General features: G+C 50.1%; 2 protein-coding genes and 2 long non-coding RNA genes across 23 annotated transcripts; 3 read left to right on the top strand and 1 right to left on the bottom strand.

Moving 5' to 3' along the window:
- Positions 1-949: 949 nt before the first annotated feature.
- PML (PML nuclear body scaffold) lies at positions 950-42,136 on the bottom strand. Of its 16 annotated transcripts, none has more exons than XM_047796651.1 (9): positions 41,886-42,135; positions 39,702-40,168; positions 21,589-22,169; positions 19,984-20,054; positions 14,139-14,258; positions 13,514-13,769; positions 12,404-12,456; positions 3,799-3,949; positions 950-2,723 (listed from the first exon to the last, which is right to left on the bottom strand). In XM_047796651.1, exons 1-9 carry the CDS (start codon positions 42,018-42,020, stop codon positions 1,933-1,935), a joined length of 2,625 nt encoding a protein of 874 aa, XP_047652607.1. In that variant the 5' UTR covers positions 42,021-42,135; the 3' UTR covers positions 950-1,932. The 16 variants fall into 16 exon arrangements, with proteins under 16 accessions (XP_047652607.1, XP_047652608.1, XP_047652615.1 ...); XM_047796661.1 differs by lacking the exon at positions 950-2,723 and adding an exon at positions 4,854-4,922 and having other exon boundaries at positions 3,822-3,949; positions 41,886-42,131; XM_047796652.1 differs by lacking the exon at positions 14,139-14,258 and having other exon boundaries at positions 41,886-42,136.
- Positions 10,075-15,716, top strand: LOC125136051 (uncharacterized). Of its 2 annotated transcripts, none has more exons than XR_007137099.1 (3): positions 10,075-10,176; positions 14,990-15,251; positions 15,687-15,716. It is a non-coding gene; the product is annotated as an uncharacterized LOC125136051 (long non-coding RNA). The 2 variants fall into 2 exon arrangements; XR_007137100.1 differs by having other exon boundaries at positions 15,578-15,695.
- LOC125136052 (uncharacterized) lies at positions 15,746-16,738 on the top strand. Its single transcript, XR_007137101.1, has 2 exons — positions 15,746-15,777; positions 16,472-16,738. It is a non-coding gene; the product is annotated as an uncharacterized LOC125136052 (long non-coding RNA).
- Positions 42,137-44,183: 2,047 nt separating the features above from the next.
- Positions 44,184-53,248, top strand: STOML1 (stomatin like 1). 4 transcript variants are annotated; one of them, XM_047795757.1, is made up of 7 exons: positions 44,184-44,420; positions 45,942-46,048; positions 47,376-47,525; positions 47,805-48,008; positions 50,946-51,141; positions 51,585-51,797; positions 52,319-53,248. In XM_047795757.1, the coding sequence occupies exons 1-7, from the start codon at positions 44,288-44,290 to the stop codon at positions 52,510-52,512; spliced, it is 1,197 nt and encodes a 398-aa protein (XP_047651713.1). In that variant the 5' UTR covers positions 44,184-44,287; the 3' UTR covers positions 52,513-53,248. The 4 variants fall into 4 exon arrangements, with proteins under 4 accessions (XP_047651713.1, XP_047651714.1, XP_047651716.1 ...); XM_047795758.1 differs by having other exon boundaries at positions 51,588-51,797; XM_047795760.1 differs by lacking the exon at positions 44,184-44,420 and adding an exon at positions 45,800-45,841.
- The last annotated feature ends 5,378 nt before the right edge of the window (positions 53,249-58,626 follow it).

The raw sequence follows: 58,626 nt of genomic DNA on the forward strand, positions 1-58,626 counted from the left end.
AGCTTAGGGCTGGGTCCAAGGGTTCAAGAATGAAAACTGGAGTTCCCGTCGTGGCTCAGCGGAAATGAATCTGACTGCATCCATGAGGACGCAGGTTCGATCCCCGACCATGCTCAGTGGGTTAAGGATCCAGCACTGCCGTGAGCTGTGGTGTAGGTCGCAGATGCAGCTCGGATCCCGTGTTACTGTGGCTGTGATGTAGGCCAGTGGTCCCCAGCCTGGGAACCTCCTTATGCCGCAGGTGAGGCCCTGAAAAAAAAAAAAAGAATGAAAACTCCCTGACCCCTTCTTCAGAGGCCTGCTGTTCTCTCCTAAAACCACAGAATGGCAGAGCTGGATGAGAGTTCTGGGACCATGGGGGCTGACCAACCCATTTTATAGGTGACCATGTGGGAGTTCAGAAAGGGGCCCTTTCCTGGGTGACATTCAGCAGGGCCAAGGCTAGGGCTTTCTTCGTTGCTCCACACTGCCTTGCCTCGGAGGAGCAGTCTATCAGAGCAGTGGTTCTGAAACTTGGCAGCCACCAGAGTCACCTGGAGAACCTGCTAAAACAGCTTGCTGGGGTCCACCCCAGAGATTCTGATGCGATGCAGAGGGGGGCTTGGCTCTGTGCAGAGAGTAGTATTGGGCTGCAGGCCACTCCTTGGTGGAGCTGGGCAGGCAGTGCAGGGAGTGCACAGGGCTGTGTTGAGAGGGGCTGGTGTCTGAGGACCAAAGGCAAAGTCTCGACTAAAGGGAGGCGTTGATGTGGCCAGGAGGAGGGAAGAAGGCTTGGAAGGGTCCCAGTCTGGAAGCAGGGACAGGCATGGAGCAGCACCCCCTGTCTCTGCTGAGAGGAGGCCCTTTGGGAGTGAAAATGCTCCAAAGGGGAGGTGAACAGAACTGCCCCCAGGCAGGCAGAACCTAGCCCATGAAGGGTGGTCTGTTTTTTTTTGTTTGTTTGTTTGTCTTTTTGCTATTTCTAGGGCCGCTCCTGCAGCATATGGAGGTTCCCAGGCTAGGGGTCTAATTGGAGCTGAAGCTGCTGGCCTACACCAGTGCCACAGCAACTCGGGATCTGAGTTGCGTCTGCAACCTACACCACGGCTCATGATAACGCCGGATCCTTAACCCACTGAGCGAGGCCAGGGATGGAACCTGCAACCTCATGGTTCCTAGTCAGATTTGTTGACCACTGAGCCACAACGGGAACTCCAAGGGTGGTCTGGTTTGAAAAGCACTTCCGTGGGGCTGATCCTGGGTGCCACTGGTGTTGCAGGTCGTGTCTGTGGGTGCTGTCAGCAGGTCCCCTGGGGCTATGGCCAGAACACTTGTGGGAATGGGGGTTCAGTGGCTGGGGCAGGATGGGGACCACTTAGCCAGAGGCCACACCTTCTTCACCTGGGAAGGCTGGGAAGGCTGTTGTAGGGGCAGAGCCAGGGGTCCGGTGAGCTCACTCACCGATGCTTCCAGGGCCCAAGCTGATCTGGTGGCCTCTTGATGAGTGGCTGCTTGGGCTTGGAACCTTCTCTGTAGGGCTGTTATTTTTTTTCTTGTCTTTTTAGGGCCACACTCATGCATATAGCATTTCCCTGGTTAAGAGTCAAATTGGAGCTTCAGCTACCGGCCTACACCACAGCCATAGCAATGCCAGATCCCGACCACATCTGCAGCCTACACCACAGCTTATGGCAACATGGGATCCTTAACCCACTGAGCGAGGCCAGGGATAGAACTCACCTTCTCATGAATACTAGTCGGGTTCATTACCAGTGAGCCACAACTGGAAAAAAACTGTGGGGTTTTTAACAGGAGGGAAATCTGGTCCCAGAGAAGGAGAACTGATTCTAGACCAAATGACCGGGGGTACCTGGAATGCTGTGAGGGGAAGGCCTGCCTCAGTGGCCCCATCCCTCTCCGTCCACAGAGAGCCAAGCCAGTCGTCCAGCCCTCTCAGCTCTCCTGGGAAGCCCTTTCCACCAAGCTGTGGTCAGTGAGGAGGCTGGAGCTGCCTTCTGCCTTCGTGGAGGCCAGCCCCTCCCGCAGGCCTTTGTCAAAGTAGGTGCCCAGAGCCTGCAGGTTGAAAGCAGACTGGGTGGGGGGCGATGAGGGACTCTGAGGGCTCAGGAAGCAGTTGTACTTCTTCAGGCCCTCTTGTGGGTCATGATGATGTGCAGTCACCAGCTCCAGGAAGCTGACCTTGTGGAGGGCCAGCAAGCGGGCCTTGGCCCGGGGCAGGACGGCTGCCCGCACCAGAGGCTGCAGAGATGAGAAGCACTGCAGGCAGCTGAAGGAGTGGATGTGCGGGCCCAGCTGGGGGCCCGGGGTCACCTCGAGGAGGCGGCACAGGTCACGCATGGTCACCACGGATGCCAGGGCACTGCGGTTCTCGTTCATGTTTCTCGCCAGGTAGGTCTCGGCCAGATTCTTGAGTTTGAAGCTGCTGGCCCCAGGCACGCACTCCCGGATGAGGGGCAGGATGGCCAGGAAGCCAGAGATGGCCTTCCGGAACTCCTGCAGCCTGTTCATGTCCTCCAGGGCCCGGAAGAGGCTGGGGAGGCCAGGCCCCCACAGCTTATAGCAGGCGAGGATGGGTTGGCGCATGTTGCCCAGGAAGTGCAGGAAGTGCTGCAGCCCCACCTCCAGGGAGACAGCCTTGGAACGGATGGTGAAGGCCTCGGGCTGGATGAGCATGCGGAACTGGCTTTCTTGGTTCACGGCCGCCAGCTGGCTAATTTTCTGGGCTGAGCAGGAGAAAAGGGCAGCGTGAGGCCCCAAGGGCACTGGGGGCACCACCTGAGAAACAGGGGGTCCTCCAGGGCTGCCAATTTCACCATCCAGAGACCCCACCTTGGGGCTCGCTAGTAGGAATCAAACATCAGCCATAAATGCAGCTCTGACCTAGGCTCTGATGGAGACGGAGGTCAGAAGGGGAGGTGGGCTGCCCTCACTCACCCCTGGCTCCCCAGCTGGGAGTCCAGCATCCCCCAGCCCTGCCACCTGCCCGACTTCGCCAAATCTTTTCATTCCGGGTCCCTTCTGTCTGTCTTCTGCCATCCTCCACCCACTTACATGGGAGACCCCTCAGTGTTTCTGCCTAGTCCTCTGCTCCCTTTCCCCTGGCTCCCACGCCCATCAGTCACTGAGCCGAGGCTCCCAGCCATCGGAGCCCCCGGCTCAGACAGCACACCTGCCCGGTCCCCTCTGCTGAATATGGCCCACAACATCCCAGTGAGGTCTGCAAACTGCTTCTTTGTCCTGTGGAAACACCTGCTGCTTCTGTCCGCCTGGGCGGACCCCACGTTGAGTCTAGACCACAGGACAGGGCCTGGCCTTCTGCAGGGCCAGGGCAAGTGCTGTGGGGGAGACGGAGAAGGGGTCATAGCTGTACCCATGACTCTGCTGGCCTCCCTGTGCAGCCCCCTGTGGAACGAAGGGGCCCTGGACTCAGAAACATGCAGCCACAGCCTACGGCCGTGCTCAGATTGCTGGTCTTACTGCAGCAACTCTAGTATTGCGCTTCTGTTCAGAGGTGTGTTCCCAAGGCTCCGTAAGAGAAGTGCCGGTGGGGGCAGGGAGCTCACAGAGGCTCTCACCTCCTGCCTTCAGGCACTGATCAGAGCAGACGTCCTTATTCAGGGGACCAAGTTCAAACACCTGGGAGGCTCAGGGGTGGCCCAGTGCTCTGCCCGCTCTCTGGCTGCAGCCATCAGCCAGCGCTCAGGGCTCTCCTGGGCTCGCAGATGGCCCTGCCTGCACTTAGCTTGGGGACTCAGGGACTAAGGTAGAAAGGGGTGGGGGGGCCACTGGAGAACCCACTTTCACTGTCAATCTTGAGGTCAAAGAAAACCAGGGGCCTGTCTTCTGCTCCGGAGTTGATGAGGCTCTCGTCCAGGACCCCGAGGGAGCTGGGGCCCTCCAGCTGGAGGTCACTGGCCTCGCTGCTGCTGTTGTCCTGCTCTTGGGAGGACTGCAACACAAAAAAACCAACAGGTCAGGGGGTCTGGGGCGGGGGGAGGGAGCACAGTGGCAATGCGAGCCTGTGCCCGTGAGCCGGTGTGGGTGCCTGTGCATGCATGAGTGTGTGCGTGGCTATGGGGGGCACCTGTCGGGGAGGGCCTGTTCCTGGGAAAGGGAGTGTGTGAATGGATGTGCATGTGTGCCTGTGAGGGTCGTGTCTGTTTGTGAACCCAGGTAGGTGGTGTTAGTGCGTGAGTAGGGTGAGATCATGTGGCTGAGTGGGTGAAAGCACGTGTAGGAATGAATGCAAGTGTCAGGTGTGTGTTCTGGGTGTGCACGAAGGGGTGTGGATGTGTGGCCCTGTGTTGACACAAGTGTGTGTGGATGTGTGATATGATACAGGAGTGTGCACGTGGGTGAGCAGGGCTGGGTGGGGAGGCTCAGGGAAGGGGCTGCTGCCCTGGTGGGCAGGTGTGTCTGCTCCTCGCTCCATCTCTCTGAGCCGACTCAGGAGACATACTATGAGCCTGAGATGGGAAAGGAGCCGCATCTCAACCTCTAGGTGTTTCTCTGGAAGGGGCCAGGGGCCTGGCTTTACCTGTCCCCCAACAAAGGGGACAGAGGACTGCTTGGCCTCTGGGACACCACCTCTAGGGGGACACACATAGCCTGACCATGAGAACAGTTGAGAGAAGGCTCAGAATCTAGGGGGCCCCCATCATTTGGCGTCCAGGAACCAGCTGCTTAGGGAAGCCTGAGGCCGGGGCACCTCCTGACTGGGCACCTGGCAAGTATGCTGTTTGAAAGGCCTTGGGGTCCGGGAAGGGCTCCGGCTCTGAGAGTCTGGGGGGAGGGCTCTAGAGGGAGGTGGAGCCTTTCATAATGCAGAGAGTGAATTGTCATCATTTGCTCACCTGCCAAAGCCAGTCGTTCCATCTTTGGTGGCCTGCTCAGAACCTCCTGTGAATGCCATCCTCCAGACACTAGGAGGAAGTGACAAGGCCAGGGCCACAGGGACACTGCTGAGACAGAATCCAGAGCAGGCCTCCGATCTTTCCCCCTTAGGGACTGCCCATGGTGGCTGATGGCCTCCCTGAACTTTGGTGTCTGGCTAATGTCCCTGGCCTGGGGCGGAATCAGCAGGCTCTCTTAGGCCCTCTCCAGGTAAAACTTCTGTTTTATCCAGAAATTTCAGCCAAGAGCAAAGTCTTTCCTAAGGACAATTAAAAAGTGCTGATTTCCCTGGGAGTGGCTGATTACTTTATTTGCATTTCATAGCCCTGCCCCAGGCTCGCCAACTTCCTCCTAGTCACTGATATAAACAGACATTCACCACGAGTCCCTTCAGACATAGTTTTGCTTAGAGCAGCCTGTGAGTTCTGGGACTATATACCCCCCCGAGGCCCTCATTTGACAAAACACGTCGTCAAATGCCTTGCACGTATCTGGACCCTCGATTGGCTGATTTAGCATGTCTTGGTCTGAGTGTCTGGCTGTCAGGGCTCCCTGACCTGCCTGTTAAGGAGCCTTCTCCAGGCATCTTCCTTAAAGTTGGCAGCTGTAGCTGGGAGACTCCAGTGCCATCTCCAACCTTCCAGTGCCTGTCCCGTTCACAAGGCAGGGTTGCTCTCACGCTTGGGCTGGTGGAAAGAGCTGGACTCCCCTCGCTATGTCCTCCCCTGGGCCTCAGCTGCAGAGCCGTCCCCTGGCCGAGTCCTCTCTGCCACCCACCGACACGGCACACTGGACTCTCCCTTCTTCTTTCTGCTCCAAACATTACTGCAGAAGCCCTTGCAGTGGCCCTCAGTGCTTCCGCCTGTCTTCCTTCGGGCAGTGTCTGTTTAGGTCACAGGGCCATGGTCTTCTCTTTGGATATTCTCTTCCAAGAGTCGAGCTCCCTGGAGGGCAGCACAACTGCATTTTGGGGCCAACTCCCCCATTTTTATACCAGGGTCATTTATGATGGCCATGAGAACCTCGTTTTTTTTGTTTGTTTGTTTTGTTTTGTTTTTCTTGGAGGCTGCCATGGTCCCAGGGTCATTTTGTCTTTCATAGTCACGGAAATAGCCTTTTTTGTCCTGAACTTACTGAAGGCCCCGATGGCTCCCTTATTAGGAGGGCACCCCTTTCTGCTGAGCTTGTCAAGGGGTTAGGGGGAAGGCTGGATCTTCTCGCCCTGACTCCTCTTCCTCCTGGATTCCTCTTGCTCTTGGGGACGTCCAGCAGGTGTGGCTACTCCATGGCGCTGGTCTCACTGGAATGCCTTCCACCAGACTCTAGTCAACTGTAAACAGAATCCCCTCTCTCTGCCTTGAATCCCAGCAACGCAGCTGGAAAGTACTGACACATATTCTAAAGACCCAGAGTTAACGGAATGAGCACCTAGAGGTTCTGGTGCAGGATGCCTTTCTGCTCCTGCTCACTAAGGGCTGCCTCCACTGTTCTGCCTCATTCCATAACCAGGATGATGGGGAGGGGCACAGAGAGGGATAATGGTAGGAACCAGAACCTAAGATAAGAGTCCAGGAAAGCCTGAGATTTGCTGGGAAGGGAAGGGAATGGCAGCAGAAGGCACAGGAGTGGAAGAGCCCATGTGAGAGGACTGGAAAGTGAAAAGTGGGGAAAGGCTTTGAAGGGCCAGGGAGTGGGAGATGATGAATGCTAGAGTGAAAGGGCCTCTGGAGGGTGTGAGTTAGGTGTTGGATCGCCTAGTCATCTTCGAAAGATTCGAGTAAGCCATGGATACTTGGTTAATGGGCTGTGTTTCTTTGACTGCAAAGTACTGACACATCTTCTAAAGACCCAGAGTTAATGGAATGAGCACCTAGAGGTTCTGGTGCAGGATGTCTTTCTGCTCCTGCCTCTACTGTTCTGCTTCATTCCATAATCAGGATGATGGGAAGGGGCATGAGCTCGGACTGAGCCATACGCGACCCAGGATTATTTTAGAATACACAGACAACTAGGACACACATGCAGTTGGGTTCACAAGCTATATTTCACTTCATCACTGTCAGCCTAGCAGATCAACTGCATCCCAACTCAACACAGCAGGTGTAAGGGCCGAACCAAGGGTGCTCATGGGAAGCAGCTGGGTGGACATCTCCACCTTCCAGAAGTCTAAGGGGTTCATCTGGAAAGATCCAGCGGCTCCTCTCCCCGCCTGGATCCTATTCCCACGTGTTCACGTCACATCTGTTCACGGCTGATACACACAAAAATGAGCAGCATTTCTGACACGCATGTGCAACTGAATCCCCTAACTTAGTGGTTCTCTACTTTGGTTGTGCATTAGCAGCTTAACAGAATCTTGATGTCTGGGTGCCTCCCAGACCAAGTCAGTTAGAATCTCTAGGTGGGACCCAGGAATTTGTCCTTGGTAAATCTCCCCGAGTGGTACCAGTGTGCAGCCAGGGTTGAGAATGCCTGTCCTAATTACCAACCATGTTTTAGCATCAACAAATCAGACGGGAGCCGAGCTCTTTAATATTCCCCATCCTCACCTGCGGTATCTACCTAGTATCCAACATGAGGCTAATCAAGAATCCTCAGCGCCGAGTGTAAGCAACAGCTGGGATCCATTTGGCAAGACACATGCCCTGCTGTATTTGGCAGACACAGAACCCCAGCTTTTGCAAAGTCTGAAGGTCCCAGAGAGAGCGGGCATGTTGTCTGTGACCTAGGCCATCCCATTAGCCAGCTTGTGGCTCCTATGACCCCTCTGCAGGCTGTTGCTGCCCACTAGGCGCCAGCAGGTGTGGTTCCCAGCTTCTCAGCAGAGCACAGGCTTCTTTTTCTGATACACACACTCACCAGCATCATGGCCCCTCCCCAGGTCAGCTGCTCCCCACAGGCCTCCCTTCCACTTCGGTCACCACTACCACTTCTTCCAGGGGTTGCCCCCTTGGCTGGGCCCCCTGCTGCTTCCACTAGGTCCTGCTGCTACCAGGCACTGAAGTGAGTCATCTGTCACAAGAGTGGGTAAGAACATCCATCTTTTTTCTGCTTTGTATCCCAACACAGGGCCCAGGGCAGAGGCATGGCTGACCCACCTCCTCACCCCAGGTCTCCAGCCTTGGACCTGGGTCTCACCCCTCCACCCTAAGGCCACAGCCCCAGTGCCTCTTCCAGCAGTGGGGAGGCCTCCTACAGAGCACCCCTCCTGCTCAAGCTGCCTCTCCCTGAGCCCTGACCAGCATGCCAGATCTGTGCCAGAGCCCCCACGGCTGGATTCCAGCCACTCACACAGCCACAGCCCAAAGGTCAGGGGGCTACATGCCCAGGTACACTTGGCAAATGCGGTATCTTGGCAAGTGTGGTATCTTAGCAAGCTGGGATTCTACAACCCTCACACACTGGCAGGCTAGACTGAAGGCCAATGAGAGGGGAGGGCATAGGAGCCTGGAGCACTCTGCCAACGTCACACCGTCCCCTCCCTCTAAGGGACTGTGGGAGAACCAGGGTTCTGGAAGGGGGCACAGAAGGTGGGTGAGAGATGCACCTAATTAGCGGTATCTAATTTGTTTTCTTAAAAAATTTTTTTTTCAGTAAGCATCCCACTCCTGTAATTGTTAATTTTAAAACCTGTGTCTGAAAACCATGTCCACTAAAGCAGGGAGTGTCTGGCTCTCTCTGGTCGCAAAGGTGAGCAGCTGCTTCTCATCATTTAATTCTTTGTGATCTGAAATGTGCTGCTCCTTCCTGAATTGGTCACCCTGAGACATCACCTAGTGGCCTTGCTGACCGCGGAGGACTAGACCCCCCCACCCTCCCCACCCCACCTGCCACACATACACCCAAATGTTGTCGGTTTCAGTGCCTCCCCCTAACACTCAGGAAGTTTGGGGAGAGCAGTGGCCTTCCCATCCTTCTCTCGCTCTTTCCTTCCTGGTCTTCTGTCTCCACCCAGTGTCAGTTTTGCTTTAATTTTATCAAGATTATGGGATGAAAGAAGTGCCCAGATTTCAGAGGAATTTAGAACATGGAAAGAAAGACAAGACTCAACAGGTGACTGGCTGGGAGAAATAACAAAAAAGGGGGAGGTGGGCCTGGGCCGCTCTGGGGCCTCAGCCTCTGTGACCCCGCAGATGGTGATTTGCTGAGAGGAGAGGAAGGGAGTCTGAGGATTCTGTGGGGTATCTGAGTGCAGATATTGGCAGGCCAGCGGCTCTACTGGCCTGGCGGGCAGGAGCCCGTAGTGGCTGTGGATGCAGCCGAGGCCAGGGTCAGCGTGCACAGACTAAAAAGAGAGCCTAGAACCTAAGCTGGAAAAACAACACTGAAAAGGACAGAGAGACCTGAAAGGGGAGTGAGGAGGAGCAGCCAAAGCTGCAGGGGAACCTCCTGAGCCCAAGGAAAGCAGAGTCTTTCGGGGGGATTTAGGACTAAAGGTGACTGGTGGACCTGGAGCATGGAGGTCACCCTGGTGCTGGTGGCAGGGCTCAGGCATGGTGGGGAGGGAGCGCCTGGGGTGGGTGGGGGGTGAAGGCTGAAGGGGAATGCAGGGAGGGGGATGGGGGTGGGGGCAAGATGGGCAAGGCTTTCTTCAGGTAGCTCTGGGAGTGTTTGAAGATGCAGATGAGGATGGGAGATGGATCGAGGCTCCCAGGGAGGTGGGAGGGCTGGGGCCCCGAAGAAGGGGAGTGAGTCCCAGAGTTGGGTGGCCCTCTCCACCATCCTACCAGGAGGGACGGAGGAAGGACGTGATGGGGTCAATCTGCCATCAGTGATGCAAGATGTGGGCTGCTCCCATGCCACCTGTCCCATCTGTTCTCCTAGGGCAGAAGGTTCAGTCACCTGCTGAAAGCTAGGGTGGGGATGAGGGAGCAGGGCTAGGGGAGTGGCGGCTCACAAGTAGCTGTGGGGGTGTGGGGCCAGGTGAGCGCTGAGGCTGGAGTGCCAGGGAGCCCTGGAGACAGTCCCTGCAGCTTTCACTTGCCTGGACTTCTCACCAACAGAAGTTGGCCTCCAGGTGGCAGAGCTGAGCAGGAACGCCACTCTGAATCCTTCCAGGGCTGTCTTTGGAGGGCAGCCTACCGGAGGCCAAGGTGGGCAGGGCTCCGGAGATCCTGGTGAAAGATTGGCTGAAACACTGGACTTTGCTGGCTGGTGGGCGGGAAGTTAAGGGCAGAGGGAGCCGGAAGGGAGAGCAGAGGCCTGAGAGACAACTGAGAGCTCAAGGACCAGGAGGCTGTGGTCAGAGTGTGAGTGGGCTGGTTTAGAGATTCCCAGTTCTCGGTAAGGGTGAGGTCCAGAGAGAGAAGGGGGATGTGGCTGCAGGGGAATGGGGTGGGGATCCCTGAAAGGTCGAGGTGAGGCCAGAGTGGGGGATGCTGAAGTCACCCAGGAAGAAGGGTGCACCTGGGTGGGGAGAGGAAACGTAGGAGGCAGGAGATGCCTGGGGGAGGCAAGAAGATGACCGAGATGAGCTGGGGGAAGTGGGGTTCACCTAGAGAGCTGGAACCACAAAGGCAGAGGGGATCTTGCCAGAAGGTGGGACGGAAACAGTCCAGGAGGCAGAGGGCCTGAACCCCACCTCCCACCTCTGATGCTCACAGAGTGTGGGGGAAAGAGGGACACAGTAGCCCCCCAGGTGAGCCAGGTTTCAGTGCGGGCAGGAGACAAAGGAAAAGCTAAGCCCAGCAGGGAATCTGATGGTCATGGAAGAAGGGTTTGCAAGGGTGATGGTTCAACAGGTATTTATTGAGTAGCCACACCTGCCAGGGCCTGGGAGCAGCAGAGTCCTTGCACTTGTGGGCTCACATCCCGGCAGAGGCCCCGAGGGAAGGCTTGGGGTGGGGGAATGGGGCAGTGGGAGGTGCAAAGGGGGAGAGAAGCTTTCTTGTTTGGGGAAAAGAGGCTGGAGGATGTAGAGAGCAATGGCCCCATCAGTCATGGCCCCCTGGCTGGGAAGGACTTGGTCTCTTTGCCCTGAGGTCCACGTAGCTCTTCATTCCCTGACAAGATGCAGTGCGCGCCTACTGTGTGCAGGGCCGGGCGGCGGGGTGGGTGCTGGCCACAAGGTTACAAGAGGAAGGTGCTCAGGGTTAGGGCTGTGGAGTAGGAGGGCACGTGGGGCTCTTAGAGGCTTGTCTGCGGGGTGCTCATGCTGGTGGGAGGTCTCTCTGGAGGATGGGGTGGTGGAAATGCATCTGGAGGGCCTTCCAGTGGGACCTGGACTTGGAGATTCTCCATGGGGGCCCTGCCAGAATCCCCAGGGGAGATTCTTGCCCCAAGAGTCAGGGGTGCTCCTCTGCCTCCCCCCAGGTCCCCCCTGGCAGAGGCATCAAGCTGGGGAGGCACAGAGGAGAGAGGAAGGGCAAAGAAGCTGTGGAGCCACTGGGCCACATGCGGGGAGCCCCGGAGGGAGCGGCCGCGGGATCGAGCTGCCCCTCGCACCCGGAAGGGTTGGCCGTTAACCCTTTGGAGGTGGGTGGGACACTCCTGGGGATTGGCAGGATGGCTGGGAGGCGTGGTGGTGGCAGGGGTGGTGGCTTGGACCATGGCAGGAGGACAAGTCCACGTGATGCCACGACACACTTTGAGGGGCAGACGCAGGATGTGGCGAAGGCGTGGGATTCTCAGTGCTCCGCGTGACAGGAGGCGGACACCCGGGGGGCCGGCAGCTTGTTCCTGGAGACTGGCGGGCTGGCTGGGACACTCAGCGTTGGGGTTGGCGGCTTGCTCCGGATGGTCGGGAGGCCAAGCTTGGAGGCGGCATGTACCACGGGGCGGACGGAAGGCCTGGCAGGGGCGGGACGCATGGCGAGCTCTTGGCGAGGGGTGGGTTGGCGAGGAGGAAGGTGCGTTGATCTCCATGGGCTCCGCACACTTTCCAACACAGAACCTCAGACTGAGGGTTGGGAGGGACCTCGGGGACCCCCCAGTCCAACCTTCCACTCTACTCCAATCCCTTGTTCCCCTGGACAGGTGATAGCCCAGTCTCCACTAACAACCTCGAGGGTCACAACCCATAGGGCCACGTGTTCCACTGTGGGATAGCTTTAAAGAAGTTCTTCTCACATGGAGTCACGGCTTGCTTGTTTGGGCCCTGCACGGTGCGCGCCCTCACAGCCCTGCACTGGCTGCCACTGGCCGTGGCCAGACAGGGACTTAGTTCTTGTCCACCCTCCTCACTGAGGACTTAAGAGGCCAGAAAATGCATAAGGAAGCTCCGGACAAGGGCACTGGCTAGCCCTGAAAAAAGACAGGGCTCTGGAAGGAAGCCCTCTCTCAGCTCTTTGGAAGAGTGCATGTGATTACTGAAGGCTCCTGCCCTGGCTCGGGGATCCAGACCCACAGCTGGCTCTTGGAGACTAGCCTCTGGACAGCTCAGGACTCACTGCCTCGCTGGCAAATTCCCCAGGCGCAAGGCGAGTCTGAGAGTCACCTGCTGTGGCTGTGCCCCCTGGGACCTGGAATGAGGGGAGGCAGGAGTCCTGGGCCAACCTTCTGAGCCACTCACCGAGTTTTCAGCATCTGAGTCTTCTGAGCTGCTGATCACCACGACGCGCTCCTCTGAAACGGGGCGGGGGAGACAACGTTAGGTCCTGCCAGGGACGCTCGTGGATGGGGCCCCGGGTGTTGTCCCGTGGGAATCCTTGCTGGCCAGCGGGCTGGGTTGGTGACGCGTGCCCTGCAAGGGGGGGATGTGAACATTCACCACGGGTGCCAGTGTGGATCTGCTTGTGCAGAGGGCTTATTCAAAGCCGCTTACCAGCATGCCTGCTGTGTCCTGTCTGTGAACACTTAATTCAGCTGTTGGCCCTGGATTCAGAATTTATGACCTGCAGAGGGGCTGTGACAAGCACCCCCTCGTTTGGAACCTTTTGCCAACCTGGAGCAGGACACTGATTTGTTCCAATTCTCAGCCCCCTGAGCTGAGATGTTTGAAATAAAAGAGACTTTATCTAGGTGACTCAAAACCCTCTGACTACCAATAGCACCTGTGAGCAAGGATTATCAGTCGGGGCAGAGTGTGTGACCAGGGACAGGGCTCAGTGTGGGACCCAGAGTGAAAACAAAGCAGGATGCTGGGTCAAACAGATCCAGCAAGAACTGTCTTGAACATTCCAGAATTCCATTTGTTGACCTCAACTCATGTGAAAAGACTCCCCATCTAGCAGTGGTTATAGTCTCTTGGACAAACAAGAGACTTTGGCAGGTGGCCTCTGCAGAAAAATTGGGAAACTGAAGGGTGTGGCCTTTACCCAAGTCCTCTCTGCGTAGGTGCTAGGCGCCCGCCAACACACGTTTCTGGGAGAGACCCCATTCTGTGCAGAGGCGCGATGCTGGGTTCTGTACAAGGGGGCTGGGGGAAGGAGCCGGGGCCTTGAGCCCCTCATGCCCCCGCAGCACTGGCATCCCAGCAAAGCACAGGGTACACTGTCCACTCTCACCCCACAAACCCTGGGCTTTCCCGTCACCTTTTGGTGGCAGCTGAGGGCAGGACACGCAGGGAATGTTGTTAGCTTTGGGCTCCCTGGGTGGGGTCAGGGTGCAGAAGAGGGAATCCCACCCGGACCCCGAAGGACAGCGTGCAGGCCTCAGCCTCTGCTGCCACCCACCTCCCTACCTGCCTCCCCGGGGTTGTTGCCGGTCACGTGGTTGCTGTCAGGCCAGAAGAGGTCATTTCCTATGGTGGGGCTCTTGGGGCTGAGGGGCCCGTCCAGGTGGGGTGGCGAGACTGCCTTAGAGGTGCTGGGCCTGGGCTGCTCGGGGGAGTTCCGAGCCCTCTCCTCCTCCACTTCTGACTCCATCTTGATGACCTTCCTTGGGGCCTCAGTTTGGCAGGACTTCCTCTTCTGTGGTGTGGCTGTGCTGGAGCTCTCCTGTGCAGAGGGGAGCCACAGGCAGGGTCAGGAGCCACTGGGGCAGTGGGCAGAGACCCAGACCTGGGTGGCAGGGACCTGTGCCCTTTGCTCCTGCTGGTCCCCCTACTTTCTGCCATGGAGATCGTGCCTCTCTCTATACCGTATGCCCTCCCAGGTCACCATGAGCACTGGCTCCACTGGTGACCACTGACCACGGCTGGCCTCTGACTACCTCCTGGGAGTGGCTCATGCTTGGAGGGGAGCCTCCTGACAGGGCAACCCAGAGTGAGGAGAGCCTGGATCCTCACTCCACTCCACCTCCTACAGCCTGCTGGGATCTGGGCCCTCGGGGATCGGGGGCGGCGGGGGAGGCTGGGAGAACCTTACCTCTCTGCACGAGGGGTCTTTGATGGAGTAGGCATACACTGGCACAGGGTGTGCCCCCGGCACCGGCTGGACTACAGCCAATTCCGGAGTCTGCCCTTGGGCCCTCTGCACCTCCTCTGGCTGCAAAGTCGGGAGACAGGGTGGTTAGAAATGACCAGGCAGCAGGACCAGGGCTGGGTGCAGGCTGCCCGGTCCAGAGCCCAGAGCCCACTGGGGACCCCACAGCCTCTGTGACTTCACCCCCTTGTGACCCTGAGGAGCTGGCAGCCAGGGGCCACTTCAGTGCCTGTGCATCCTTGCCAGGGCTGGAGGAGGACCTCAGGGATCACACTGCCCAGCAATCCCTCAAGCTTGCGTGACAACCAGGCCCAGGCTGGACAGCTCCGGGGACAGAGTGCTCACTACTAATGGGAGCACCTCCTCTACAGCTGCAGTTATAACAGGGAGGAAAAATCCTTCCACAAAGCCTCCTGGGACACCGGCCTCCCTGTGACCTTCACTCTGCCCTGGGCCTTACTCCACCTGGGTTAAAATAGCAACTACACAATTACACACCTCGGACGAACCACTTCAAACTTCTCGGGCCCCAGTCCCCCTCTGTACAATGGGAATAATAATATCCACCTCCCAGAGCAATGTGGATGCAATGTGACTACAAGGAAAATGTGTAGAAGAGCACCTGGCACTTAGTAAGCAGCTGAGGAGGAAGAGGAGGCCACTATTTTTATTACACTTCTGGGCTGGGCACAGTGCCAAGGGCTTCATGAACCTCTCCCCGAAATGAAACAAGGGGCAGTTCCTCAAAAAGCGAAACAAAGACTTCCCATATGATCCAACCACTCTCTTTCCAGGTATCTACCCGAAGGAGCTGAACACAGATGCTCAAGCAGAAACCTGCACAGGGATGTTTATGGCAGCACTAGTCACAGCAGCCAAACGGTGGAAACAACCCACGTATCTATCAGCCGATGAATGGATAAACAAAACGTAGGACAGCCATCCAGAAGAATGTTATTCAGCCATAACAAGGAATGACGTTCTAACACACACAACATGATGAACCTGGAAAACACATTTTACTAAATGCAAGGCAGCCATCCACGAGAGAACTGCGTGAGTCCATTTCTAGGAAACATGAGGCGCTGCATGGAGACGGGCAGGCGGGTGGGGGCCGGAGGGTGGGGGATGGGGACATGAGGAGCGACAGACTCATGCGTGTGGGGTTTCCTTTTTGGGGTCATGAAAATATTCCGGAGCTAGAGAAGGGGGATGGTTATACCAGACTGAGCGTATGAAGTGTCACTGAACTGTACACACTTTAATTAAAATGGTGACTTTTATGCGAATTTCACCACAACCAAAAGAAACCGTAGTTTTTTTAACGAAGCGATTGGTACCATTTATAATTACTATTATTATGCTATAATTATAATTTACAGAGAAGGAAACTGAGGAAGAATGAAGGTATACTTCTCAAGGTCACATACCTATTAAGAGCCTGGACCAGTGGGGTTTTTGTTGTTGTTGGTCTTGGTGTTTTCTTTTTAGGGTCACACCTGCGGCACAGGGCTGAATTGGAGCTGGATCCTTAGCCCACTAAGCAAGGCTGGGATAGAACCCGAGTCCTCATGGATTCAAGGTGGGTTCCTTACTGCTGAGCCACAATGAGAACTCCTTGAATCCAGTGTTTTGGAAATGGACGTTCCCTCCCTGCACCCTCACGTACTCCCTTTTCTTTGGTCACTGTCTTGTCCATCCCTTGGCACCACTGCTTTCCATCTGGGAAGCTGCAGAGTAAGCTGGCCCTTCTGCTGAAGCCCAGTGGGAGACTCGGGAAGCAACCCCCTGAAAGGAGAGGCCCAGCCTCAGGGGGTCCTGCCTCCAATCCCAACCCCCTGGCGCCTCACATCCCCGGTGTGCTCAGTGGATGATCACACATCAGGAGCCTGCAGTGCATCCACATCCCCCCAGAAAAGGAACGGGATTCTGACACAGCCGGAGGGGGCCCTTCGTCGAACAGAGCTGCATCGGAAAAGCCAGGCAGCGGGTGGTGAGAGGATGAGGCCAGAAGTGTGCTTTCCTCATGGGGACAAGCTCTGTCCCTCTGAGCCACCGGCAGGCTCACCCTCACGGGAGGGGGGGAGGGGCAGCAGGGATTACCTGGCCAAGCCGTGGCTGGGGAAGGCAGGCAAAGCCCAGCACCACAGGCCAGGTGCCAGGACCGGAACCCCGAGGTGGGTTTTTCTCGGTACTGAGCCCTTTCCTGTGAAATGTGGGCTCCAGATGGACTGATTTCCTTCTCTCCTCCCCCTTGCTGGCTCTCTTTTTCTCAGCATCTTTACCAAAAGCGGGGAGAGCTGTCTCTGGATCAGAGCGTGGACCCACCTGTGGGAAGTGGGAAGAGGGGATCATCTCCCAGGTCACTTTCTCCCAGGCCCATCGAAAAAGGGCACCATCTCCACGGCACTCTCTGCACCAGGGTTTTGCCAACTACAGCTGCGACCCATGAATGGATCATGAAAGCAACGTGATGACTGGCACTTTTTTGGATTACAGACAAAAGCACCGAATAGAAAATATTAGCATATGTCCTATCTTTATTATAAGTGTTCATTTATTTTGTCAAACATCTGTTTTAGGAGTTCCCTGGTGGCCTAGCAGTTTAAGCATCCGGTGTGGTCACTGCTATGGCATGGGTTGTATCCCAGGCCCAGGAACGTCCACATGTGGCTCGCCTGGCCAAGAAAAAAACAAAAAATCTTCTGTTTTAGCTACAGGTATTGCATGTGTACATGCTGTAGGTCAGATGTAAAATATATTTTTTTACAGTGGGTGGGGGTCAAAAAAGTTTAAACTACCTCGCACTCAATAAGATGGCTATTAATGGAGTTCCTATTGGGGCTCAGCAGGTTAAGAACCCAACATAGTGTCCATGAGGATGTGGGCTTGATCCCTGGACTCAGTCAGTGGGTTAAGGATCAGGCGTTTCGGTGAGCTGTGGTGTAGGTTGCAGATGCAGCTTGGATCTCGGCATTGCTGTGGCTCTGGCGCAGGCCGGTGGCTACAGCTCCTATTCAATCCCTAGCTTGGGAACCTCCATATGCCGCAGGAGCGGCCCTCGAAAGACAAAAAAAAAAAGAGAGAGAGAGAGAGAGAGAGATGTGGCTTGGATCCAGCGTGGCTGTGGCGTAGGCCAGCAGCTACAGCGCCGATTCAGCTCCTAGCCTGGGAAGTTCTACATGCCACAGGTGTGGCTCTAAAAAGAAAAAGGGAAAACAAACAAACAAGTGTGAATGAGGATATGATGAATCTGGAAGCACTGTGCACTGTCAGTGGGAAGGTAGATGATGATGGATGGAGACACTGTGGAAACTTATACGGTGGTTCCTCCAAAATTAAAAACATAATTACCAAAGGAGCCAACATTGTCCACCTCTAGGCAAAATTTATGTTATACATATTTGATCATCATTTGAAATTAAGGGGGAAAAAAAACTGCAAAGGTCCTGGTGTAACCTGAACCTCTTTCTGTGTGGGCTCTGAACTCCTAGAAAGGCAGGGCTGGGCTCCTCTCCACCTCTGTCCCATCCTCCCTGACACCCCCCCCTTCCCATGTTAATGAAGCAGGGGACACACAGGAGGGCTGGGGACAGGAAAAAAAAAATCATGATGACTGATTTATAGTTGTTTTACAGCTTTGAAGTAATTTATTCTTTTTCCATTGAAGTATCTCGATGTCATTACAGAGCGAGCCTATGAGAAATAGAGGAGGGAAAATGCCCAAGCTGCTCTCCCACCCAAGCGCGCCTAGTTAAGCCTGTTGGTGTGTTTAGCATCCTCTCCACCTAGGCATGTGGTAGCGATGAAGGTAAACTAGCAGTTTCAAGAGGGATGCGTGTTGGTGCTGGAAGCCCAGCTTCTGCCTCCTAAGCAGGAATGCGGGTCCAGGAGTTGCTTTTCTCCAGGCATAGTTCCCTCGAGAAGACACACCTGTCCTCTGCACTAACAGTATGTGACCCCCACCCACCCACCCACCAGACTATTACCTACGTGAAAGCAAGAAACTGCACAAACAGCATTCTTCTAATGCCCCAAGTTCAAACTGCTTAGTGGCTGGCAGTGAGAGATCGCAAGACAAAGACCCAGCAAAATGCCCAGCAAAATGACCTTACTCACAGGAGACAGCATGGGCTCTCTTGCTGATCATTAGCCAGCGACTGGCACCTGGAAGATAGCCGTGATCTGTGGACCCAGGGCCCTTTCCATGTGGTATCATTCACATGATTTCTTTGGGAATATTATTCATTCTACTGTGTTTATAATACCAAAACCATCTAAATATCATCAACAAGGAACTGGCTAAATAAAGCAGACTACAACCATTTAGTGGACCATTATGCAGATGCAAAAAGGCATCAGGAAGCTCCCTGCCTACTGATAAGGTTTGAATTCCCAAATATGTATATATGGTACTGTGCTACCTTTGTGGGGGATAAAAAGGAAAGCAAATATCCAGAGTCATACATGTTTGTCATTAAAGAAATTTTGGTAGCATACGTAACAAATTAATAAGTCTAGGCAAATGGGAATAAAAACTAGATAAATAGGGGACACAAAGTGGGAGACATGATCACTTTTTTAAATTCTATGTGATTATATTGCCTATTCAAAAATAATGTCCATTTTAAACTTTTGTATATGTGTTAAATGGGAATGCTCAAGGCAGTTAGGAACTGGCTTCAAGTCCTGTCCCTAGCTTGCTGTGTGGCCTTGGGTTGTCATACACACTCTCTGTGCCTTAGCTTCATCTTCTATGCAAGAGGAGGTGAGACTCCATGCTCTCTCCACACTAACTCTCAGATCCTAAGTTCTGCCTCCTCCAGAAAGCCTCTCCTGATTGCCCCATCCTACAGCAATCTGTCTCTCCTATAAGCCATGCCATGACCAAGCCAGAAAGGATGACTGCCACCGCCACAAGACCTGCTTTCCATGGAGGACCAGTCAGTCTGGGGCCCCAATCCTTGACAAGCATGCACACCTGAACAACCAGCATGGGGAGCAAACCCAAGGCCAGGTCTAGGAAGGAACTGAAGCAGCTCATCCTGGCAGAGAGGAGCCATGCAGGCAAGCACCCAGCATGGCAAGTTAAAGGGATGCCATGGCATTTCCACCTAGCAAAGCACCAGTCTAAGTCAGAGCAGTCCAGAGATGGGAGTAGCTGTCTCAAGAATGAGTGAGCTTCCTGTCCCCTGGAGGTCTGTGCATGAAAACTGGCCAGTCACAGGTCAGGGGTGCTGCAGAGGGAATGCCAACATTAGAGGAAGTGTGGGCTCCTGCAAACCCTGAAAACTGTGGTTCTTGAAACTATGCTGGCCCTAAAATCACACTGATGGAACCCAGGCTGTTGCGATCATTGTCTGACTCCCGGTTCCGTTCTCCGTTCCTCTCCAAGAATCATGTATGGGGGGAGGAGGAAGGGAAGGTCCACATAGCTGGGGCGGGGCACATGGAGGGGAGGGGAGGGTCACCTGCTTCATCTATCAGGGCTGCCTACCTGAGGCTGCTCCTGCTGTCCATCCCTGGGTCTAACCCCTCCTGAACTCATTGAGAGCTACTTTGGCATTTGAGAGCCCAGAGCCAGCCAGCTAGCCAGCCCTTCTTATGCCCTCCCACTGAAGGCTCCATTTCAGGCTCTTGCTATTCCCCTCTCAGGGGCTCTCCTTCCACTATCGCCTACAAGCACAGGGACAGTGAGACTCAGTTTCTTTCCTGACACAGGGGAACTCCCAACCCACCTGACTTGCTGTTTGTACCACCCCGCCCTCAGACCTCAAGCCCATCTCACCAGATCAACATCAGAAGTGTCTCTGGGCATGCTGGTGGCCTCCGGGCTGGCTGTCCTGGATACAGCTGCATCTGGAGAACACAGAGAAGGTCACAGGCAGGACAGGGACATCCCTGGTAAGAGGCATTCTGGCTTGGGACAGTGACAAAGGAAACATCCCTGTTACTTTTCCTGGAGACCCATTCTCCAGGGCCTCTGGCAATACTGGGGCAGTTCCATGGAGGGGCTTTAGCTGCAAAGAAAGCTCCCTGACTGTGAAAGATATGAACTCAGCCAGAGGGAAGAGAGGGGTAGCATTAGAGAGCTCTTGCCTTTGGCTCCAAACCCCAAGCACAGCTCTCTCCAACTCAGGGCTTCCACCACGGCAAAGCGGAGACAGTCCTAAACAGCATTACGGCTCACTGACCTCTCTGCATAGTGAGAGAGCCATGATACTCTTCTGACCTGCAGACTCTTTTTAGTAAATCGAAATCTCTCATGCTTCAGAATAAAATAACCCCTTTCTCTGCCACTGCCTGGTTACAAGAGCCAAGGCACGGTAAACTCTATGGGGATCATGTCCTACACATGGGCTAAGAGTCACCACCTAGGTGGAAAAGGGGCAAGTCCATACCCACCCTAGTATCACACTCTTATGAGCCCACGTCCATCAGCTCAGCTCCAAGGGCAGAAGTGAGCAAGCCTTCCATCAGTAGCACCTGCTCAAGAATCTTCAGATTCTGTAGCCTCCCTCCCCTTTCCTGGTAAGGGCATCCTCGCACCAGCTGTCCAGAGCTCAGATTCCAGCCTAGAGATTTTTGTCAAAGTGCCACTAAAGCCCCCCCTCCGCCCTCACCGGAGGCCCCTTTGAGCACCACTTCGTGTCTCTTGAAAGCCCCCTCCCTGCCCCACTAATGTCTCCAGCCCTTATCAAGCTGCTACAACTGGATTTGGACTGCAGAGCCAAGCCCTGTCTCATGCACCAGCTATGTGACATGCCCCAACCTTGTCTCCCAGTTGGACTGGACAACTCCAGGTCAGAAACTGGTCTGCTGTCTCCCCATTCCCCAAGTACCCAAAACCAGGCAGGGCCCACAAAGGTTGGCAGCTGGTCCAGGGCAGGACATCCTAGGAGCAAAAGATCTCCTCCACTGAGCCCTTGCATGGTTTTGGGTAAGTACCCCCCCCCCAGGGTTTTTTTCAAATCCTCCACCCTAACCTCATGTTCCAGTTGACTTCTCTGTTGTCAGACACAGATGGCTTAAGAGAACCTCCTGGAGTAGTTGGTCCCTCTGGGGCTAAAATAATACTACAATTTTGTAGTGTCTTAACTTTCCCAAGGGTCACGAGATAGCAGCTCATCTGTAGAGTCTTGTGAATCAGTCAAACATGACCCCCTGCTGGGTGGGTGGCTGCAGCCTCCTATCAGTACCTCCTCTCCCCCAGTTTTATCGTCTCCCCAGAACCTATGACGATGATCAATCCCAAGAGACTTAACAAAACCCCCCCAGTTTCCTTTTCTGTCACACAGAACTGATCTTTTTCCACTACTCCTCCTTTCCCAGGAGGCAGCTGCAAGGCACAAGCCCTTAAAAGGTAAACAGGCTAGGCATGAGGGTGGCTTACCTGTGCCCTGGGTGATGCAAGAGACGAGGTCCTGCAGGCGCACCTTGAATTCGTCGAAGCTGTCGGTGCGCACGGCGGCTTTCAGCTTCTGGGGCTCCTCCTGGCTCAGGCTGTGGAGCGCCTGGCGCAGGAAGCTGTGCATGTCCAGCACCTCCTGGTCCGAGGCATAGCGCTTCATCCTCTGCACAAGGGCGCTGCCCACGCGGATGCGCTGCAGCACAGCGTCCAGGCGGCTCAGCTGGCTTGCTATCTCTTCGTAGTCGCGCTGATACCGCGCTTTCACCCCTTCCAGCAGCTCCTGCTCCTGAGCCAGCACGTGCGCTACTACCTGGCGCACACGCGCGTGGATCAGCTCCTCGGTGTCGGTGCGCACGCGGCCCAGCTGGCTGACAGCCGAGCGCATCTGCGCTTGCGCCGCACCAAAAGCGTGATCTTGCTGCTGCAGCGCCTGCGTCATGGTGTCCAGCTCCTCCTGCCGCTGCTGGATCTCCATGCCAATGTCACACTTAAGCTCGCTGTGGCTGGTATCCAGGAGTGCGCAGGAACAGCACAGCGGCTTGGAACAGCCTCGGCAGTAGATGCTGTGGACACAGAACGCTGGTCTGATTTAGGGCTCTCCGGCCTTTTTTTTTCCCCTTTAAATTTCCATTATTAAATTCCTCTTCAAAAATTACAAAACCTTGAATCACGGTATGTTTCCACGTTCATGCTTTTCCCAATGGAGTGTTTGTGGTTATGGTGATAGTATCCAAACTACCAATAAAATATTAGGCCATAAAAAGGTTACCAGAGTAACAAGAGCTAGCCTCCATTGGTGAAACAATGCAAAGATATACAAAAAGAAAGTTAACCATCTCTTCCCAATTCTTCTGAGTTTCCTTTCTCCATCTCTGAGGCAACCAGGTGAGCACCCTGGATGCATCCTGCACATTTCTCTATTCAAACCACTTTATGCAAATTCCAGACTATGCTGCTACTAGCAGGATTTTAAGGGTTTCATCCCCATTTAATCTTTGCTAGAGTTTCCAAGGGAGAATTATTGTTATCCTCATTTCACAGATGAAGAAGCCAAGGCATTCAGAGGTTAAATAACTGATTGGCTCAAATATCTACAACAATTTTGGGCAGGTTGATGTTCTTAAAAAAAGTAAGATTGTGCTAAACCATTACTTTGTAACTTCCTCCTCTAACTTTTCTTCAGGGCACTCCTCTAGGTCTACAAGTATGGTTCTATTGTATTCTCTTTAATAGTTCCATTAGGGGGAGTTCCCATCCCGGCTCAGCAGAAAGGTATCTGACTAGTATCCATGAGGACGCAGGTTCGATCCCTGGCCTCGCTCAATGAGTTAAGGATCCAGTGTTGCTGTGAGCTGTGGTGTAGGTCACAGACGTGGCTTGGAGGATCTGGCATTGCTGTGGCTGTGGTGTAGGCTGGAGGTTACAGCTCTGATTCGACCCCTAGCCTGGGAATCTCCATAGGCCACAGGTGTGGCCCTAAAAAAAGGCCAAAGAAAAAAAATTGTTCCATTACATTCCAGATAGAGTACACTGATTCGGTCATCCTGTTAATGCATAGTCCAGTGATTTCCTGTTTATGCATTTTCTCCCAATATGGACCAATGCTTTATGTAGCCTAATACATGGATCCTTTTGTTTCTATGAAATAGATTACAAAATAATAGGATTGCTAGATCAAAGAGTGTGAATATTTTTATGTATTTAATATATCTTAGCCAGCAGTCACTTCTATAGCATTTATTATGTGGCAGACACTACCATAAGTAGTTGACAAATAGCAACTCTTTTAATCCTCCGAACAAGCCCATGGAGTAGGAATTACTATTATTTCCATGTTAAGGATGGGGAAACTGAACAAGAGATACAACAACTTGTCCAAGGTCACACAATTAGTAAGTGGTAGAGTGCAGATGCATATTGTAGTAAGCAGATAATGGCTCCTCCAAGTACTAATTCCTGGAACCTGAGGATGGTACCTTACATGGCAAAAAGGGCTTTATAGGTATGACTATGTTAAGGGTCATGAAGCGGGAAGATTATCCTGGGTTATCTGGGTGGACCCAGTATAATCACAAGAGTCCTTAGAGTGGAAAGAGTGGGAGGTGGGGCAGGAGAGTGACAAAATGGAGATGTGATAATAGAAATGCAAGTCAGAATGATGCTATCCAGCTGGCTTTGAGGATGGGAGGGGATCATGAAACACAGAATGTGGGCAGCCTCTAGAAGCTGGATAAGGCAAGAAAATGGATTCTTCTCAAAAGCCTCCAGAAGGAACACAGCCCTAATGACATTCTGATTTTATCTCAGTGAGACTCATTTCAGACTTCTGACCGCCAAAGGTACCTAACAATTAATCTGTCATGGTTCAAGTCTCTAAATATGTAGCAATTTGTTACACCAGCAATAGGATACTCACATAAAAACCCAAGCAGTCTGGCTCAGAGTCCATGTTCTGAAACATGGCAGTGCTGCCCCTTCAAATATTACTGGGAAAAATATTAGTTACTTCCCTAGAAATACTACTGTAATCTACTCTCACCAGCAATGACAGTAGGAAGTCACCACTCTGACTGGTGAGAGCAAATTACAGCAGGATTTCTCAGGGGCCAAGAGAAAGGATTTTAGCTGGGGCCACTTTGGCCTCAATAATTGATATCCGCTTGTCCCAGAACCGCCAGCAGAGAGTCTAGTGGCCCATCTAATTCCAAAATCCTGGCACCAGATCCTGGTCCTCAGCTTTGCTGGCTCTCTCAACCTTTCCAAGAAACCCAAGATAGTAAGTTCCCAGGGCTTGATCCTTCTGGTCAAACCCAGGAGACTTACTCCATACCAGCAAAAGTTTGCTAGAGAGCCCAGAGTGTGGAAAAGGGGAATGGGGGTTTCCACTGGGTCTTGAGCCTTCAGCTTCCCCAGCTTCAGGGAATCTGATCTAAGTAACACAGGCCCATCAGCCAGAGCCAGGGCCAGTGACTAAGGTTAAGTGGCAGGTGGAGCAAAAAAATATGCTGGGCAGATGTGGATCCAACCTCAGCTCTGCACCAGTCCTTGGCTGGCCACTTAACCTCTCTGCACCTCAGTTTTCTTGTCTTTAAAACAGGGATAAGCCCCACCTCATATGGGCAGGCTATAGAGGATCAACTAAGTCCTATATAAATGTTTTTAACAAAGACCATGATATAATTGACCGAAATATTAGTGGTTCACCAATGACACTATTCATGAGAAACGCTAGGCAATTACAAAAAGAAAGAAGAGCTTCTACAGAGGGCAATCTGGCAATATTCATCAAAATTAAAAATGTGTTTATCCTTTGACACAGAAATCCCCCTTCTAGATAGCTATTCTGCAGCTCGATCTCCACACATACAAAATAACATCTGTACAATGCCACACAGTCCATGATAGCAAAGATTAGAAACAACCAAGAGGAGTTCCCGTCGTGGCGCAGTGGTTAACGAATCCGACTAGGAACCATGAGGTTATGGGTTCGATCCCTGGCCTTGCTCAGTGGGTTAACGATCCGGCGTTGCCGTGAGCTGTGGTGTAGGTTGCAGATGCGGCTCGGATCCCGCGTTGCTGTGGCTCTGGCGTAGGCGGGCGGCTACAGCTCCGATTGGACCCCTAGCCTGGGAACCTCCATATGCCGCAGGAGCGGCCCAAGAAATAGCAAAAAGACAAAAAAAAAAAAAAAAGAAAGAAACAACCAAGAGCCCATCACTAGGCAGTGAGTTACAGAAATCATGATGCACCCATACAACGGGGGAGTATGCAGCTGAAAATATTTGAAGACGTTCATTATATGGAAAAAATCTCCCTGGCAAGATGAGGATAATAATAGGAGTATTAGGAGGGTTAAATGAGTTAATATACAGAAAAGATTTGAACAATGACAAGCAAATGAGTGTTCAATATTTAATATAATGTATGTTTTAAGTTAAAAAAATCAAAATGCAGAAGTAGGAGTTCCTGTCGTGGCACAGCAGAAACGAATTCAACTAGGAACCATGAGGTTGCTGGTTTGATCCCTGGCCTCGCCCACTGGCCTCGCCCAGTGGGTTAAGGATCCGGCTTTGTGGTGAGCTGTGGTGTAGGTCACAAATGTGGCTCAGATCCCATGTTGCTGTGGCATGGGCTGGCAGCTACAGCTCTGATTCGACCCCTAGCCTGGGAACCTCCGTATGCCCTGGGGGGTGTGGCCCTAAAAAGAAAAAAAAAAAATCAAAGTGCAGAAGTATATGTATAGGATGCTACATTTTGTGTATGAATGGAGAAAAATAAGTCCATATTCATATTTGGTTGCATTTGAATAAAGAAACCTTAGTACACAAATTAATAAAAGTATCTAGGAGATGAGGCAGGGCAGAGGTGGAACCAGACATTTTAGGTTGCCTTGATGTTTAAACCTTGTGAATGTATGTATTAACTATGATGGTTATTGTTTGTTTGTTTGTTTTGCTTTTTAGGGCTGCTCCCTCGGCATATGGAGGGTCCCAGGCTAAGGGTTGAATCAGAGCTGTAGCTGCCGACCTACGCCACAGCCACAGCAGTGCGGGATCTGAGCTGAGTCTGTGACCTACACCACAGTTCACAGCAATAGCGGATTGTTAACCCACTAATCGAGGCCATGGATCGAACCTGCAGCCTCATGGATACTAGTCAGGTTGGTAACCTGCTAAACTACAATGGGAACCCCCTTACCTATGTTTTAAATTCCATTAGATGTGGGTCATGGGATGCATAAAGAATCATTAGATGCAAAAGAATTCAATTAGATGTGGATCATTTTAGGGTGCAGAAATAAGGTGCAGTGGGTTAGGGATCCGGCATTGCCAAAGTTGTGGCATAGGTCACAGATGCAGCTTGGATTTGATCCCTGGCCTGGCTGGGAACTTCCATATGCCATGGGTGTGGCAAAAAAAAAAAAAAAAAAAAAAGAAGAAGAGGAAAAACAAATAAAGGGAGAAGAACTAAAACAAACTGTCATTTTCCTGGCTTTGGGCTCCTGTGAGAGGGGCTGAGTCTGAGTTGAGCTTCCTTTCCTTAGAAACAGTGCTCCAAGCCTTGGAGGGGACTCCTAGGGTGGCCTGGCTGGGGAGAGAGCAAGACTTGCCTCGTGGCCCACAATTCTCCTTTTGCTTAAGCCCCTTCTGCCCAAAGTGGGGTCTCCCCAGGGAAACCTGCCACTGCTCCCCCTCTGAACAGAAGGAGACCACTGGCAACAGGTCTCTGTTCAAGGGCCCAAATCCCTCAATTTCCTGATAAGACTGAGGTGCAGACCCTGAATCAGAAAGACCCAGCATGGTGCTGCCTCCCAAGACCAGGAAGGACTTCCTTGGCCTAGGGTTCCTTCACCTTCATCCAAAAGACACCCTGAGCACCTACTGTGTGTTTGGCACTTTGTAGGGAGACAGGTGAGGTGGGCACCTGCCTCTAAGGAGCTCCATGACAGGGACCCAAACTCAACACAGGCTGAGAGAGGTGCAGCTCTGGAAAGGAAAGGACACTTATTTGATCCTGGAATACTCTAAATGAATGAGCTAAAATACCACATAAACAATAAGAAGTTTCTCAGCAAAATGGCTGGATTACACCAGAATTAAGAGATGAAAACGGTGTTGAGGGGGGGGAGTGGGATGGACTGGAAATCTGGGGCTAATAGATGCCAGCTATTGCCTTTGGAATGGATAAGCAATGAGATGCTGCTGCGTAGCACTGGAACTATATCTAGTCACTCATGATGGAGGATGATGTGAGAAAACGAATGTATATATGTATGTGTGGCTGGGTCACTTTGCTGAACGATAGAAAATTGACAGAACACAGCAAACCAGATTTAATGGAAAAAATAAAAATCATTTTTAAAAAGGAAAAAAATAAAGAAAAAAATAAATTTCCAAGTTTAAAAAGAGAGAGAAAAACAGCTTGATTCTATCCCAGCAAAGCACATGAAAAGAAATATAGAAAATTTTCCATGTTCCCATTCAGAACAACTTTAAAAATGCTATAAAAAATTCCCTAGACATAATTTTGTAAGACTTATATGGAGAAAAAGACAAAAACCCACTGAGAGAGTGAGAGAGTCTAAAAAACACAAAAGTGTAGGAGTTCCTGTGGTGGCGCAGTGAAAACGAATCAGACTAGGAACCATGAGGTTGCGGGTTCAGTCCCTGGCCTCGCTCAGTGGGTTAAGCATCCGGCGTTGCCGTGAGCTGTGGTGTAGGTCACAGATGTGGCTCCAATCCAGTGTTGCTGTGGCTGTGGTGTAGGCCGGCAGCTGAAGTTCTGATTTGACCCCTAGCCTGGGAACTTTCAAATGCCACAAGTGCAGCCCTAAAAAGCACAACAAAACAAAACAAAGAAAAAAACGAAAGTGTAATAAGGTCCCAACTGAAGAGACTAAATATTATAACATTAATTTTCCTCAAGTTAATATAAAGGTTTCAAGCATTTTAGTCAAATTATGAGACCTTGAAACGTAACCAGCTGATTCCAAATTTCACATGAAGGAGTAAACAAATCAAAGAGCTAAGAAATTTTTTGAAAATTTCCTTCAAAAGGGGATTTCCTCTGCCAGATAACAACATTATAGAACCACCATTACTAAAAGCATGGTATTAGTCAGCACAACAGAAGAGATAGTTCTAAAGAATCTATAAGAATGTCATATTTCATATAATAAAGAAAGCATCCCAAACTAATGGACATTAAAAAGGTTTTCAACAGCTGGATCAGGAAAAATGGCCACAGGGGGAGAAAATAAATCAGATAATAAATAGAACTTTGCTTCACACACTACACCAAGATACAATTTTTTTTTTTTCTGGTCTTTTTGCCTTTTCTAGGGCTGCTCCTGAGGCATACGGAGGTTCCCGGGCCAGGAGTTGAATCGGAGCTGTAGCCACCAGCCGAGGCCACAGCCACAGCAATGCCAGATCTGAGCCACGGCTGCGACCTATACCGCAGCACACGGCAACGCTGGATCCTTAACCCACTGAGCAAGGCCAGGGATCGAACCCGCAACGTCATGGTTCCTAGTCGGATTGGTTAACCACTGAGCCACGACAGGAACTCCAAGATACATTTTTGATGAGTCCGAGTTAAATGTGAAAAATAACACCCCAGAGATATAATAGTTGATTATTTACTCTCATGACAGTAAAGACCTTATGACCACTGAAGAAATGGAAGAAATCATATACAATTAACAGATGCAGTTGCCTAAAAACTCAAAACTATTTTTGGCAGGACAGTCACGACCTTCTATTTTAGGAAAAATCACATTTTGTAACACTTGTGTTGTATATTATAGAGACAGCAGGAAGGAAAGGAAAAAGTCTATATGGACAGTAGTTACCTCTTTTCCTCCCCTCCCTCTTTTTCCAAAGATTTTCCAAACCTTTCCATAATCAACTCTTAACAAAGGAGTTTGGACTTTAAATAAGAGGCAATTCGGGAACCTTCAAAGAACATCTCATCTAAGAATTACAACGCCGCTTCGTCTTCCTTGGTGAACTGTTTCGCTTATCTTTTTAGAAAGTTCAGTGAATTGACTACACTATTAATATTTTAAAGGATGCCCCAACATGTTTCCTGGATTATCAGTCTCTCCATCTCAAAGCTACTTGTGTCTAAAGCACCATGCCAGAGGCCACCTGACCACGGAAAGGGTATGGGTTCTAGAGGCGGATCGACCTGGGCCTGAATCTGAGCTCTTCCATGATTCCTGGCTATGAGGCCTTGAATAAATTACTTTCTTTCCGAGTCTTAATTTCCCCATCTATAAAATGAGGATAAGGATGCTCTTTCACAGTCTGTTGCAAGGATAAAATGGCAAACCAGCACAGTACCAGGTCCACACCAGACATTCTGGAGACATTAAAAGAAGAGGGGGCATTAGCTACACATGTCCACACAGCAGGGACAGCCCTGCTGCTGGTGGGCAATGTTCTCAACAATAAGGAAACATCCCCATTGGGTGTGGTCTCTGGGCTGATCCCTTCCCAATAGGGACATGCCACCCCAGTCTAGCCACACCTCCCACTAGAACCAGAGCAGCATGCCACTTCTGCTGTTCTAGGAAACAGGGCAACTCAGTATGCAGGAAGCAAAAATCTGAGGAAAACAGGACCCATGGAGGAGAGCTGGCTCCAGAGCAGGACTCTAGGGCAGGGCCTGGCTTGCCTGAATGGTGATGGAAAAACTCGCCATATCACCATCCCCATCTCAACAAGGGTGACTGGGAGCTTTCACTTTGGTACAGTAGTGAAAGGAGCAGCCTTCTTAGGAAACTCAAATAACTAGCTGGAGGGTAATTAAAGGGATCCATCAGTCATTTACATTGTAGTATGAATGCACTTAATCAGACTGGTTTCCTGCTATCTCCAGGGTGACACAGTTGAGGAAATAAGATTTCTTTTTGTTGTTGTTATTATTATTATTTTTTTTTTAGGGCTATACCCATGGCATATGGAGGTTCCCAGGCTAGGGGTCAAATAGAGCTGCAGCTGCAGGCTTACACCATAGCCACACAAAATGCTGCATCTGAGTTGCGACTGTGGCCCACACCACAGCTCACGGCAATGTCGGATCCTTAACCCACTGAACAAGGTCAGGGATCAAGCCAGAGTCCTCATGAATACTGGTCAGGTTCATTAACCACTGAGCCATAACAGGAACTCCATTGAGGAAATAAGATTTCTGAAGTGAGGAGAGGAGGTGTATAATTATTGAGGCTGGGAAGCTTGAAGGGAGTGAAAGGGTAGTGTTGGCTACCCTTCCTCCAACAATTCTTTAATTGAGAAGGTGGTGGTGGAGATGGGAAAACCTGAGGTCTTAGAGATGAAGATACCAGAAGTTAAGTGAAGCAGCAAGGAAAGGGGAGAGGAGGAAGCCTGGTCTATTTCACACTCTTGTCTCACGCCAGCTCCATAGCCAAGAATGAGGAAGGGAAAGTTTGTGGTTTTCCTTCCTCACTCTTTTCTGATGGTGTTCTGTTGGGCCATGTCACTAATTCAGTTGGTAGCAGGGGCACTGCTGCACGGGTGCCCTGCCTCCCCTGCTCTCTTTATGGCAGTGAATGACACTACCATTCAAAGGTCACTCAAGCCAAAGACCAAGGAAGATTCCAGATTCCTCCCCCTCCCCTACCACTTCCACAATAACTCATCATTAAGTCTTACTGAATTCTACCTTTGTTTACTTAAAAAAAAAAAATTGCAGAGTACCAACAATGCGCAGGTGTGGGGCCAGATGTAGAGATGATTAAGGGAGAATTTTGGTTCCTTAATCTGTCACATTGGTTCCCAATGCTACTGCCTTTGTTCTTGTCCCCAGCTACAGCTTATCTCCTTTAGCACTGTCCCCTAATAGGCCTCCTTGCCTCTGTTCTATCAATTAACCCTTCCCAGTGCCACTACATGGTACTGCCAAAATGTGATTACAGGCATACGCTGAGGTGATTACAATGCTGCCCCTTAGAAGTACAGTCTACATAGTATCAAGTGCAAGAAGGATTTTAAGTATCACATTAAGTTATAGGTTAATGAAGGAGATTCAAGTTTTGGAACAAAGTTAGATAACTTGAGCAAATTCATTGAGTTTTATAATAATGCATTACAATTATATAGTAGTGAATATTGGTGAACATGAACACAGCTGGGATTTACATGCCAATAAATATTGCAAGACAAGACAAAGTTTATCATATAGAGAAATGATTATCAAGCTATTGTATTTAAGTCCAACCTGATTTCAATAAATAAAATGGCAAAAGAGATGGAAATAGCAGCGTCGATTAACTAAAGACATAAATAAGAAAAATGATATCTGATGATTAAGATAACAATAACTTAATACTATATTAGTTAAATAATATATGGTATAAACAGGCAGCGCTCATATTCAGTTGTACCAACTCTTAACAGTTTTGGCAGAACAGATCCAAATTGTAAAGTCTGCCAAAGAAGGAATTTGTTACAAAATTCAATGACTATAAAGTTAATCATTAAATGTTAACAGAGTCTGGAGACATAGAAAACAAGCAGTACCTCCTTATGTGACACAAATAATTTTGATATTCTCAAGTACTTTTATAACAATGGGTAGAAGATGATTTTATTTAGCTGTAAGTGTATACTATGGTTCTGATCTTTGTTATTCATTCAATACTAATTAAATACAAAGGTTTCCCCCAAATTGTAGTAATACAATAAAGATTACTAATCTGAAAAAAATTAAGATCATAAATTAAAAACTGAAACACTAATGGTAATAGAGCAAGAGAAAAATGAAGTGGAAAAAGAAGAACAGGGAGGAGGGATAATGCAAGAAAATTTTATTGAAATAAATAGAACTTTCACTTTTTTATTTATTTATTTTTTTGTCTTTTTTTTTTTTTGCCTTTTCCAGGGCCACTCCCTGGCATATGGAGGTTCCCAGGCTAGGGGTCTAATCGGAGCTGTAGCCGCTGGCCTACGCCACAGCCACAGCAACGCAGGATCCAAGCCGCATCTGCAACCTACACCACAGCTCACGGCAATGCCGGATCTTTAACCCACTTTAAGGTTAAAGGGATCGAACCCTTAACCTCATGGTTCCTAGTCGGATTCATTAACCACTGAGCCACGATGGGAACTCCTAAAGAGAACTTTTAGACTAAAGGAGCATGCCAAGTTCCATGATTAATTTGATATGAAATGCTCAACACTAAGACTGCCTGGTGAAATTAATAAACTTCAGGAATGAAAAAGATTTTTAGGCATCAAGACAGAAAAAGCAAATAAATTTGGCCTCAGACCTCTCCTGGTGAACATTTGGAAGACAATGCAGCAAGGCCTACAAAGCTCTAAAGGAAAGCATGTGACCAGGTATTATTATACCCAGCCAAGATGTCATGCACATATAAGAGCAACTGACAGCTGTTCTCAACACCAACAGACTCCAGGAATTAAGAACACAGAAGTCCTTCTTGAGGAAAACTGCTGACTGACAACATCTATCCAACTAAGAGCTGAATCAAAAGAACCTGTGAAAAGTGGCATTAAGGTAAAAGGACCCGAGAAATGGCATTAGAGCCATTTTGGTGTGGAACCAAGACTAGAAACATATGAGTGGGCCATCCTGATCTTCCACAACAAGGACTTCATTCCCACTGTCTAAAACAGAGGCACTTCACTAAAAAACAAACTATAATGACTCCAGCCTATTAATGTCCTACTAATTTTTTTTGCTCAATCTTAGGGCTTTCAGGAAATATTTTAGGATAAAGAAATATTTCTTTAAAGTTTAGCAAGTCAAATTTTAGTTCAGTATCTTTTTCTTTTGTCAGAGTCAAGGAAAATTAAATTTAACATTGCTTAAACAGCATGCATCCTTTGCATAATCTAATTTTAAGGGAAAATACCACTCTAAGTTGTAAACAAGCAACTTGTGGAATCCTTTTTTTTTTTTTTTTTGGCCACTCAGCCCAGTTGTTTGTTAATGATTGCCTGCATGTGGAGGCCAGCAGCTCCAGGAAAGGTGCACAGTCTGAAGTCAGGAAACACTGCATCCTGTCCCGGGCCTGGTTCCCATTTGGGGATGCTCTTAATGCTCTCCTAATCCTACAATTCTCTCTTCTGCAATAATTTTATAGGAGGATGTGGGAATTAAGATAACAGCACAGGAAAAACATCTCAAAAGATAGGAAAGTGCTTCATTGTGTTAACAGGTCCAATCCAATCAGAAGAGCCCATTCTCTGACCATACTGGTAAAGGGAAAGTTTCCTATCGAAAGGTGATGCCCAGGTACCAGAGGTGGGGAGTTTCACTCAAGGCTGGCTTCAAACCTGTTCCCTGCACCCTGGCTTCTGCAGCTACTGCATGATGTCCACCTCTGCCCTGAACCCTCCCCTGGGCTGCCCAGGGCATCTTTACCCATCGGGGGCCAATCATTTCAACTTCTGGTCTCAGGGGCTCTTTCCAGCTTATGGTCTCATTATATCATGATAGGTCTTTTGTTTTCTCCACTTAACCAATGCCTATACATTTTGACGGCCCTGGATTAATTCCCCTACCCCATCCAGTCGACCTTTGGGATCTGACAAGCTGCTGTCCTAAACCCATGTGACCCTTGGCTGGACGGTCCTCCCCAGCACGCCTGATGAAAAGGCTGGCAGCCACCGTGACCTCCAGGTCAGGCAGGCCGTGGTGGTGTGAGACTCTGGCCTTCTCCCCGCACTGCCATCTCTGCATTCTTGCAGCCCTCACCTCTACCTGCACCATGGCCTTGGCCTCCTAATGGGACTCCCTTTCCCCAGGTCCAGAGTCTTTGCTTCAGTTTCCACTGGGTCACATAACCAACAGTATGGCAGTAAATCTCAGATTCTTTATGGAATCAGGTAACATAAATGAGCATGCAGTCAAAGAAAGAAATTGTAGTCTCCCTGATCCCAAACCTGCCCACTTCAAAGTTCCAGAGTACAGAGAGAGGATGTGAACATTAGCCCACCCTCTGCCTTAACACCAGCAGTGGATTTCCAACAGAGTCCCCCATAGATCCACTCACACTGTGTTCTCTAGGACATTCACAGGTACAACAAGAGTAAACAGCAGGAGAAAGGAGCAAACAGAATATTCTTTGTCCCTGAGATTGTATGACAGAGTCCCAACTCTTCCAATTCCCCCAGGTTTGACCCCAGCTCACCTCCCAGGCCCTGCCCTCCTGCAGAGCCTTTCCTTTCAGTTCTTAAAATGCAGCAGACTTGCCCCAAACCCCAGCTTTGCACATGCTCCCTCCCCCTTCTGCTTCCTTACATAGCAGGCTAAGTGGGACATCCTCTTGGAAACTACCTTCCCCAGCCAATGCATGCTGGGAAGGAAGCCTTTTCTGAGATCACTGGCCTTGTGCCTGCCTTCCTTCTTCCTTCTTCCCTTCAATTATTGACTGAGCACACACTGGATGTCTGCCCTGTGACCTGTGACAGATGGGGATACTGGCAAGGGAGAACATGAGGGAGAGGACAGTGTGACAAGGGCAACTATTGGCAGAGCGACACTGGTGAGCAAACTTCCTCAAAGCATTTTGCAGCCTTCATTGTTAATTGCAGAACTGGTTCCTTCACCAGACTGTGACCTCTGGGAGAGGCAGGGCTGTATCTGTTTGTACTATGCCCTAGCGCTGAGCAGAGGGCCTGCTACACAGTAGGAACACGGGCAGAGTAGGAAGGGACTTCAAAGGCACGGGACCAAATGCCAAGGGCCCCAGGGAGGACACTCCCAGGCTGAGGCCTACATTTAAAGCCACTTCTGAGGCTGCTCGTCAGTGTGAGGCCCAAATCAGTTCAACATGAAACTGTTTATTACCGACTTGTCACTGGAAAGAAGTTGTGGGTTATTTACAGCCCTGAGGTTTTGAGTCAGAGGAAACAAGTTGAGTTTTTCTAGTAATCACTGGTAAACTGTGAAACAATGTGAATTGTGACTGTGTGTATGTGTGTGAGCATGATTTTTAAGCAACACAGTCAGGTTTTTGAAGCCATCCATCATGATCAAGAGAAAAGAATCCTGTCCTCTTACTGGCTGGACCACCTTGTCCACTGTGCCTAGGAAGAAATCCACCCCAATACACCCCTTGCTTACATGTGCGCAGAAAACAAAGAACCACAGGACTTAGGAAAAGAATCAAAAAGACAAAAAAAAAAGAATCAATAGTCAAAATGGGGACAAAACTGGTTCTTGGCTCACACTGAAAAAAAAAAAAGGAAACATAAACCTTTAAAAATTCAAAGTTTGTTTTTCAGGGAGATTTAAGAACATCCATCAAGAAAACGAAAACAGGCTGCCAAGAAAAAGCACCCTGAGAACACTGACCTTGTTTGGCAATTAAAAAAACATGATTGCTAGGGAAAACAAAAAAACTCAACATAGATAGTAAACAGTGGAAAGAAGTCTCTTAAAAAAATGAGTTGGTGAATGAGAAAATCAATTCAAGCACCTCTAAGAATCTGGAAGAAAAAACGCAAAGTAACAGAAACAATGAAAAAAAGATAAAAGATGTAAAAGATGGATTTGAAGTTCCAATCTCCATACAACAGTTATAAAAAGAAAAAATAAGCAAATGAATGGAAATCAGCACATAAAAAAGAAGACAATTTCTTTGATCTACAGAAAGACTTGAATTTCCAGTTCAACAATGTCAGAGAGGATTATCGAAAAAAGAAAAGAATACCTATAGTTTGATCAATCATTTTCAAGAATAAATTATGTAAAAATCCTTAGCAAACAAAAACAGATCACTCACAGAGGAAATATAATTAGACAATAGCCGAATTTTTTTTTTTGTCTTTTTATGGCTGCACCCGCGGCATATGGAGGTTCCCAGGCTAGCGGTCCAATCAGAGCTGTAGCTGCCGGCCTACACCAGAGCCACAGCAACTGGGGATCCAAGCTGCGTCTTCGACCTACACCACAGCTCATGGCAATGCCAGATCCTTAACCCACTGAGTGAGACCAGGAATTGAACCCGCAACCTCCTGGTTCCTAGTCGGATTCATTTCTGCTGCGCCACGACAGGAACTCTGACAATAACTGAATTTCTTTCTTTCTTTTTTTTTTGTCTTTTTACCTTTTCTAGGGCTGCTCCTGCGGCATATGGAGTTCCCAGGCGAGGGGTCTAATTGGAGCTACAGCCACCGGCCTACACCAGAGCCACCACAAAGAGGGATCCGAGCCGCGCATCTGCAACCTACACCACAGCTAATGGCAACGAGGGATCCTTAACCCACTGAGCAAGGCCAGGGATCGAACCCGCAACCTCATGATTCCTAGTCGGATTCGTTAACCACTGCACCACAACAGGAACTCCAATAACTGAATTTCTTATCTATAACATTGGAGACCGAATTTATGAGGCAATGTTTATGCATTTCAACATGGAAGATTTGTGACCCCTGTTAACCACTGCGCCACAATGGGAACTCCAATAACTGAATTTCTTATCTATAACATTGGAGACCAAATTTATGAGGCAATGTTTATACATTTCAACATGGAAGATTTGTGACTGTGACCTCAGAATTTTGTATCTAGCTAAACTTTCCTTCATGTATAACAGCAAAAGGACACACAAGTTAAGGTACTCAAGGTCCCAGAAAGTAAACACTTTCTGAAAAACAACCAAAAAAAAAAAAACTTGAAGTTTTCCAGCCAAATGGAAATTAATCACAGTAAATAACTGAAGAAAGAGTACGATATACTACAGAAAAAATACTGTGAGCTATGAAGCCAATTATAATCTATTATGGACAACAAGTGGGTTATAATGTGATGATGACATTTAATAACTTTCAAAAAAGAATGCTTAGAATAGAAAAAGCATATAAAAATTTGGTATTAATCTAAAGTTACAATTTCATGTTATTCCAACTAAGTCTAAATGTGGGAAGGGAAAGAGGGAAGACAAAGTATGCTAAAGGTTTTATCTTATCTGGAAGAATAATTGTCATCTACTCTTGATGGTAAGAGAGAAAGACACACATTGTAACATGTTCGTTAAAAATTTAAACAATTTTTTTTTTTTTTAATAAGAGTTACTGTTGTGGTGCAGTGAGTTAAGAACCCGAAATAGTGTTCTCGTGGATGCAAGTTAGACCCCTGGCCTTGCTCAGTGGATTCAGGATCTGGGTTTGCTCCAAGCTGCAGCATAGGTCACAGATGCAGCTTTGATGTGGCTGTGGTGTAGCACCAGCGGCTGCAGTTCTGATTCAACCCCTATCCCAGGAACTTCTGTACGCTGCAGGTGTGGCCAAAAAACAAAAAAAATAATAAAAAAATGTAGGGAGTTCCTGTCGTGGCACAGTGGTTAATGAAATCTGACTAGCATCCATGAGGAAGCAGGTTTGATCCCTGGCCTCGCTCAGTGGGTTAAGGATCCCTCGTTGCCATGATCTGTGGTGTAGGTCACAGACTCGGCTCGGATCCTGTGTTGCTGTGGCTGTGGTATAGGCCCGCAGCTACAGCTCTGATTAGACACCTAGCCTGGGAACCTCCATATGCCTTGCATTCGGCCCTAAAAAAAAGCAAAAACACAAACAAAAAATTTAAACAAAAACAGAGTATGTGTGTATTATATATATATATATATATATATATATATATATATATATATATATACATATAAAGAATGTATATGTATTTTGTAAATCCAAGGAATATGCTAGTCCAAGGAACATGGTATATCCCAAATAAAACCTCACAATAGTCTCAGGTAGGACTCTTACAAACTAATTGACCATTCTGTAGAAATTAACATCACATATTGAAACCAGTCATCACAAGCCACTTAAAACTAGAAAACATTCTCCCCCAAACTCTTCCATAAAAGAGAAAATATTTAAAAAGAGAAAAGACCAAAATTATTGCTATTTAAGAAATGACTGACTATAACTACACTACTTATCAAATTTACAGGATGCAGCCAATGTCCTGCTCAGAGGAGAACAACAACTATACTTCAATTTTTTTAATTTTATTTTTTAAAATTCAATTTTTAAAAATGGGAAAAAACAAAAAGAGTACATTATTCAATAAAATTATTGAGAAAACTAGCTTTCCCCTTGGAGAGAAAGGCAAAGTGAGGGTTCCTACCTTATACCATGCACAAAAATAAATTCCATGGGAATTAAAGATTTAATAATAAAAGCAAATTATAAAACAGAATATAGATAAATATTGTCTACATTGGCATGGGAAAAACCAGACACCATCAAGGAAGAGACTGATAGACTGGACCATGTGAAACTAAAAACTTAAACACGACGACGACTCATATGGAATGAAATGACAAAAGTCAACACAGGAAAAGTATCTGCACTGTAACAAGCTTTTACAATTAAAGACTAATTCCTCAAAGCAAACAAAGGACCTCAGTAGGCAAGTCACAAACAAGAACCTCAACGGCCAATAAACATATGAAAAGCCACTGAACCTCATCTTTTTTTTTTGGACCACGGCTTAAGGCTGCTTGACATGGGATCTGTGTTCCCAGACCAGGGACTGAACCTAGGCCCAGGAGTGAAAGTGTAGAATACTAACTTAACCAGGAGAACCTCAATCTTAATAAACAAAGAACTCCCAATTCAAACAGTATCAGCTGTTGAGGAATCTAGTCGTACAGGTGGTAAATCTCCAAGCAGAAAGCCAGCCACAGTTTAGCAGGAAGGGAATTCTGTCTGAGCGTGTCTTCAAAAGCCAAATACCTTCACTTTGCAAGCAGATCCCCAAGAATCTTATATAAGCAATCTATTGTGGGGGGGATGTTAAAAGTTAACATAGGTATGCAACCTGTTTGGCTAAAAGGGGGAAAAATAAAGACCTTATAAGATGATATACTCTTATCTGCATGCATATTCACAAACTCTGGAAAAACATTCAAAACTAGTAACAATGGTTACTGTGGAGAAGTGGTGGGTATTAGGCAGATGGGGCACAGCGTGGAATGGGGACTCCCCTCTCTCTATATTTTGTTTTTTATTTTTTTGAACCACATAAATGTATTATTTATCAAAAAATTAAAATCCTGTGCTGTTCAGTAAAAATAATTATAATTGGACTTGACTTTTTTTTTCATACAAACACTCTCAGATAGCATGGTGTTCCGGTTTTGACTTCTCAGATAGAAACTAACTACTCACACCTCAGCCTAGAATCTAGCTGTACTGAGACTCCATGGCAGTGCTTGTGGAAAATTCCATTATATGACTTTCTAAAGGGCAGTTTGGTAATATGTATCGAAATGTAAAACTTTCATACCCCTTCACCTAGCAAAGGCATTTCTGAAAACTTATCCTAAAGAAATTCCTGAATATGCATGCAAAGATGATTCTGCAGCATTATTTCTTACAAGGGAAATTGGAAACTATTACTATCCATCCATTTGCATGAAATAGCGAAAGAGTATCATCACCACTGACGCTGCTAGTCTTCGAGCCACACTTTGAGTTGTAAGACCTTAGAAGCTCCCCATCCCACGTTCCTGGTGGGACTCTATTATCTCTGCTCCCCGCATCCTCTACCCCGCTCCTAGATGCTCCACCCACACCCTGGGCCAGTCCGCTCACCTAGTCAGCGCAGGGCTGCGGTGGTTGGGGTTGGAGCAGAAGATGTTGTTGGACTTGCGTGTGCAGTCCAGGAACTCGCCAACTGACTGGCTGCGGAGCTCGGCCAGTGGCCTGGCCTCGTGCTTGAGGAACCACTGATGCGCCTCGACACACTTGGCGCAGAGGAGCTGCTCGCACTCAAAGCACCAGTAGTTGGCTGGCTCTTTGCAGCGAGTGCAAAGCGCCTGTGAATCCACGATCTGCCGGTACACGGACAGGCGCCGCTGCAGGCTCTCGAAGAAGACGTTATCCAGGGCCTGCGTGTCAGCGCCTTGGGGCCAGGGTGCCTGGCAGATGGGGCACTGCAAGCCCGGCTCCGGCAGGCATCCTGAACACAGCGTGTGCAGACAAGGTAGCAGCTTGGGGCATTTGGCTTCCTTCCGGCAGCCCTGGCAGCGCAAGAACTGGAACTCTTCTTCCATGGCTTGCTGGGGGACCAGAGAGGGAGGTGAGACCCAAAGTTCCAGGAGTCCCCACCCAACACGTGCTCGCCCCTATGGCTGGAGGCTGGGAGTGGAACTTACTATTCCATACCAGGCTGTCACTGGATGAGGCAAAACCCATCAGCACCCCAATCCTCCGTTTACTCAAACCTTCCCACACTTACTCCACAATTTACTGAGCACCTGCTTCTCCTAAGACACGGTACTAGGCCCATCCTATACACGGATATATAGCACACATCCCTGCCTTCAAGGAACTTAAGTTTAGAAAAGAGATTAAGTGTATGTCATATAACCTCATATAAAATACCAAAATACACTTTGGTAGTTCTTCAAAAAGTTAAACGTAGAACTACCATATGATCCAGCAATTCCACTCCTAGATATATACCCCCAAAAACTGAAAACAAGTACCCAGATACCCATTGTTCTACACACAGCATTATTCACAATAGCCAAAAAGTGCAAACAACCCAAGTACCCATCAACAGATGAACAGATAAACAAAATGTGGTATACAATGGAATATTATTCAGACTTCAAGAGGAAATTCTGATACATGCTACAACATGGATGAACCTTGACGACATTATGCTAAGTAAAATCCAACACAAATGGAAAAAATGTTGTAGGATTACACTTATATGAAATACCCAGACTAGGCAAAATCAGAGACAAAAAGTTGATTAGAGGCTCTCAGCCACTGGGGGAAGAGGGGAATAAGGAACTATTACTTAGACGGTACAGACTTTAGATGAAAAAACTCAGGAAAGATATGGGTGATGGTTACACAACATTACCAACGGACTTGAAGCCACTGGCTTTTATACTTAGAAGAGGATAAAACACACATAACACATAGATGTTATCATATTTTACTACCAAAAAAATGCTAAACACAATACGTGGCACATGAAAAGTGTTCATAAATGTTAACGGTATTGTTAATATTATTCCTGGGTGTGATAAAGCAGATAATAAAAGTTACTGCAATGTGGTCTTACGTGTACTTTCAAGAGGAAGAGTAAAAAGGGCCTGTTAGAACACAGAGCAAGTGATGTAAGTAGTTCCTTTGATGTGGGGGGCTGGGGAGTCTGTGCAGGAGGAGACTAATAAACTCCTATTAAACCCTTTGGGGATGGGGGTTGGGAGGGCAGAGGACTCCGAGAAAAGGATCCAAGAAGCTTCCTAAAGGGGGAACCACAGGAACTGTGAGGCCTTAGCCAAGACACCTACCTCTCTAACACTTTCTGATCTAAGAACTAGGGTTCTGGTTTTTCAACGCCTGGGACGTACTCGGGGCTCCCAAGCCAGTGCAACAGGGCTATTTCCTTTCGTCCTAACAGGTGGGGTCTTTCATCTGAGGCAGGGATAAGAGGTAAGTCGCCAGCGTGGGCGGAAGAGTCCGGTCCCCAGTGCCACTGACCCTCAGCATCTCACCCCGCTGCTAGTAGAGAATCACAGTCCAGAGAGGCCCACCTAACTCATCCTGGTCCCCTTTTCTACTTTCGCGATCCCTACCCCAACCGAGAAGGTCAGAACCCTTGGGCCTGATCTTCCCTCTTTGTGTCACTCTTTAAGGTACCTGACCAAGTTTCCTTGTCCTTTCCCATCTGTTCTCCCCCACCCCACCCCCACCCCCGTCCTCCGACCAAAGCAAATCAACAAAGCCTAAACCCCATCTCCCCAAACGCAGTAGTACCTCTATGGGGCTGGGGCTGGGGCTGGGCTGGTGTCCTTCGGAGGGGGGCTCCGGGGGCGGCATGGTGGGGGCCTGGGGCAGTGCGGGGTTCTGCGGGGGCCCCGGAGATAGGGCGGGTGCCGGTTCCTGCTGCATGGAATCCAACGCAGTTTCGCTTCTCGGTTTTGATCTGGGAGGGCGGGAGAAGCTGAACCAGAGGCGTGCGCGAGAGCACTGAGTTCCCGGAGCAGTTCAAAGGGGAGGTGCCCGCTCTGGGCCCGCCTCCTGAGAGGAAGTGAGACTCGAGCTGTGCGGGGAGGCTCTAGGGCAGAGAGGCCAACTGTGGGTTTTAAAGGCTCGTCCAGAGCGGGGAGCAGGGAGAGGGAGGAGAGGAGTAGACTCAGAGGTGGACTTTGGCAGAACTGACCCCGAGGGAGGCAGCCCCCGCCCTCGGCTTTGAAACGTTCATTCAGCTCACACTGGCTCAGCTTTTGTGCCAGCCCTCCGCAGGGAGCCGGGCCGCAAGGATCTCATTCCCTGCTTTGGAAGAACCTCAAATCTAATGGAAGAGCAGGCCCCTCCGTGGAGATTTTTCACACAGTATTGAGACTAGCTGGAAAGGAAGTCTCTCACTGGGACTTGAAGGAATGGTGGGAATTTACCAGGGATTCAGAGATTGCAGGACGTTTTACACAGAGAGAACAGCACGTGCAAAGGCGTGGAGGTTTGAAACGGGAGTGCCTGTTTAGAGACTAGTTTTGGTTATTTTCATATTTTAGAGGGGACCCATGTAATGTCAGCCTAGGAATGGGCTGGGACAAGATGGTAGCTAGGGAGACCCGACCTGTACTGTGGGCAATAGAGAGTCAGTGAAGGGTTTGGAAGCCAGGAGCGACAGGATCCTTTGCGTATGCTGGGACAGTCACTCTGACGACCAGGGCCCAGTGGTGTGGTCTAGGACAGTGGCTGTGGGATGCCTGGGAGGACCTGAGTCAGAGACACTGGGAGTACACTGTGTGGAGATGAGGGGAATGGGACGATGCCCTGTGTGACCATTGGAAGGGCTGGTGAATCTGAGGCAGTAGAGAGTGGGGAAAGCTGGCAAGCAGGAATGGGAAACGTGAGGGGAGAGCAGGTTTGCTCTTGGCCAAAGGAGAAGCCCAGGCCCCCAGCTGGTGTGGGGAGAAAGCACAACTCCAGGTGGCATCACTGGGCCAATGCCGCTGTCTTCAAACTTCAAAGCATCCCAGCCATTGTGCGGACTCCCATTCCTGTTCTGTACCCATTCTGTGCTCAGCTCCAGCTTGGGACAGACTATAGAGGGATGATGACAGGGCCTTGCTCTTGTAAAGCTTATAGTAGGGGAGGATAACTAACTTCCCAGGGACAGTGAGAAGCCTCAGCAACCTACCCTATCCTGCAGCTTGATCAGTAAGGAGTCATCTGCAGAAGGGACCTGGAAGTGGTCTATGGCTGAGGGGCCTGAAGAGGCAGGAGTGGCATGTGTGAGACAAGGAAAGCTTTTTAATTTCTTTGCCCACTTTGGGAGGCAGCCTGCCCAAAATCTTGTTGGAAATTACTGCTTCTCAGAGTAAATTCACCATTTGCATTTGAGTTTTCTCAATTGGTGGAGAGGCAAGTTACCTCTGGGTACCTGGATCAGGGGGCTGCTCTTTCTGCACCTGCAGAACCAAGAATCTCACCTCTCTGGTGCTCGGAGGGCTGCTCTGGCATAACACTGTGCGATCCCCTTGTTTCTTACTCTGCCATGCTCCCTGAGGTCTGCAAATGAAATTTCTTGCATTTTGTACCCAAGTTCAGGCCCTCCTGACCCACAGTGACCTGGCTACCCCTTCTTTCCACAGGTAAGCACTGAGATCCACTCTGTGCCAGGCCCTGCTTGCTGGGCTGGGGGGAAACAAAGGAATAATTTGTTGATCATTCCATAGAGGAAACCCTAATTCTGAATAAGGGCAACCTCCTCCAAAATCCTGTCCCTAGTTTGTGAATTTGTGCTGAGAGAAGGCTGGTAACATTTCCTTGATTCTAGAGAAGATCCAGCTCCTGACAACCTTCTTACAAAACTCAACTTTCCTTTCTGCTCCTTTTCTAAGGCCCAGTGGGAGAAGGGAGCAGGGTGTAGGAACCTCTAAAGGACTCTTGTGAGATCCCGGGAACCCAGACTACTATTCCTTCCCGCTCCGCGGCCGCAGTTCGGTCCTCCTAGCGCAGGGGGCGCTGTGCGATGGCGGGATCCGGGCCTGGACTGCCTCCTCTTCCTGACCTGGGCCGCCGTAGCCCTCCGCTGCGCAGGCGAACCCGGAAGCGGTGGCGGGCAGGGGCGGGGCACTGTGGTGGCCCGCTGGTCAGGACCTGTACCGCGCCGGGCCGTGGGGCGTGGGGCGTGCCTCCTGTCAAGAGCCATGCTCGGCAGGTCCGGGTACCGGGCGCTCCCCTTGGGGGACTTTGACCGTTTCCAGCAGTCGAGCTTCGGCTTCCTGGGCTCGCAGAAGGGCTGCTTGTCCCCGGAGCGGGGCAGCGTGGGCCCGGGGGCCGGTGAGTGGCCGCCCAGAACAGCGGACCTGGGGAGCACCGGCTGGCACCCCTGGTTCCGAACCCTGCCTCTCGGGAGTCAGCTGGTCCGGTCCCCTCGCACCCTATGAGGAGGGACCAGGAGGGGACACGATGTGGAGAAGAGCCTGGATCAGGCGATGGGATACTACCGCTGATCCGCCCTTCCCAGGGCTACAGCCCCAGAACTCTCTCTTCCAAGAAGCCTGGACTCTTTTCCCCTTTTTATCACCGCAGAGGTTTCAAGTTCCCATTTTGCCTAGAAAGAAACTTAAGGTCTAGGCACAGGAGGTGACCAGCATGCCAAGGGCACTTGGCTGCAGAGAAATGACAGAATCTTCGTCCCAGGGGCACCTCTAGACTCCCTGAGCACCTCCCCGTGTCCTAGTGGGGATATGCAAGCCAAAAGGCAGGACCTTGGGTGCCTGTTGTGTCTTGCTCCAAATCCTTGAGTGATTCCCTTAGCCCTCAGGCCAGATGGTACATGTCTCAGCCTGATAACCGAACCTCAGAGGGTTTGGTCCCTCTCTGACCTTCCTGTAATGACAGTTGCCCCATCCAAGGGTTCCTTTCCAACAGGGGCCACATGGGTCAGAAGGAGGCAGGAAAGGAGACCAATATTCAGGGGCTCCGAGCCCAGAGGGTATGGGGTTCCTGGAAGGGTGGAGCAGAGGTGCCTGTTGGCTTCCTGTCCAGGGTTGGGAATGAAGGGAGAGCAGAGAATAATCTCATTCTAGATCTAGGCTTTCTCAGGTTCATTCCCATCCTGGGCTCTGGGATCTTGGTTCAGATAAGTCTCACCTTCCTCATTCCCTCTCCCCCACTCCCCCCGAAGTTGGTTCAGGTGAAGCATGCATTTGATGATCTTTAGGGCATTAAGGTAGGGTGAGGTATTGTGAGACAGGAAAGAACTTAGCCCTCATCTCTAGCACCTGTTGAGGAGCCTTTGCTGCTTTATCCCTTTAGACTAAGGCATTATCTCCAAAAGGACTCCTTGAAAGCGCACTTCTGGGGCTGGTGGTAGAGGTATTATGCCAGCAGCATTCAGTTTAACCCTGTGTGTGTTTGCAGAGGCCCAGGTACTCTTGGCTCTGTGCCAGATATGGGAGGCACTATAAATCAGACAAAAGGATTGACTCCTAGTGAGGAGAGCAGCACATGATTGGCTTCTCAGCGTCCTTGGCTGTTGCCTAGCAGAGAATAGGCCTTTCGAGGGGGGCACTTGGGACAGGTTAGCTTTGATGTGTGGGAGAAAGCAGCAGTTCTTAACTAACACCTGCTCAAATATACAGGAGTAATATTAGACAAGGCAAGATGGCCCTTAGGGCACTGAAGTAGGGTAAAGAGCTGTGAGCTCGGAAAGAACATCTTGGCCCTTGAAAAGGAAGGAGCTGCTGAAAGGCGAGGTGGGCAAAAGAGACCGAGTTGACCGAGTTCATTCAGCCTGCGGCTGTCCTTTCAGATCCAGTAGGCATTCCTTGACTGCATGTGCTCTCTTGTTCCCAGATGCACCCCAGAGCTGGCCCTCCTGCCTTTGCCATGGCTTCATCAGTTTCCTGGGGTTCTTGCTGCTGTTGATCACCTTCCCCATTTCAGGCTGGTTTGCCCTGAAGGTAAGCCTAGCTGGGTCAGCCCCTAGGGTGGTTGGGCTACATTGAGAGCTTTGGCATTGGTGGATGAATTGTTCATCCTCTGCCCCCTTCCCCTAAATATTGTCACACCTCGGTGACATGCGCTGGGCAAGGCTTGTTCATTCTCACCTTTCAGATGAGGAAACTGAGGCTCAGACTTGTCTAAAGTCATTCTGGGGGCCAGGAAGTGGTAGAAATAAGTCTTCCCAAACTCCCAAGTCTGGGGATCTGGACATTGGCTTTAAGGTACACACAGATATCTTTGCCAAATCTTCCTCCCTTTGGATTAGGCTAAATTAGACATGAAAGACACTCAACCTGGCCCAGAAGGTGATGAGTAATAGGGACTCAGTCCTCGTTTTCCACAAAGGATGGTAAAGATGGGAAAGGATGAACTCTAGTGGAGGGTCACACCTGAGAGCTGCAGGGAAGGTGAAGCCTGCTCTGGTGTGGCCTGGCCAGCTGTCAGCTTGGGGTTTGGTGTGGTCTGGAAGGGAGTCCTTAAAAGGGCCTAAATCCTAGTCCTAAAACTGCCACTGAAATATCATGTGACCTTGGGCAAGTCAGTGTCTGTCTGGGCCTTCATTTCTCAACTTGGACATATTTCCTTCTTTGAGGACGCCAGGAACCTGAAGTTGGCAAAGCCCTTTACTCGAGGTTGCTGTTAGAGCAGCTCAGCTTTTCCCTTAACTAAGACAAGGGCAGACAGTTTCCGGTTTGAGTCATGTCTAGCTTCAGTCTAGACACACTGCTGAAAGGCTTCACTGAGGATCAAGTCACTACTGTGAGCAGTTGAGAACATGGCTTTTGGAATCATTCAACACTGGCCCTCAAATCTTGCCTGTTTCACTTGAGGACTTTGTGATTTCTGAGCAAGTCACTTAACCTCTCAGAACCTTGGTTTTCTCATCTAAAAACAGAGCTAAGGAATTCCCATTGTGGCACAGCTGAAACAAATCCGACTAGGAACTATGAGGTTGCGGGTTCGTCGCTGGCCTCGCTCAGTGGGTTAAGGATCCAGTGTTGCCATGAGCTGTGGTGTAGGTTGAAGACGCAGCTCAGATCCTGCGCTGCTGTGGCTCTGGCGTAGGCCGGCAGCTGTAGCTCCCATTTGACTCTTAGCCTGGGAATCTCCTTGTGCTGTGGGTGAGGCCCTAAAAAGCCAAAATAAATAAATAAATAAATAACAGAGCTAAGGATACCTGATATTGAGCAAGGCCTGGAGAGAGAGGTGAGGGAGGGACCTGGACAGACATCTTGCCAGCATCAGCCCAGTGCTGTCCACCCTTTCCCTTGCTGCTGTGGACAGGTCGTGCCCACCTATGAGCGCATGATCGTGTTTCGACTGGGCCGGATCCGCACCCCTCAAGGACCCGGTATGGTTCTGCTCCTGCCCTTCATTGACTCTTTTCAGAGGGTGGATCTGAGGACACGAGCCTTCAATGTTCCTCCCTGCAAGGTGAGGGGCTTCTCGGCTCCCCTGGACAGAGGGAGTCGGGCCTTGTGCAGGGTGTATTGTGGATGCCAGTACCTCGGCCTGTGAGTAGCCATCAGGGGTGAGGGGTGGCAAAGACACCAAGAAAGAGGAGGAGGGAAGCTGGGAGGGCGTCCTTGCTCCATCCACCTACCCCCATGCCCCTGAGGAGCTAGAGACCAGGCGAATGGGTCAAGTTGCACTGTCTACATGGGCCTGGCCTCCCTGAAGCTGCAGCCCCTCTTTCATGTCCTCCCCCAACAGTTGGCCTCAAAGGATGGGGCTGTGCTGTCCGTGGGAGCCGATGTCCAATTCCGCATCTGGGACCCAGTACTGTCAGTGATGACGGTGAAAGACTTGAACACAGCCACGCGAATGACAGCCCAGAATGCCATGACCAAGGCCCTGCTCAAGAGGCCTCTGCAGGAGATCCAGATGGAGAAGCTCAAGATCAGCGACCAGCTCCTGGTAGGCAGCTCCACACAGGGCAGAGTCTGGTGGCCGGCACCTGGGCCCTGCTCTGCCTGCCAGGGCACTTTGAGCAAAGCACCAGGTCACTCCGGGCCCCGGTTTACTTTATGTCCCCAGAGTGTAACAACTTTTGCAGAACCAGTGGCGTGGGCAGGACTGTGAGCTGAGGAACAGAAGCCGGGTGCAGGCCATAGGGATCTAGGGCAAACCAGGCCCTGAGAGGTGAAGGAGCTGGGACACTGGAGTTATCTGACAGATTCTTGGGTCCTCACCAGACAGGCCGGTGGGTGAAAGGAGCAGGGGCCTCCCTGACCTGGTCACGTGCTGGGAAACTCCATGCTTCCCTAGGCAGCCGTGTGTTTTTGTGGTTTGACTTTTTTTGTGGTAAAAAGAACAAAGGGTTGTGAGAACATTTGGACCTTTCTCCTGCCTCTTCTCCATGTGTGAGCAGCCACGCTGAGCTTTACCTCACGTCTCCCCTGTGACAAGATGGGGTGGAAACACACATGTGAGGGCGTGCACTCTGCTCTTTAGGCTGGCCTTGTGCTTTCTCCACGTCCTGGCACAGGACCTCAGATGAAGGGTCCCTCCTTCCTCCGGGCCCTCTTTCCCCAGGTCTAGAAGATGGGAGGGGGAGTGGCCCGTCCAAGCCTCAGACCCTTCAGGATACAAATCAACCAACTAGGTGAAATTCCCAAGAAAGCTCTATTTGTGATAGTAACCATAGCTCTCACGTGCACCCCTTTTGCCTTCTGCATTGTATCTGGGCTTTACTTTTTGCTACAAGAAGTCCAGTATTAATGGTTTATTTCAGAGGAAGGAAACTAAGGCTCAGAAATTGACTTGCCCTTAAGAGCCGTGGTCAAGGGCAGAGCTGGGCCAAAGCCAGATCACCTGCCCCTCACTCCTCCATCCAGTGCTTGTCGTCTATGACTCAGATCACAAGTTGCTAACAAGTTTTGCTCATGAAACTCCATACCGTTTTAGAAGAGAAAATTGATCTCCATCTTGTTGCCGTTGTTCTGGGGCAACAAAACCAGAGAGGCAAGGCCTTTTGGGAGAATGAGTCCCACAGCAGGATTTTAGGGCCGTTGCCCAGACTGAATTGGCTCCCAATAAAATGGAGTCAATGCTGGTAAAAATGAAATCTCAGGAAATCCAGCACCCTTCCCTTAAGCCCTGGTTCAAGCATACAGTTCTCATTCTCACTCCTTCTGCCTACTTTCCATCTGCAGGGATAGCACACTCCCCACCTCCCGCCTGTTGGGCCCTCCTTAGCCACTTACCCACTCATCCTCTAGGCCAGCCCTCTCCCCTCGCAGCCCCTGTTTCACCCCTGACTGCCTGGCCCAGCCTCCCCCCACCAGCCCTCTGCGCAGCCTTTGTCTTTTAGGCCTCAAGAGGAAACACTCTAGGGTGAGAACTCTTTCAAACCCATCTGCATCTGTGTTGTTTTCTACTTCACTGAAAACTTCTGCTTCCTCTGCCTGAGACTCTTCTCTGCCGGGCAGTGCTCTGGGCCCAGGTCTCCACTCCCTTCCTCAACTCAGCCTCCTCTCACCCTTCTTCCGTCACCTGCTCTCCCTTTGCCCCAGTCCTCCTCCAGCTCTCACCCTCCCTCTCCCCTTCCCCTTCCCTTCCCTGCCTCTAGGCTTAGGCTCCCCTTAGGTTCCTAAGAAAGACACAGTGGCCTCCCTCTCACTAGCGCTTCTCAGTGTTCCCCTGCCCCCGTGCTTTCCCTTGGTGGCAGCCTTTCACTCCGGGGACCCATCCTTCTCTTACTCATGGCGCTTCTGTTACGCCACATACCTGGTTACTCCCTGTTCTCCTGCCCTTCAGTTTCCAGGTTTCCCTGAATGGCCTCTTTGACCTCCCAGAGGGCTAATCCACCCGGTTCTATCTGCTGCCTCTGGGCACCAGTTATTCACAACTCTGATCCAGCCCCACTCTGTCCTGTGTCCTGGACCCACCTACCCCATTGTGGTGGGCTGTCCCATAGGTACCTCAAGCTTAAGGTATTCAAAAAGTCACCCTTCCTCCCCCTCCCCACCCCCACATCTGTGTCTTCCTCTGGGTGTATCTGCTGGGCACACCTGTGATCCGTGATCTGTGCAGGCACCCACACTAGAAACCTGAGTCTTCCAGCAGCTCCTCACCACCCTCCCTCTTTACAGCCATCTGGGCTGACAAGCCCAGTGGTTCTAGTTCTCTAGTGTCCTTTGGTATGTAGCTTAATATAGTTTTCAGGGCTGTGCCTCTCCTCGGTGTGTCTCAGCTCACAGCCACCTCTCTGCCAATACCACATCAGCATCATTTCTGCCTGTAATTTGAAACAGCATCATACCTGGTCTCTGCCTCCACTCAGTCCCTCCAATCCAGTGTCCACATAGCAGCCAAGAGAATTTTTCCAGGCAGCACAGCTCCTCTGTTACTTTCCTCCTAAACTCCTTTCTGGGACTCCTTGTGTTCCAGAATAAATCCAGGCGAGCAGGAGCAGCTGCCTCTGACCTCTCGGCTGTCTCCCGTCTTCCAGCCTACACTTGAGGGTCCAGCTAAATGGATCTGTGGTTACTGGCAGTGCATTCCACGTTCTCCTGTGTGAGCTTTTGCACATGCTGTTCCCATTGACTGGAAGGGTCCTCCTTCTCCTGATGCCCCTTCACCTGGATAACTCCTCTTGCTCCTGGCATCACGCCTCCCACCTGCTGCACGCTCTCCTGGGCCCTGCAGGTGAGCCAGGGCCTCTCCTGGTCACTCGCTACCAACTGCCCACAGCTGGGTGGTGAGTGCCCTCCGCCTCCATCCCAGGCTGGGAACTTCACGAGGGCAGGCCAGGTGCCTCTTGTGCCGCTATGGCCATGCCAGCCTGCCTAAAGAAGGTGCTCTGGAAAGGTTTGTTGAACGAGTTCCATTTCTCCCCACACCATCCTCTAGCTGGAGATCAACGATGTGACCAGGGCCTGGGGGCTGGAGGTGGACCGCGTGGAGCTGGCAGTGGAGGCCGTGCTCCAGCCACCCCAGGACAGCCCGACTGGGCCCAGCCTGGACAGCACCCTTCAGCAGCTGGCCCTCCACTTCCTGGGAGGAGGCCTGTCTTCAGTGGCAGGAGGTGCCCCTCTCCTGGGTACAGGTGAGGAGCCCCAGGGAAAGGGTGGGGGTGCTCACCAGGGTGCTCAGCTTGGTGTCCGGCACAGGCTACCTGTTCCCTTCACTAAGCACCTCGGGCAGTGCACATCCTGCCCAACTCTTCAGGCTTCCCCAGTTTTGGAGCTGACCAGAGGTAAGGCAGGGAGAAGGGTCCAGGCCCCTGAGGGTGTGGAGGCCTTTGGGAGCCTCTCTGTGGGAAGAAGCAACAGCATCCAGAAAAGAGTTTTGAATTCAAGGCTGGGGTAGTTTAGAAATGGGATTTGGGGTTATGGCTGAAAACTCGGGCAGCTTCTTCGTGGAAGAGGAATTGGAACACAGGAGGAAGAGTTATGAAGGTACAGAGGCCACAGTGAGCCTGACCTTGGCAGCCCATTGATCTCCTTCTCTCTGCCTCCTTCCCTCCCCAATCCTGTTGGCCACCCCCAGCAGATACCTTGGAGATGGTGAGTGAGGTTGAGCCGCCTGCCTCTCACGCTGGTGCCGGGTCCAGCCCCAAACAGCCTGTGGCCGAGGGGCTGCTGATGGCCCTGAAACCCTTCCTGTCTGAGGCCCTGGTCAGCCAGGTTGGAGCCTGCTACCAGTTCAATGTCATCCTTCCCGGTGGCACCCAGAGCATCTACTTCCTGGACCTCACTACAGGTGCAGCTGCCCCCTCACCCCCACCCCCGCTTCTGCCCGGACTGCTCATAGCCCCCACCCCCATGGTCCTTTTTCAGACTGGGTCCTGCTCCTACGAGCAGTTCAGGGTGAACCCATAGTGGGTCAGGGGCTCTGACACTCTTTGGTGACAGTGACTATCCAGGCCTTGGTCTCCCTGCCCTGTCCTTGGCAACAGGACAGCCCAGATGAGATGGCTGAGCTTCCTGTACCAAGCCCTGCCCATGTTGCAGACCTGCTCATGCCAGGCTCTGTGCTGAGCGCATTTCGTGCATTATCTCACCTACTTCTCCCCATGCGCCTGGGATGTAAGGATTACCGTCATCCCCACTTCGCCAGTTTGGAAACTGAGTGGTCACACAGCCAATAGGACTTGAACCCAGGGCATTAGAACCTGAACTCTTAACCACTATTTTCCACCCTTCCCAGTGGGACACACCCCCATCTACCCCCTGCAGCATAGCTGTCCCCCTACTAATGCTCAGTTTTCTTTCTCCCCACAGGGCAAGGGAGGGTGGGACACGGGGCGCCTGACGGCATCCCTGACGTGGTGGTGGAGATGTCTGAGGAGGACCTGCAGGCCCTGTTGTGCAGGGAGCTGCGGCCCCTTGGGGCCTACATGAGCGGGCGGCTGAAGGTGAAGGGCGACCTGTCTGTGGCCATGAGGCTGGAGGCTGTCCTCAGGGCCTTGAAGTAGCAGGCTTGGCTGACTGTCCACAGCCCAGCCCCAAGCCTAGCACCAAGCCAGGGGGGCGTCTTGGAGGAGGATGCATTGGCATTGCACCTTGGATTATTGACAAGTTTCAGGCCCAGCAGGAGCCAAGGAGTGGAGCTGGGAGACACAGGAGACTGGGAGAGGTCGGGTCAGGCAGCCCTGCCCCTCTTACCCGCTTGGTTCTTTGGACAAGCCTTTGCTGATCCTGGTCCCCTGCCAAGTGCCCAGCCTAAACTGGGCACACAACACCATGACAGGAGAGCCACGCCTGCTCGGGCCTGCTGGCCACCTGACTGGAGAGGTAGGGGTGACAGAAACAGCCTGACAGCAGCTGGTTTGGTCTCAGTGTGAGGGAGCAATGCATGTGGCTCGGGCCCCTGGCTCCAGAGCAGGGGTTGGAGAGGCTGGGGGAGGGGGAGGGAGAGGGGAGGTGGCCACCCAGAGGAGGTCCCTGCAGTGGCAGGGAGCTGGGGACCAGACTGGCCCACCTTGCTGATTGCAGGCTAGCCCCAGGCTAGCCCAAGGGATGAGGGGGACAAGAAAGAGTGGGGCCTGCGCCTCCCGGCCCTGCTCCTGAAGATGTCTTGTCTCATCTCCAGCTCTTGTCTTGCATGCCTTAGGGGCCAGGGCCCAGGGCAGCATGCAGGAGAGCCCTGCCCTTTCTGTGCCTCCTCCCAGAGGTTTGAAACCTTCAAATAAATATGGTGTTTACAATGTATTGGAGAGAATGTAACGGTAATGGGGGTGGGTAGGAGGGTCCCCGAGGTGATGCCTCTGCTGCTAGACCAGGGCCCAGGCTCTAAAGGGTGACACAAGCCCCGACAGTGCTCTCAAATCACCCACAGCTCCCCTTCCTGTCAAGGATCTCAGAGCCCCTGGGGCTGGAGCAGGGCTCTCTGTTCCTCTTTTGCCAGGAAAGAGGGCGTGTGGGTGTGCCAGAGCTGGTTCAGCAAACATGACATAATGAGAGGCAGGGTTGGGGGGCTCCTGTCACCTTATACCCCTGTTTTCCCACTGTTCTGGCCCAAAGCCCAGGGACCCCCCAAAAAGGGGGTGCCTAAGATGTGTGGGGTTCTAAGAAATGACTCTCACTTCCTGGAGAGGCTTGTGAAAAAAAAACTCCCACAGAAATCTGAGCCTCCTCTTTGAGGAACAGCCTCTAGCTTTTCCTTGGGCACCAGGCCTTCCCCCTCCGCCCTGTCCAGCCACCTTGGCACCGGGCTGCATCCACATTGCCCTTTGTGCCTGCTGCTGGTAGGACCTCTCAGGGTAGACCAAACACCCTTGGGTTCAGGTTTCAGCCCCAGGGCCCCTCCCTGGAGGGCCAGAGCCCCAGGCTGCTGGTCCTCTCTCTACTCCCCTGGAGGCCACTGAGCCGGGGCTGCCTGTTCAAAAGCCTTCCCCCCAACCCCTGCTAGCCATATTCCTGCCACCCTTGAGCCTGAGTGAGGCATGGTCTCTCTCTTGCCTGGGCTCCCCCTTTGTGCTGGGGCTGCCGTTGTGCCCTTTCCTCACTGTCTGTGACATAGTTCCTTGCATCAGTGCCCACCCTCCCTGCTGGACCTTGAGCGTGCCTGAGCCCTTCACCTCTGTTCCCTTCATGCTATTGCACACCATGCCCCAAGGGCCTTGTGACACTTTACGGGAAACCGAAACTCAGATTTTTCTTTTCTCTTCGGTGGGTGTCAGAGGATCAGCATAACCAGGGGAAACTGAAACTCATCTAGATGTGTGGGTGGAGAGTTGGGGCTGCTGCCAGCTGTTAATATCTGCATCCTGTTGAGGAGAACTCATTCGTTGGTGAGGCCAGCCCTCCAGGGAAGGGAGCCCACAGGTTCAAGGCCTCAAGCCTTTGCAGGACTGAGCAGACCTTTCAGTCCCCAGGAGGGGACGAGGGGGACCTGAAGGGACTAGGGCGTGGGGAGGGAGGGAGAGGGTGTACATCAGAGAAGGCTTCCTGAGGAGGTGATGCTTGAGACGGAAAGAAGGGAAATGGGAGAAAGACTTTGTGCAGAGGGGAAAGGCCTCCTGAGGTCACAGAGGAGAAGGCAGCTGGGCTCTTCCACTTTGGGCACCTGGAACCCAAAGGCTGAGGGGGGATGTGTGCAGGGACTTGGGGCGGGGGGTGGATAAAAGCAGTGACTGTTACTGTATGCTAAGTATGGCCCCTGTACTGCACTGGGCACTTCCTGTATATTTTTTCCTCCAGATAACCTAGTGGATAATGATACTTAAAATAGCTATATTATGCTATATTGATATAAAATATATTGTTCTGATGTTATTTTTTAATAATTTTTTTTTATTTTCCCACAGTACAGCAAGGGGGTCAGGTTATCCTTACATGTATACATTACAATTACATTTTTCCCCCACCCTTTCTTCTGTTGCAACATGAGTATGTTCTGATGTTATTTTAAAAATAAGTATTTTGTTTCGAATAGCTGGCACAGTCACAAGGCTGAAATCTTTTGGAAGATTGAAAAGGCATGCTATGAAAATTGTCCCTCATACTCCTAATCCATCCACATATTTTCCATACCTTCCTCCAGACAGGTATCCCCTGGTATTAGTTTCTTGGTTATTCTTTCAGAAGGTGGGTTTTTTAAAACAATGTTTTATTATATAGTTGATTTACAGTGTTCTGCCAATTTATGCTGTACAGCAGAGCGACCCAGTAGAGTTTTTTTTAAAATACATTTACAAGAAAATCCATATATATTATTCTCTGTGAGTTTCGTGTGTGTGTGTGTGTGTGTGTGTGTGTGTGTGTGTGTGTGCGCGTGCGCGCATGCGTGCACGCTTTTTAGGACTGCACGCATAGCATGTGGAGGTCCCCAGGCTAGGGCCGAATTGGAGCTACAGCTGCCAGCCTAAGCCACAGCCACAGCAATGCCAGATCTGAGCTGCATCTGCGACCTACACCACAGTTCATGGCAATGCCGGATCTTTAACCCACTAAGTGAGGCCATGGGTCAAACCCGCAACCTGATGGTTCCTCAACCAATCCAACCTCATGGTTCAGATTCATTTCTGCTGTGCCAGGACAGGAACTCCTGGGTTTTGTCTTTTTTAAAAACATAAATGATGTAGCAGGCATGATGTTGATTTGTTACTTAACTTGAGGATCTTTCCATATTAGCACACCTAGACTTTCCCTGTTTGGTTTTGTAGTTACATAGGATTTCATGGTATTGATGTTTCATAATTTATTTAACTTGGTTTACATTGATGGACATTTTGATTATTTTTTTGTGTTTTGCTATTTCAAACAAATGTTGCAGTAATAACCTTTCACATATGATATTTCACCTGTGGTTGAAGTTCATCTGTGGGATTAAAAAGTCCTAGAAGGGAAATTGCCAGGTCAAAGTATTTATAATTTAAAAAATATTTCCCAATGCCTTCTTTGCAGGATATTCCAATTTACATTCCCATCATCAGTGATTGAGAGTCAGTTTTTCCTCATAGCCATGTCAACACAGTATGTTATTAAACTTTTGGATTTTTTGATAGTCTGGTAAGTGAAAAATTTCTTCTTTGTAATTTTTTTTTTGTTTTTTTTTTTGTTGTTGTTGTTTTGCCATTTCTTGGGCTGCTCCCGCAGCATATGGATGTTCCCAGGCTAGGGGTCGAATTGGAGCTGTAGCCGCCGGCCTACACCAGGGCCACAGCAATGTGGGATCCAAGCCATGTCTGCGACCTACACCACAGCTCACGGCAATGCCGGATCCATAACCCACTGAGCAAGGCCAGGGATCAAACCCGCAACCTTATGGTTCCTAGTCAGATTCGTTAACCACTGCGCCACGACGGGAACTCCCTGTAATTTTTTTTTTTTTTTTTTTTTAATGAGAGTTGCAGTGTTTATTTTAGGTTCTCTTGTGGCGGCGGGGGGGGGGGGGTTGTATTTTTTATTTCTTTTTTTGTCACACAGGCAGTATGTGGGGATTCCTGGGGCAGGGACCGAACCTACACCACACAGCAGCAACCAGAGCCACAGCGGTGAGAATGCAGGAGCCTCAACCCATCAGATGAGTTAGGCCACCTCAGATGAGCTAGGCCATCAGAGAACTCCCTTGGTGTAATTTTTTAAAATGTCCATTGTTTATTGCTTTTTAAGACTTGGATTTTCAGTTCCAGCAGAAGCACAGGGTTTTTGCTGTCTTCCTCCAGCATTTACTTTTTTTTTTAAAAGTATAATAAGATAAAATGCACCCATTTTAAATGTGCTTGATATGTTTTGAGAAATGTGAACACTGTAACCACCAGCCACCACCATAATCAGGATATAGAACCATCAACTCATATGGTTCCCTGTGTCCCTTCCCAGTCAGTCCTCAGGGCCTCACCACCCCCGCCCCAGCCCTAGGTCACCACTCATCTGCTCTCTCTAACTATGGATTAAATTTCACTTTTTTAGGGAAACCATACCTTGTGTATCCTTTTGTGTCTAACTTCTTTCTCTCCCTGCAGTGTTTCTGAATCATCTGTGTTATTATGTGTATCTGCAGTTTGTTCCTTTTTTATTATTAGTGATATTCTTTGGTATGGATAGATGTACAGTTTATTCCTCTGTTGATGGACGTTTGAGTAGTTTTCAGTTTTGATCATCAAAACTCCTCTGAGCATCTATCTGTGTACGAGTCTTTGTACAGATATATGGTCTCATTTGGGTAAATACTCAGGAGTAGAATTTCTGAGTCAAGAAACTGCCAACCAGTTCCAAGGTGGTGGTGTCATTCTTTTCTAGTGAGTGTGACTTATGACTCTGAGCCTCTCTGTATGCTAATTAGACATGTCTTCTTTTGTGAAGTATTTTTTCCCAGTGTAAAAAAATGGCTTATTTCATTGGTATATTATTAGTAGTACCTTTAAGAGTTCTTAGTAAATCTGGATACCTGTCTTTTAGCAAATATGTGTATTTGGAATTTTTTTCTCCCAGTCTGTAGCTTGTCTTCCTAAAAGTGCTTTGTCTTGAAAATTTTGATGAAGTCCTATCTATGATTGTTTAAACGGTTAGAGGTTTTGTGTCCTTTCCTGGAAGTCTTTGCTTATCCCAAGATCTTGAAGTTTTTCCCCTATGTTTTCTTCTAAAAGTTTATGGATTCAGCTCTTACTCTTAGGCCTGTGATCCATTTTGAGTTACTTTTTGTGTAGATATGAGAAAAAAGGCTGAAGTGTTCCCCGCCTCACCACCACATAGGTATGTAGTTGTTCCAGCACTTCTTGTCGAAAAGATCTATACCTTAAAACTTCTTAATTTTCACTTCTCTTATTTTGTGTGAAGTTCAACACTTTGTAATGTGTTTTAAGAGCCATTGTATTGCTTTTTCTGGGAACCTGTCATTTCATCTACTTTGCCCATTTTTCTAGTATTAGTTTTTTCTATTTTTGTTTTGACATCTGGGAGCTCTTTAAATACTAGGGAGATTAGCTGTATTTGATATGAATTGTAAATTTTTTAACCCAATCTGTTGTTAACATTTGACTTTGCTTATGATATTTTTTCATGAAATTTGACCAATGTATTTGAAATTTTTTTTCGTGTGACATTTAGGTTTTAAGTCATAAGAAGACTTCTGAGATCATGAAGGAATTCCAAGTACTCTTATTATTTTAGTTTTTACATAAAGCTGTTTTACCCACTTGGGATTCAAATGACCATAAGATATAAAATATGGATCCACATTTTTCAATACCGCATATTTCTCTTTGTCCTGGGGTCTATATCTGGGCAGTCTGTTCTGTGCCATTGGACTATTGTTTTGTCACGTACTATGGCCACATTGGCTTTTAATTATTGAGGCTTGGTAAAATGTTTAATATCAAAAAGATTCTTTTTAATGTTTCCTAAGAAATTCTTCCTGCCTATTCTTTTTGTTGTTGTTATTTATTTATTTATTTATTTATTGTCTTTTTACCTTTTCTAGGGCCACATCTGCAGCATATGGAGGTTCCCAGATAGGGGTCGAGTTGGAGCTGTAGCCACCAGCCTACACCACAGCCACAGCAACGCCAGATCCAAGCCACATCTGCGACCTACACCACAGTTCACGGCAATGCTGGATCCTTAACCCACTGAGCGAGGCCAGG

The sequence above is a fragment of the Phacochoerus africanus genome, chromosome 9 (genome assembly GCF_016906955.1).
Source record: "Phacochoerus africanus isolate WHEZ1 chromosome 9, ROS_Pafr_v1, whole genome shotgun sequence".
NCBI classification, from domain to species: domain Eukaryota; kingdom Metazoa; phylum Chordata; class Mammalia; order Artiodactyla; family Suidae; genus Phacochoerus; species Phacochoerus africanus.

What these genes read in the sequence shown, in the direction of transcription:
- PML (XM_047796651.1), bottom strand. Translation starts at nt 42,020, where the DNA reads ATGCAGCAGGAACCGGCACCCGCCCTATCTCCGGGGCCCCCGCAGAAC. An exon ending in CCAGCCCCAGCCCCATAGAG is followed by an intron (nt 40,169 to 41,885) that starts GTACTACTGCGT and finishes CTGGTCCCCCAG; the next exon opens with CAAGCCATGGAAGAAGAGTT. An exon ending in ACACTTCTGATGTTGATCTG is followed by an intron (nt 14,259 to 19,983) that starts GTGAGATGGGCT and finishes CCGACTTTGCAG; the next exon opens with CCAGAGGAGGTGCAGAGGGC.
- STOML1 (XM_047795757.1), top strand. Translation starts at nt 44,288, where the DNA reads ATGCTCGGCAGGTCCGGGTACCGGGCGCTCCCCTTGGGGGACTTTGAC. An exon ending in TCAATGTTCCTCCCTGCAAG is followed by an intron (nt 47,526 to 47,804) that starts GTGAGGGGCTTC and finishes CTCCCCCAACAG; the next exon opens with TTGGCCTCAAAGGATGGGGC. An exon ending in AGATCAGCGACCAGCTCCTG is followed by an intron (nt 48,009 to 50,945) that starts GTAGGCAGCTCC and finishes ACCATCCTCTAG; the next exon opens with CTGGAGATCAACGATGTGAC.